Source organism: Pseudophryne corroboree, chromosome 3, assembly GCF_028390025.1.
Source record: "Pseudophryne corroboree isolate aPseCor3 chromosome 3, aPseCor3.hap2, whole genome shotgun sequence".
NCBI lineage: Eukaryota > Metazoa > Chordata > Amphibia > Anura > Myobatrachidae > Pseudophryne > Pseudophryne corroboree.
Genome location: NC_086446.1, coordinates 357,853,556 through 357,925,644, shown reverse-complemented (window position 1 = coordinate 357,925,644; position 72,089 = coordinate 357,853,556). Strand labels below are relative to the sequence as shown.

The window sequence follows — 72,089 nt, the reverse complement described above, 5'->3', positions numbered from 1 at the left end:
TTTGTTTACAGAATATGTGTGTAGAAAATGGTAACTCAAATAACATTAAAGTCCCCACATATTTCATATTTCATATTAGAAACAATCTTTGGAGCAGACACTGACAGAAACTGAAAATGACTTCTGCTCACAAATAGCAAAGATCCAGCAGTCGATCAGCGGCCTGGAGGAGCAGCTTGAACAGATAAAACACGACGTGGAATGTGAGAAGTCTGAATATGAGACACTTCTGGATATCAAAGGCCGGCTAGAAAAGGAGATTGAGACATATCAGAAGCTTCTGGAAGGAGGGTAATGTATAAGATTATGGGGGATATTTAGCAAAACTTGGAGTGAGAAAAAGTGGAGAGAGATTAATACTAACCAGTCAGCTCCTTGTCCTATTTCAAACACAGTCTTTAAATTGCAGTTTGGAGTTGATTGGTTTGTACTTTATCTCTTCCCACGAAGTAGTACATCTCTACCTATATTTGTGAAACAGAACAGAATTAGAAAACCTGCAATACAACATGGGGGTAATTCCAAGTTGATCGCAGCAGGATTTTTGTTAGCAATTGGGAAAACCATGTGCACTGCAGGGGAGGCAGATATAACATGTGCAGAGAGAGTTAGATTTGGGTGGGTTATTTTGTTTCTGTGCAGGGTAAATACTGGCTGCTTTATTTTTACACTGCAAGTTAGATTGCAGATTGAACACACCATACCCAAATCTAACTCTCTCTGCACATGTTAAATCTGCCTCCCCTGCAGTGCACATGGGCCCTCATTCCGAGTTGTTCGCTCGCTAGCTGCTTTTAGCAGCATTGCACACGCTAAGCCGCCGCCCTCTGGGAGTGTATCTTAGCATAGCAGAATTGCAAACGAAAGATTTGCATAATTGCGAATAGAAATTTCTTTGCAGTTTCTGAGTAGCTCGGGACTTACTCTGCCACTGCGATCAGTTCAGTCAGTTTCGTTCCTGGTTTGATGTCACAAACACACCCAGCGTTCGCCCAGACACTCCCCCGTTTCTCCAGCCACTCCCGTGTTTTTCCCAGAAACGGCAGCCTTTTTCCGCACACACCCATAAAACGGCCAGTTTCCGCCCAGAAACATCCACTTCCTGTCAATCACACTCCGATCACCAGAACGATGAAAAATCCTCGTTATGCCGTGAGTAAAATACCTAACTTTTGAGTAAAATAACTACCCGCATGCGCTCTGCGAACCTTGCGCATGCGCAGTAAGCGACTAATTGCAAAATAGCGAAACTCGGCAACGAGCGAACAACGCGGAATGAGGGCCATGGTTTTGCCCAACTGCTATAAAAATTCCTGCTGCGATCAACTTGGAATTACCCCCATAATCTGTAACTTTCATATCATTGCAAATGTCCTCATATAACCCAACATTTCCTTTGCAATATCACTGGAGATGGATATGACTGCCACTATAAGACAGAGAGGCTGATTTATGAGTCTGACGCAATGTCGATGTTGGAGGTAATTTTATGCATGAGTCTAAGGGGGTAATTCAGACCTGTTTGCTAGCAAGCGATTTTTGCACTGCTGCGATCAGGTACTGTAGTCGCCACCCACATGGGAGTGTATTTTAGGTGTGCAAGTGTGTGAACACGTGTAACAGAGCTGTACAAACAGATTTTGTGCAGTCTCTGCGCAGCCCAGGACTTACTCAGCTGCTGCAAACACTTCAGCCTGTCCGGGACCGGAATTGACGTCAGGAACCCTCCCTGCAAACGCTTCGACACTTCTGCATTTTTACAAACACTCCCAGAAAACGATCCGCTTTGTACCCGTGTGATGCGCCTGCACTTTGCGGTGCATACGCATGCGCAGTTTAGACCTGATTGCCCGCTGTACGAAAACACAGCCTAGTGATCAGGTCTGAATTACCCCCTAAGTCCAGCTGCACATGCATCCTGATTGAGGGGGTGATTCAGATCTGATCGCTGCTGTGCTTTTTTGCACAGCGGGCAAGAAGGTAGTCACTGCGCATGTGTATGCACCGCAATGCACACACGTGTTTGTCAACAACAGGGCCTCTCTGGTCAGCGACGGGATGGTGTGAAAAATCTGATCATACGGGCATTCGCAAGGTGACTGACAGAAGGAAGCTGCTTGTGGGTGCTAACTGACTGTTTACTGGGAGTGTCCGGAAAAATGTAGGCGCGTCCAAGCGTTTTCAGGGAGGGTGTCTGACGTCAGCTCCGGCCCCGATAAGCCTGTTGTGATCGCACTGTAAATCCTAGTCTGCGCAGAGACTGCACAAAGTGGATTTTTGTAGCTCGGCATGCACATGCAATCGCACACTTGCACAGTGAATTTACACTCCCCCTGGAGGCGGCGACTATCCAAACGCAGGACAGCAAAGTTTGCAGCCCAGCGATCAGGTCTGAATCACCCCCAGAGTTCATACAGAGTCACAACAGTGATTTCAAAATGCAGAAGTGTTTTGAAAATGTAGTGGGCATTCCTGTGCATTGCCAGGTTAGTGACAGGAAGGTGACTATTACGATGGCTAGAGATGTTCTGTCTTACAGTATGTAGGCATGTTATGGGAGAGTCGCAGGCATGGTGCTGAAGTTGTTGCATACACAGACTCTTAATCACTTGCATTGGAGGCCATACTCAGAAGAAAGCTCTGCACTTAGCATAGAGCTGGTGCACATTTCCATGGGGTTGTCTAAAGATGCACCAAGCATGATTACAGCCTCTGGTGATGGCCATAGTTGGTTTCTCGGACATGCACATTCAGTCGCACTGATGTACACCAGGGAAGAGCTTGTAGTGGTTTTTACATAGATTTGCAGATATGAGAATGGCAAAAGACGCACACACCGACGCAGCTGTATCTTTCTCAGAATCAGCCTCAGAGCCACACAGCTGGAACACATACATTTTTCTGCTCTAGTTCCCTAGGAGAGTATAGCCTGATCTCTGAGTCAGTGTCATTTACAACCTCCCCAAAAAATCAGAGGAAGTGAGATATGATGCTAAAATTGAGCATACTGAGTAGAGGAGCATTCCAAATCATCTCTGCTCCAGGGCCAACTCTACCATTAGGCAGATTTAGGCAGCTGCCTATGGTACAAGGATCTGGAGGGCAGCCTTGAATCTGCTTATCACAAAATTAAGGATAACTCTGAAAGATGAATCCTTGTTAAACTTAATGCAGACAGCAGCTGCTGAACTTCTAAAATGCTCCCTCCACACTTCACCTGAGGGTTTGGAATGTGGGTACTGGTATGTGGTTTAGGGGAGGGGGCAGCAGGCTGATGTTTTGCCTAGGATGTCAAGAAACCTTACACCGGCACTGCTCTGTTTGCATGTTGATGATTGGCATTACATGTAATATACTGTAAATCTTTAATATTAATTTAAAAAAAAAAAATGAAAAACCGACAGCAAAATTGTGTATGTTCTTATAGGTAACGAGAGTGATCTATGTTAAAAAAAACTGGCATAAGTTTAACTGATTATCATTTATTGCAATTTATGTAATTATTATTCATATTTAACAGAGATTCTCTGACTGGGAAAGATGGAAATTCTACTCAAGCTTCCCAAACTGGGCAGACCACAACACATAGCCACAGCTCCACCCATCAGTCTTCCAATGCTTCAATCAGTCAAATTTCAAGCTCTGCTACTCCAGCTTCTCATAGTTCAAGTTCAGGAGGTGCTGGCTCTGGCAGTCACAGCTCTAGTTCAACATCATCTTCTGGAAGTACACATGGCTCTTCTGGTTCTGGTGGCCAGAGCTCCATTTCTGGCTCTGGAAGTGCAACAACTAGTGGCCAAAGCTCTAGTGCAACATCATCTGGCACTCCTGGCTCTGGAAGTGTGAGTTCTGGTAGTCAGAGCTCTAGTGCATCATCAGCTGTTTCTGGATCTGGTGGTCACAGTGGTACAGCAAGTTCAGGAAGTCACACTGCATCTGTCTCTGGAGGTAAAAACTCAGATGATAAACTGATCCCCATTATAAAGTAACGCTATAATGTTCTAAAAGTCTCATAACTATTAATTATCCATAACTCTTTTTACAGTTGCATGTGGTTCTGAAAAGCAAATACATCCTCCTTACACAAAGGAAAATGTATTTACAACAGCTGCACACATCATTTTAAAGAGGTTCTTCCCTGCAGATAACATTCATTTAGTGGCTTGTAGGTGCTCTAATTTTCTTTAAAGAAACCATCAAAGTTGTTTTGGGGTAAATCACAGATTTGTTGTCTCTGCATTGGATAATATTGTATCTAGAGAGCAGCTTTATTCTAGTATTAGTAGCAAAGATGCAATGCAAGGTTCATAACAGATTCCCACTGAGATGACAAAACAACAATTTCCATTTTCCACACATAGGAGCTCTGATAAAACGTCAATACGTTTCTCTACAGGAATTTTTAAATAATTTTATTTAGGTAAATGCTTTATGTTGCGACAACCTTATATATAGTTGATATTACTTTAAATATTTGACAATGATACATTTAAGAGGTATTGTACTGAGTGGTTTGCTAATACTATGGGATCTTTTCAGACCTGGAAGCAGCCACGCATTCACATGCATCGGCCGTATCCAGGGGGTTTGCGCAAATGCAATAGACATAGTGCATGTGCGGGATCCATCAACATGCGTCCACAAGGTGGTTGACAGCGGTGGCCATTGGGAGCATCATCTCAGCATTTTGTGGGTGCTGTCTGGACAACGCAGGCATGTCCGGACCATTGTCGGGATGTCTGCATGATGTCACACGCAGCCGCGAGAAAAAAAATGGTGCCAGACCACATGCCAGCGCAGCCAGGCTTCGCAGTTAGGGGTCAACCTCTAATCAATGCATTCACAATTAAATTGCGAATGCAAAGCGGGGAGGTGCCACACACATGGTGGGTGGCCTTGCCCTGTGCTGGGTGACCCCAGCATGTGAGTAGATGAATGCAGATTTCACTGCGGGAAGCAAGATCTGCATCCATCTCTGAATAACCCCCTATGTAAGGGTCATTTTGACAGACAGTTTCCAGGAACAAATCTTCAAAATCTAGGAATGTCTCTGCCAAATCCATAACTAAGGGTGTGTGACATGTGCAGACGCACAGAGTGCAGGGCTCTGTGGGAGGCACCTTTGCTCCCCTATGGTCCCTGCATTTGCCTAGAATGGTGCCTAGAACAGCACCCTGCAACCAGAATCACTGATGCAGCGCTGGCCAGAGCATCCTTTACATGCCTGCAGGCACCGTGCAGTCTCTGCAGCCCCACAGAGCGTCCTCAGGTCCCATCCACTTTGTGACATCCAGGGGTTCCTGTCTCCTTTGTGTCCTGATTAGCCAGGGGTGTTCAGCACAGGGATCCGGGCACCCCTGGCTCTGTTCGCTACCAGTTCCTTTTCAGTTTGGTCATGTGTGGAAGCCAGAGACTTAGGGGTAAATGCAATAGCCTTTGAGCTGCAGGCCTCAGTGACCTGCAGTGAGTCTGGCTGAGGTTTTAAAGTAGCAATCATTTAAAAGGCAAAACCAACAAGGGTTAACCAGCAGCACATAACAGTGATGTGGAAGAATGTACTGCCAGAGGCCGTCTGTATGAAACGACGTTCATCCCCTCTATTACTTGAGTTATTTAGATCAATTTCAGAAAAGTTAAACACCAGTAGAGTATTCTTTGGAATCCTAAGACAAAGGAATGCATCCTGTGGCTTTCTAGCTGCTATGGGCAAGCCCCAGCTTGCACCGTCATCCTCTGAATAGTACCTTAGAGTTCTAATTTGCAGATTTAAGGCCTAATTCAGAAAGGATTGCAAATTCTGCTAATAAGCAGAATTTGCAATCCTTTGGATTGCATGTTGGGGGCCGCCCATCACTGAGCAAGGCCGCCCAGCATGCTAACCGGCGCCTCCCCCAGTTCAAGAAGCAGAACTTGCGAACGCATTGCAATTTCTGCTTGTTAGCAGAAACTGATGGCTCCTGCCGCGCCGCTTAGCTGCATCCGCAGGAGTCCCGCCTCCTTGTAAGCAAATGCGGTGGCTGCGTGTGATGTCACGCAGCTACCGTGATCACTCCCGTTTGTCCACCTTCACCCCCGTTCGCACCACACCCCGCAACGCTTCGGCTCCACCCTGGAAACGGAGTGGTGCCACCGCCCCGCCTCTGCCTGATTGACAGGCAGAGTCGATCGCATTTTCTGCGGCCCCCCACAACCTGAATTAGGCCCTTAGATTGGATGCTGAGAACAGTCTTCAAGCTAGTCTGCAATTTAAGTGCAGAGTGATCTTTGGGCCTAATTTAGACCTAGTCGCTGCAGCGGCAGCAAACGCAGGCTCAAGGCCAGTGCAGTATGCGCACGCGCAGAAGCCACGCTGCGTGTGCACACACTTTGAGATATGACGGCATCTCATTTGTGTGATCTCCTTTGCTTGATTGACACACAGAGGCAGTTGCGGGGTGGTCGGGGGCGTGTTGGCGGTGTTGGGATGGTGTTGCGGTGGCGTGGGGGGGCAATGTCTGGACAACAGAGGCATGTCTGGACCATTGCTTGGGTGGGTTGTGGCGGCTACATGATGTCACACGCAGCTGCTGCGGTCAAAAACATGGCAGCAGGTGCGAAAGCATCGTCGTCGTGCGATGCTTTCACATGTCTGCGGTGGGGGGGGGGCGGCATGCGGGCTGGACTTGCCCTATGCTGGGTGTCCCCCCGCATGTCAAAGATTTTGATCATAGATGTGCGTTTTTTTTCACATGTACGATCAGGTCTGAATTAGGCCCTTTGTACAGTAGATCTGTTATGTTATAAAAATTCATGATATGACTAAAACTAAATCCTTCTGTATCTTGTCATCTTTATTTTAGAGCCAGTCAAAACTAAGAAAACAATAATGAAGGTTGAAACATACGTTGATGGAAAAATGGTGGACACAAAAACTGAAGAGGTCGTAGAAAAGATACATGGGTGAATGAGGAAGAGATGGGAAGATACAGTGTTTCACTTTTTGGCAGCTATTGCTATGGGTTCTTAGCTTTGGGCTTTCTTCTACTAGATATAAAAGATCACTGTTCTGTCTACAACCTTTATGAATATACTACTGAAGCAAGTTAAATTGACTCTTTGTTTTCATTTGTACAGTTACAGTCCCCATATGCACACATGATGTATGACATGTTTGTAAACTTCAACCAAATATAGATTGACAACATTAAATGTATAGTTGCATAGACTAATCAAAATTATCTCCAAACAGATTGATATAATTTAGTCGGAAAGGCCAAATATAGTCATCCAATTGCATATTGGCCCTGATATCAGATTAAGGGGTCTATTCATGTACATCACGAAAACTGAATTGTTACTTATCACTATACATCACATCGGTTCAATCGCCGGCGCCTGTGCTCCCGGGAGGCTTCAGTGGCTGCTAGTAGGTCAGGTGGCAGAGCCAGCAAAGGTGTCTGGCAGAGATCAGGGAAGCATTGAGCTTCCCTGACAAGGACTTCTCCACGGTATCCTACTCCATGAATGGCACGAAGCAGTGAAAAACCCTATTTAACACAAAACAGGGCTTTTCTCTGCTACATTAATAGACCCCTTAGTTGCTCTGTGTGAATGGTAACAACCAGACACGTGACAGTCCTGATGACAATGTGTGTTTGGCCACATATCTAGGCACCAAACAATCTTGTTACTTAAATAGTTTAAGAGCATATGGGCACATTTATTATTATTGTCATCCTTTATTTATAAATGCCAACATATTTCACATTACTGTACACTGAAGGGTTCTTCATTTAAATAAATAACAAACAGTGACATGAAACAGAAGATAAGGATGACCATATCCAAATGAGCTGACAATCTAAGACAGCTGGGGAACAATTGCTGCATATAGTACATTAGTGGAATAACATTTGTATGTGTCTGTGGCTACTGTAAAGCACAAGCATAATCAGCCTCCGGTACTGGTGATTGGCATTATCAGCCTCCGGTACTGGTGATTGGCATTACCGCCTCCGGTACTGGTGATTGGCATTACCAGCCTCCGGTACTGGTGATTGGCATTACAGGTTGAGTATCCCTTATCCAAAATGCTTGGGACCAGAGGTATTTTGGATATCGGATTTTTCCGTATTTTGGAATAATTGCATACCATAATGAGATATCATGGTGATGGGACCTAAATCTAAGCACAGAATGCATTTATGTTACATATACACCTTATACACACAGCCTGAAGGTCATTTTAGCCAATATGTTTTATAACTTTGTGCATTAAACAAAGTGTGTCTACATTCACACAATTCATTTATGTTTCATATACACCTTATACACACAGCCTGAAGGGCATTTAATACAATATTATTATTAACTTTGTGTATTAAACAAAGTTTGTGTACATTGAGCCATCAAAAAACAAAGATTTTACTGTCTCACTCTCACTCAAAAAAGTCCGTATTTTGGAATATTCCGTATTTCGGAATATTTGGATATGGGATACTCAACCTGTATCAGCCTCCGGTACTGGTGATTGGCATTATCAGCCTCCGGTACTGGTGATTGGCATTATCAGCCTCCGGTACTGGTGATTGGCATTATCAGCCTCCGGTACTGGTGATTGGCATTATCAGCCTTCGGTACTGGTGATTGGCATTATCAGCCTCCGGTACTGGTGATTGGCATTATCAGCCTCCAGTAGTGGCGATTGGCATTATCAGCCTCCCAAATTGGCGATTGGCATCTTTGCGCAGCTACCAGTGGTTTCATGGCTGGAATGAGGAGAGACAGGGGAAGACAGAGACATATAAGAAGAGCTAGTAATTGTTGCAATGTTAAGACATGTGTATACATAATTGGATGCTTTCAGGCTGGTTCAGAGACTGTGGAGCATTTTTGAGAATGATTTAAAATTATGAAACATATTTTGTCATAGTTCTAATTCATAGCTCTGATTGTGAAATACAGTACCAAGTTGAAGATTTATTGCAGGCTTTAGGGGAAACAGAATGGATCATTATACACAAACAACATCTCGGTGTGTATTTACTAAAAGTCGATTTTGAGTTCCACTTTAAAATCACTTCGTAATGTGAATTATATTTGAAGTTCTAAATGTGTTCTATTCACCAAACATCGACCAAAAATCAACCCAAAATAGACAAAATTAGTCAAAAGCATTCCTATTGGTCAAAACAGGTCACATGCACTGTATTACCCAAAAACACCTTCATTCCTGAGCTATTTTGCATATCGACAATTTTAAAAATCATTGCTGTGCCTTTCAATGTCATGATTTATGCAGAGTGCCCCACATGCTTCTCTCCCATGTTTTGTCCATCATATTGAGATTTCAGACAATTCCACATGATCTAAAATCATATAGAACTGTTTCTGATGGTTCTATTGAAAATGGTGATTTTGGGTCAACTTTTGGTTCTATTGAAGTTCTATTTTCAAATCGACTGTTAGTAAAGGAGCTTTTCCTATTGATTTCTATGGGGAAGTACTGATGGTCTATTTGAAGTTGTATTTGCTTTTGAAGTCGAATTTCTGGTGATTTTGAGGGGATATTGAGTCGTTTTTGCCTTTAGTAAATACCTGATTGTCAAATGCACCACCAAATCACCTCAAAATGACAACAGAATGGACTAAACTGAAAATCGACCTTTAGTAAATATACCCCCTGAACTTCATTTATTGACTATGACCTGTTGTGATGGAACTGCAGCTGAAATGATGACTGCCTTTGTGGTTTCTTCATTCAAATATGCTCATGCTAATTATGGATGTTCTGTTGCTTGGCTTCAGAATAACCCGATCAATGCAACTGAGCAGCAATCCACTTGTGTGGCCAAATTTCTTGCTGATACTTAGTAGCCACGCAGAACAGCCAAGTCATAATGTGTTCTAAGGGGGAGGGGGGGGGGGGGGTTCTATTTCATGCTGATACTTCCTGCAGCATTTGTATTTATTTGTACAGAATTGCGCAGACACTTCCTTACAGCTTCCCTGCAGCTGTGCAATTCCTTACAGATCAGAATCAGCCTCGCAGTGTGACACAACCTGACCTCCAGATATTTCTCATGTTAAGCATACAACTCACCAGATATAATAGTGCATGAGTTGTGAAAATAGCTGGAATCATGCCAGAAACACTTGCTGAATAATAGACGGGCCAGAGGCCAGCAAGATAGCTGCTAATGCACTTCTCTCACAGTGGTCCTTAATATAAAGTACAGTTTTTCAATTAATAGTTAAAAGGGAAAAAAAGTGTGGAGTCCCCCTTCTCTGCGCCCTCTGTGATGGCAGCTGTATCAAGGAATGTCTGTGAGAGGTTGTAGGGTGTGCAGTGCACCTGGAAACCTGCAGGCACTATAGAACAGACCCAGTGATGTGCCTGTAGTGAGCTCCCACCTACATTTTGCCCTTGTGGTATGTAAGGTTTACCTGCACTCCTATAATTTGCCTCTTCAAAGATAGGTGGGGGGGGAGTTACTGAAAACTCCAAAATCCATGTTGTCTCAGCGAGCATTCGCACTAAGCAAAACAGAATTTCATGTCCACAGTTGGATTTATGTCCAACTCTAAATAAGGTCCTGGTTGCATAAAATAATTTGATCACTGACTCCGTTCACTTCTTTCTATTTTTATTTAGCTGCAATGTTCATGGATAATGGTGGTGCAAAAGGGGGTGGAGCATAATACTTAGTTCAGCATGATAGAGTGTTGCTAAAAAATTATTTCCGACATTCTCGGGGGGTGGATCGACAGGGCAAAATATGATACTATATGGGGTGGACCGGGGGCATGGCCATGACTATGACTATGCTATGGCTATGACTGGTCCAGAATAATTAGAGTGGTTTAGAAGTATCAACCATCAGGACTGCGTCCAGAAAATGCGGGAGTAGATTTCCAGAAAGAGACAGTGGTGAATCTGCTGTCAATGTTAGGCACAAAGTAACCTGATAAATACTGGATTCTACTACACTTGGTATTCTAGACACAGTACTGATAGTTGATACTTCTAAACCACTCTAATTTTCAGGACCAGTCATACAGTCTCTAGTGACACTCCTGGTAGCTATTCTACATACAATTCACTCCTAGGGATAAATTTACTAAGATGGGAGTTCTATTTAAGATGGGATGTTGCCCATAGCAACCAATCAGATTTCAGGTATTATCTTCTAGAAGGTGCTAGGTAAATGAGAAGTAGAATCTGATTGGTTGCTATGGGCAAAATCCCACCTTAAATAGAACTCCCATCTTAGTAAATTTACCCCCTGGCCTGCATTTGAAAGACATTTCTTATATGCTAAAAGAAACCCAGGAATATGCTAGTGTATTTGTCTCGTGTATGGGAATTGAATTAATAAATTAACTAATGTCATTTCAGTTCATTGTGTGACCCGACATTTATGAATGTTTTGACCCAACAGTCACCTATAGTGGTTCACACTTTCTAACTGTTTAACCTTCCAACTAATTTAGTTGGTTTTCAGTGTTGTTTGTCTTGTAGGATAGATTATCCTTTTAATCATAACTAATAAAAATGTATTTTTAATCTTCACATTTGACTAAATACAAGAGTGCGCCCACACAAGAGTGTTCTTTTTCTCCTTTGTGACATAGACATGGTAGAATGGCCAGCTTATCAGTTACATCAGATTCTCAAAGACTAATCTGACTCAATGGATTGCTTGTTTATTTATAAAATCCTGCTGCCATTTCCCCCTCCTGCTAGTGTGGTCATTCACAGGTAGAGTTGCCACCTCATGCATCATCGATTCCTGGAGATCCCCTGCCCCTCCCCCAACAACAAGCAATGTTCATGTAAATAAAATGATGCACCTGTTGCCCTGGCTGTCACATCATTGACCTCCTTCAGAAATAACTTTTTCAATGCATTTATTAATTACATTGCAGTTATTATTTAAATGTACTGTACTCACCGAGGCTAGTGACACTGGGCACTACTAGTGCCACACTAGTAGTGTGGCACTAGTAGTGCCCAGTGTCGCTCAGCGCGGCAGACAGTGCCAGCTCTCCCAATCAGCCCTCGCTCAGTCACAGACCTGAGGGGGACAGCTGGCACTGTCTGTCTGCCGCGCTGAGTGACATTGGGCACTACTAGTGCCGCACTAGCCTAGGTGAGTACATTTAAATAATTTACTTAGATAACAAATAACCCCCTTTAGAAGACCTCCCCCACACATGAGAGCAGACAACAAATCCAGAACACACAAAATTGATCCCACTACACCAACTCAAATGTTCAAATCTTCCATAATCTTCCATAACCTTCCATATTCCAACTCCATGGGAGCAGCAAAATTAAGCCATTCACGGCCGTCCCACATGCCGCATGCACCCCTTCCAGCGCGCCCCCAGCAGTTCCACTGGTTTGTTGGCTGGTGGAGGCGGAGCTCTGCTAAGACTGACAGGTCTGTGTCAGTCAGACTTAGCAGAGCTCCGCCTCCACCAGCCCACAAACCAGTGGGACTGCTGGGGGTGCCGGTGCGTGCAGTGAGCACATAGGGGACGGGACGGCCAAACTGACACAGACCTACCTCCACTCCCGCCTCCGCTCCCAGGTCCCCTTATACCTCTCCCAGACCTGCCTCCGCTCCCAGGTCCCCTTATACCTCTCCCAGACCTGCCTCCGCTCCCAGGTCCCCTTATTCTGGGAGAATCCCAGAATCCAGATGAGGGGAAAAGCCTCCTGGAGGGTTGCCACCAAATCCTGGAGAATCCCGGAAATCCATAAAAAAAATACATAAAAATTAGTACTTTAAGTGTCTGCCTGGCCAAACTGTAGCCAAGCACACAGCAGTGTGTACTGGATTGAGGAGAAGAACTACAGCTACCAGGTAAAATGGAGGGGGACCGTGGCCCCCACTTTGCCCCTCCATCAGATCTGGGCCCGAGTAATTAGTAACCCCCCCTCCTCTCAGCTCCTCTGGTCATTTATGCAGGAGCAACACTGGAATGAGTGACAACTGGTGCACTGAACTACTCCTCCCCCCATACTCCTGACAACAAAGGTTGTGTGGCCTCGCAGGAGGGGGCGTAGTTTCATTGTCAATCCCACTTTCATCACTTTGGGGGCATGCCAAGTATTCCCAGAGATGTTGGACTGTATCCAAAGACTCATCTGCCTACATTGCTGGCTCCTTCTCTGTCACAGGAGCCAAGTGTTGCATGATAATGTCACAGTGCAGCACCTGGTCCCGGTCATTGAGAATAAGTCGGCATTCAAGAGGTGACCATGAGTGGTCAGCCAGGGTGAGGACAGTTTTTACAACCTTGGGTCCTAAGTCACTTAATTTTAATATTAATTTAATATTTAATATTAATTCAATGAATTCTTCCTAATGTTGGTTATAGGAGACTAAGGGGTATATGCAATTGCCGGCGAATCGCGGCAATTTTTCGCCCGTTTTTTAATTCGACACAATTTGACCATCGAATTCCGGCAGGTGGGTGCCAGAATTCTACATATTCAATATAAAACGGATTCGACAGTCCCGCTGTCGAAAAACGGCCGATTTGACGGATTTTGATTAGATTTTTTAAAAAAAATTAAAAACGGGAAAAAACCCGAAAAAAATTGCGTGGGGTCCCCCCTCCTAAGCATAACCAGCCTCGGGCTCTTTGAGCCGGTCCTGGTTGCCAAAATACGGGGGAAAAAATGACAGGGGATCCCCCGTATTTTAACAACCAGCACCGGGCTCTACGCCTGGTCCTGGTGCAAAAAATACGGGGGACAAAAAGAGTAGGGGTCCCGTATTTTTTGTACCAGCAACGGGGTCCACTAGCTGGACAGATAATGCCACAGCCGGGGGTCACTTATATACAGCACCCTGCGGCCGTGGCATAAAATATCCAACTAGTCACCCCTGGCCGGGGTATCCTGGAGGAGTGGGGACCCCTTCAATCAAGGGGTCCCCCCCCAGCCACCCAAGGGCCAGGGGTGAAGCCCGAGGCTGTCCCCCCCATCCAAGGGCTGCGGATGGGGGGCTGATAGCCTTTTGAAAAATGAAAGAATATTGTTTTTACCAGTAGTACTACAAGTCCCAGCAAGTCTCCCCCGAAAGCTGGTACTTGGAGAACCACAAGTACCAGCATGCGGGAGAAAAACGGGCCCGCTGGTACCTGTAGTTCTACTGGGAAAAAATACCCAAATAAAAATAGGACACAGACACCGTGAAAGTAAAAGTTTATTTCATACATGCCGACACATACATACTTACCTATGTTGACCCGCCGACTGCCACGTCTCCAATGTCGCCGATGATCCGGGGTACCTGTGAATAAAATTATACTCACCTGATCCAGTGTCCTGGTGTTTTATTATAATCCACGTACTTGGCAAAAAAAAAAAAAAAAAAAACGAACACCCGGACCAGGCGGACTGAAAGGGGTCCCATGTTTACACATGGGACCCCTTTCCCCGAATGCAGAGACCCCCCGTGACTCCTGTCACAGAAAGGTCCCTTCAGCCAATCAGGAAGCGCCACTTCGTGGCACTCACCTGATTGGTTCTGCGCGTCTAAGCTCAGACGCGCATTGCACAGCCCCCTCCATTACTTTCAATGGTGGGAACTTTGCGGTCAGCGGTGAGGTCACCCGCGGTCAGCCGCTGACCGCGGGTAACCCCACCGCTGACCGCAAAGTTCCCACCATTGAAACTAATGGAGGGAGCTGTGCGATGCGCTGTCTGCCAGCTCAGACGCGCATACAGCCAATCAGGAGAGTGCCACGAAGTGGCGCTTCCTGATTGGCTGAAGGGACCTTTCTGTGACAGGAGTCACGGGGGGTCTCTGCATTCGGGGAAAGGGGTCCCATGTGTAAACATGGGACCCCTTTCAGTCCGCCTGGTCCGGGTGTTCGTTTTTTTATTTTGACAAGTACGTGGATTATAAAAATAGATCCGGACTCTGGTTTTTGGTGAGTATAATTTTTTTTGCAGGTACCCTGGATTCTTCACTGACGAGGGGGTCGTGGCCAGTGTCGGAGTGTCAACATAGGTAAGTATGTGTGTGTCGGCAGGTGTGAAATAAAGTTTTACTCTCACGGTTTGCGTGTCCTGTTTTTATTTGGGTATTTTTTTCAGTAGAACTACAGGTACCAGCGGGCCCGTTTTTCTCCCGCATGCTGGTACTTGTGGTTCTCCAAGTACCAGCTTGCGGGGGAGGCTTGCTGGGACTTGTAGTACTACTGGAAAAAACAATATTCTTTCATTTTTCAAAAGGCTATAAGCTCCCCATCCGCAGCCCTTGGAAAGGGGGGACAGCCTCGGGATTCACCCCTGGCCCTTGGGTGGCTGGAGGGGGGGACCCCTTGATTGAAGGGGTCCCCACTCCTCCAGGCTACCCCGGCCAGGAGTGACTAGTTGCGTATTTAATGCCACGGCCGCAGGGACCAGTATAAAAGTGTCCCCCGGCTGTGGCATTATCTACCCAGCTAGTGGAGCCCAATGCTGGTGTAAAAAATACGGGGGACCCCTACTATTTTTGTCCCCCGTATTTTTTGCACCAGCACCAGGCGCAGAGCCCGGTGCTGGTTTTAAAAATACGGGGGATCCCCTGTCAGTTTTGTCCCCGGATTTTTAGAACCAGGACCGGCTCGAAGAGCCCGAGGCTGGTTATGCTTTGGAGGGGGGACCCCACGCATTTTTTTTACTGATTTTTACCCCATTCCATTTAAAAAAAAATAAAATAAAAAAATATTTGTAAAAATATATAAATAATACTTGTGCCTCCTAAATAGACAAACCATGTACCTAATCCCTTCTAATATAAATAGATATGCTATTACCAATAAAAAAAACACAAAAAAAAACATGTTTTTAAAAAAATGTAATACATTCCGCCAGCAAAGTGTGGCGGATTAATAATTACGAATTTACTGTCTAAAAACACTGTTGTCGAATTTACAATCTTCAATTGAATATACTTTTGTCGAACTGCCGCATTTGTACCATTGCAGAAATGTCGAATTTGACAAATGTCGAATTTCAAAAAGTCGAATTGGAAAGTCCGTTTTTTTGACGAAAAATACTGAATTGCATTGTCGAATTTTTTTTTTGGGCGAAAATGTCCCGTTTTTCGACATTTTCGGGAATTCGACAGCAATTGCATATACCCGATAGGGTTATATTTACTAAGGTGTGAGTTTTTTTAGAAATTGAAAAGTTACAAATAGCCACCAATCAGATTCTAGCTATTATATTGTAGAAGCAGCTAGATAAATGTTAAGTGGAATCTGATTGGTTGCTATATACCCCATATTTGGACTGGAGTTAGATTTGCCTATATAACTTATAGGAGCCCACCAAGTGCTGACAGGTACTATAATGTGTTCCTTGGTTTAGGGATGTTGTGAAGATCTCCCACTGGGATAATGCCTCTGTGTCAATTTACGTGTAAAACAGTACTTCCAGGACAGGACATGACTCACAGCATAAAATGCACACTTTCCCCTTAGGTGATAAAGTTACTTTACAGTTACTATGAGAGGGAAGCTAGGCTTTGAAGTCATTTTAGCATTCCAATATTGATCTGTGTGTTGGCTGTCATAGAATAAACTATAACTGCCTACTTTGAAAAAGCATTTCAGGGAAATTGTGAAATCAACAGCTATGCACTGTCTCACTGTGTGAGAGAAGGACTGTGGTCTGCAGCACTTTTGTGGCACTACTGTGACTGCGTCAGTGAAGGACTGTGGGCTGCAGCACTTTTGTGGCACTACTGTGACTGCGTCAGAGAAGGACTGTGGGCTGCAACACTTTTGTGGCACTACTGTGACTGCATCAGTGAAGGACTGTGGGCTGCAGCACTTTTGTGGCACTACTGTGACTGTGTGAGAGAAGGACTGTGGTCTGCAGCACTTTTGTGGCGCTACTGTGACTGCGTCAGAGAAGGACTGTGGTCTGCAGCACTTTTGTGGCACTACTGTGACTGCGTCAGTGAAGGACTGTGGGCTGCAGCACTTTTGTGGCACTACTGTGACTGCGTCAGTGAAGGACTGTGGGCTGCAACACTTTTGTGGCACTACTGTGACTGCATCAGTGAAGGACTGTGGGCTGCAGCACTTTTGTGGCACTACTGTGACTGTGTGAGAGAAGGACTGTGGTCTGCAGCACTTTGTGGCACTACTGTGACTGTGTGAAAGAAGTACTGTGGTCTGCAGCACTTTTGTGGCACTACTGTGACTGTGTCAGTGAAGGACTGTGGGCTGCAGCACTTTTGTGGCACTACTGTGACTGTGTGAGAGAAGGACTGTGGGCTGCAGCACTTTTGTGTCACTACTGTGACTGTGTCAGTGAAGGACTGTGGGCTGCAGCACTTTTGTGGCACTACTGCGACTGTGTGAGAGAAGGACTGTGGTCTGCAGCACTTTTGTGGCACTACTGTGACTGTGTCAGTGAAGGACTGTGGGCTGCAGCACTTTTGTGGCACTACTGTGACTGTGTGAGAGAAGGACTGTGGACTGCAGCACTTTTGTGGCACTACTGTGACTGCGTCAGTGAAGGACTGTGGGCTGAAGCACTTTTGTGGCACTACTGTGACTGCATCAGTGAAGGACTGTGGGCTGCAGCACTTTTGTGGCACTACTGTGACTGCGTCAGTGAAGGACTGTGGGCTGCAGCACCATTGTGGCACTACTATGACTGTGTCAGTGAAGGACTGTGGGCTGCAGCACTTTTGTGGCACTACTGTGACTGTGTGAGAGAAGGACTGTGGGCTGAAGCACTTTTGTGGCACTACTGTGACTGTGTCAGTGAAGGACTGTGGGCTGCAGCACTTTTGTGGCACTACTGTGACTGTGTGAGAGAAGGACTGTGGGCTGCAGCACTTTTGTGGCACTACTGTGACTGCGTCAATGAAGGACTGTGGGCTGAAGCACTTTTGTGGCACTACTGTGACTGAATCAGTGAAGGACTGTGGACTGCAGCACTTTTGTGGCACTACTGTGACTGTGTGAGAGAAGGACTGTGGTCTGCAGCACTTTTGTGGCACTACTGTGACTGTGTCAGTGAAAGACTGTGGGCTGCAGCACTTTTGTGGCACTACTGTGACTGTGTGAGAGAAGGACTGTGGGCTGCAGCACTTTTGTGGCACTACTGTGACTGCGTCAGTGAAGGACTGTGGGCTGAAGCACTTTTGTGGCACTACTGTGACTGCATCAGTGAAGGACTGTGGGCTGCAGCACTTTTGTGGCACTACTGTGACTGCGTCAGTGAAGGACTGTGGGCTGCAACACCTTTGTGGCACTACTATGACTGTGTCAGTGAAGGACTGTGGGCTGCAGCACTTTTGTGGCACTACTGTGACTGTGTGAGAGAAGGACTGTGGTCTGAAGCACTTTTGTGGCACTACTGTGACTGTGTGAGAGAAGGACTGTGGGCTGCAGCACTTTTGTGGCACTACTGTGACTGCGTCAGTGAAGGACTGTGGGCTGCAGCACCTTTGTGGCACTACTACGACTGTGTCAGTGAAGGACTGTGGGCTGCAGCACTTTTGTGGCACTACTGTGACTGTGTGAGAGAAGGACTGTGGGCTGAAGCACTTTTGTGGCACTACTGTGACTGTGTCAGTGAAGGACTGTGGGCTGCAGCACTTTTGTGGCACTACTGTGACTGCGTCAATGAAGGACTGTGGGCTGAAGCACTTTTGTGGCACTACTGTGACTGCATCAGTGAAGGACTGTGGGCTGCAGCACTTTTGTGGCACTACTGTGACTGTGTGAGAGAAGGACTGTGGTCTGCAGCACTTTTGTGGCACTACTGTGACTGTGTGAGAGAGACTGTGGGCTGAAGCACTTTTGTGGCACTACTGTGACTGCGTCAGTGAAGGACTGTGGGCTGAAGCACTTTTGTGGCACTACTGTGACTGTGTGAGAGAAGGACAGTGGGCTGCAGCACTTTTGTGGCACTACTATGACTATGTCAGACTGTGAAGGGCTGTGAGCTGCACCACTCCTATGCATACTTGCCTACCTGACCCTCTCCATGAGTGAGAAAATGCTCTGTTCCTGGACTTTCCTGGTAATGTATGATTGCCATCACCTGTGGTGAGCTAGTTAATTGATAAGAAAGGTGTTTCACCACAGGTGATGGCAATCATACATTACCAGGAAAGTCCAGAAACAGAGCATTTTCTCCCTCATGGAGAGGGTCAGGTAGGCAAGTATGCTCCTATGACTGTCAGTGAAGTGCTGTGGGCTGCAGCACTTTTGTGGCACTACTGTGACTGCGTCAGTGAAGGACTGTGGGCTGCAACACTTTTGTGGCACTACTGTGACTGTGTGAGAGAAGGACTGTGGTCTGCAGCACTTTTGTGGCACTACTGTGACTGTGTCAGTGAAGGACTGTGGGCTGCAGCACTTTTGTGGCACTACTGTGACTGTGTGAGAGAAGGACTGTGGGCTGCAGCACTTTTATGTCACTACTGTGACTGTGTCAGTGAAGGACTGTGGGCTGCAGCACTTTTGTGGCACTACTGTGACTGCATCAGTGAAGGACTGTGGGCTGCAGCACTTTTGTGGCACTACTGTGACTGTGTGAGAGAAGGACTGTGGGCTGCAGCACTTTTATGTCACTACTGTCACTGCGTCAGTGAAGGACTGTGGGCTGCAGCACTTTTGTGGCACTACTGTGACTGCATCAGTGATGGACTGTGGGCTGCAGCACTTTTGTGGCACTAGTGTGACTGCGTCAGTGAAGGACTGTGGGCTGCAGCACCTTTGTGGCACTACTGTGACTGTGTCAGTGAAGGACTGTGGGCTGCAACACTTTTGTGGCACTACTGTGACTGTGTGAGAGAAGGACTGTGGTCTGCAGCACTTTTGTGGCACTACTGTGACTGTGTCAGTGAAGGACTGTGGGCTGCAGCACTTTTGTGGCACTACTGTGACTGTGTGAGAGAAGGACTGTGGGCTGCAGCACTTTTATGTCACTACTGTGACCGTGTCAGTGAGGGACTGTGGGCTGCAGCACTTTTGTGGCACTACTGTGACTGCATCAGTGAAGGACTGTGGGCTGCAGCACTTTTGTGGCACTACTGTGACTGTGTGAGAGAAGGACTGTGGGCTGCAGCACTTTTATGTCACTACTGTGACTGCGTCAGTGAAGGACTGTGGGCTGAAGCACTTTTGTGGCACTACTGTGACTGCATCAGTGAAGGACTGTGGGCTGCAGCACTTTTGTGGCACTAGTGTGACTGCGTCAGTGAAGGACTGTGGGCTGCAGCACTTTTGTGGCACTACTGTGACTGTGTGAGAGAAGGACTGATCTGAAGCACTTTTGTGGCACTACTGTGACTGTGTGAGAGGACTGTGGGCTGAAGCACTTTTGTGGCACTACTGTGACTGCGTCAGTGAAGGACTGAGGGCTGAAGCACTTTTGTGGCACTACTGTGACTGCGTCAGTGAAGGACTGTGGGCTGCAACACTTTTGTGGCACTACTGTGACTGCATCAGTGAAGGACTGTGGGCTGCAGCACTTTTGTGGCACTACTGTGACTGTGTGAGAGAAGGACTGTGGTCTGCAGCACTTTTGTGGCGCTACTGTGACTGCGTCAGTGAAGGACTGTGGTCTGCAGCACTATTGTGGCACTACTGTGACTGCGTCAGTGAAGGACTGTGGGCTGCAGCACTTTTGTGGCACTACTGTGACTGCGTCAGTGAAGGACTGTGGGCTGCAACACTTTTGTGGCACTACTGTGACTGCGTCAGTGAAGGACTGTGGGCTGCAGCACTTTTGTGGCACTACTGTGACTGTGTGAGAGGACTGTGGGCTGAAGCACTTTTGTGGCACTACTGTGACTGCGTCAGTGAAGGACTGAGGGCTGAAGCACTTTTGTGGCACTACTGTGACTACGTCAGTGAAGGACTGTGGGCTGCAACACTTTTGTGGCACTACTGTGACTGCATCAGTGAAGGACTGTGGGCTGCAGCACTTTTGTGGCACTACTGTGACTGTGTGAGAGAAGGACTGTGGTCTGCAGCACTTTTGTGGCGCTACTGTGACTGCGTCAGTGAAGGACTGTGGTCTGCAGCACTTTTGTGGCACTACTGTGACTGCGTCAGTGAAGGACTGTGGGCTGCAGCACTTTTGTGGCACTACTGTGACTGCGTCAGTGAAGGACTGTGGGCTGCAACACTTTTGTGGCACTACTGTGACTGCATCAGTGAAGGACTGTGGGCTGCAGCACTTTTGTGGCACTACTGTGACTGTGTGAGAGAAGGACTGTGGTCTGCAGCACTTTTGTGGCACTACTGTGACTGTGTGAAAGAAGGACTGTGGTCTGCAGCACTTTTGTGGCACTACTGTGACTGTGTCAGTGAAGGACTGTGGGCTGCAGCACTTTTGTGGCACTACTGTGACTGTGTGAGAGAAGGACTGTGGGCTGCAGCACTTTTGTGTCACTACTGTGACTGTGTCAGTGAAGGACTGTGGGCTGCAGCACTTTTGTGGCACTACTGTGACTGTGTGAGAGAAGGACTGTGGTCTGCAGCACTTTTGTGGCACTACTGTGACTGTGTCAGTGAAGGACTGTGGGCTGCAGCACTTTTGTGGCACTACTGTGACTGTGTGAGAGAAGGACTGTGGACTGCAGCACTTTTGTGGCACTACTGTGACTGCGTCAGTGAAGGACTGTGGGCTGAAGCACTTTTGTAGCACTACTGTGACTGCATCAGTGAAGGACTGTGGGCTGCAGCACTTTTGTGGCACTACTGTGACTGCGTCAGTGAAGGACTGTGGGCTGCAGCACCTTTGTGGCACTACTATGACTGTGTCAGTGAAGGACTGTGGGCTGCAGCACTTTTGTGGCACTACTGTGACTGTGTGAGAGAAGGACTGTGGGCTGAAGCACTTTTGTGGCACTACTGTGACTGTGTCAGTGAAGGACTGTGGGCTGCAGCACTTTTGTGGCACTACTGTGACTGTGTGAGAGAAGGACTGTGGGCTGCAGCACTTTTGTGGCACTACTGTGACTGCGTCAATGAAGGACTGTGGGCTGAAGCACTTTTGTGGCACTACTGTGACGGCATCAGTGAAGGACTGTGGGCTGCAGCACTTTTGTGGCACTACTGTGACTGTGTGAGAGAAGGACTGTGGTCTGCAGCACTTTTGTGGCACTACTGTGACTGTGTCAGTGAAAGACTGTGGGCTGCAGCACTTTTGTGGCACTACTGTGACTGTGTGAGAGAAGGACTGTGGGCTGCAGCACTTTTGTGGCACTACTGTGACTGCGTCAGTGAAGGACTGTGGGCTGAAGCACTTTTGTGGCACTACTGTGACTGCATCAGTGAAGGACTGTGGGCTGCAGCACTTTTGTGGCACTACTGTGACTGCGTCAGTGAAGGACTGTGGGCTGCAACACCTTTGTGGCACTACTATGACTGTGTCAGTGAAGGACTGTGGGCTGCAGCACTTTTGTGGCACTACTGTGACTGTGTGAGAGAAGGACTGTGGTCTGAAGCACTTTTGTGGCACTACTGTGACTGTGTGAGAGAAGGACTGTGGGCTGCAGCACTTTTGTGGCACTACTGTGACTGCGTCAGTGAAGGACTGTGGGCTGCAGCACCTTTGTGGCACTACTACGACTGTGTCAGTGAAGGACTGTGGGCTGCAGCACTTTTGTGGCACTACTGTGACTGTGTGAGAGAAGGACTGTGGGCTGAAGCACTTTTGTGGCACTACTGTGACTGTGTCAGTGAAGGACTGTGGGCTGCAGCACTTTTGTGGCACTACTGTGACTGCGTCAATGAAGGACTGTGGGCTGAAGCACTTTTGTGGCACTACTGTGACTGCATCAGTGAAGGACTGTGGGCTGCAGCACTTTTGTGGCACTACTGTGACTGTGTGAGAGAAGGACTGTGGTCTGCAGCACTTTTGTGGCACTACTGTGACTGTGTGAGAGAGACTGTGGGCTGAAGCACTTTTGTGGCACTACTGTGACTGCGTCAGTGAAGGACTGTGGGCTGAAGCACTTTTGTGGCACTACTGTGACTGTGTGAGAGAAGGACAGTGGGCTGCAGCACTTTTGTGGCACTACTATGACTATGTCAGACTGTGAAGGGCTGTGAGCTGCACCACTCCTATGCATACTTGCCTACTTGACCCTCTCCATGAGGGAGAAAATGCTCTGTTCCTGGACTTTCCTGGTAATGTATGATTGCCATCACCTGTGGTGAGCTAGTTAATTGATAAGAAAGGTGTTTCACCACAGGTGATGGCAATCATACATTACCAGGAAAGTCCAGAAACAGAGCATTTTCTCCCTCATGGAGAGGGTCAGGTAGGCAAGTATGCTCCTATGACTGTCAGTGAAGTGCTGTGGGCTGCAGCACTTTTGTGGCACTACTGTGACTGCGTCAGTGAAAGACTGTGGGCTGCAACACTTTTGTGGCACTACTGTGACTGTGTGAGAGAAGGACTGTGGTCTGCAGCACTTTTGTGGCACTACTGTGACTGTGTCAGTGAAGGACTGTGGGCTGCAGCACTTTTGTGGCACTACTGTGACTGTGTGAGAGAAGGACTGTGGGCTGCAGCACTTTTATGTCACTACTGTGACTGTGTCAGTGAAGGACTGTGGGCTGCAGCACTTTTGTGGCACTACTGTGACTGCATCAGTGAAGGACTGTGGGCTGCAGCACTTTTGTGGCACTACTGTGACTGTGTGAGAGAAGGACTGTGGGCTGCAGCACTTTTATGTCACTACTGTCACTGCGTCAGTGAAGGACTGTGGGCTGCAGCACTTTTGTGGCACTACTGTGACTGCATCAGTGATGGACTGTGGGCTGCAGCACTTTTGTGGCACTAGTGTGACTGCGTCAGTGAAGGACTGTGGGCTGCAGCACCTTTGTGCACTACTGTGACTGTGTCAGTGATGGACTGTGGGCTGCAACACTTTTGTGGCACTACTGTGACTGTGTGAGAGAAGGACTGTGGTCTGCAGCACTTTTGTGGCACTACTGTGACTGTGTCAGTGAAGGATTGTGGGCTGCAGCACTTTTGTGGCACTACTGTGACTGTGTGAGAGAAGGACTGTGGGCTGCAGCACTTTTATGTCACTACTGTGACTGTGTCAGTGAGGGACTGTGGGCTGCAGCACTTTTGTGGCACTACTGTGACTGCATCAGTGAAGGACTGTGGGCTGCAGCACTTTTGTGGCACTACTGTGACTGTGTGAGAGAGGGACTGTGGGCTGCAGCACTTTTATGTCACTACTGTGACTGCGTCAGTGAAGGACTGTGGGCTGAAGCACTTTTGTGGCACTACTGTGACTGCATCAGTGAAGGACTGTGGGCTGCAGCACTTTTGTGGCACTACTGTGACTGCGTCAGTGAAGGACTGTGGGCTGCAGCACCTTTGTGGCACTACTATGACTGTGTCAGTGAAGGACTGTGGGCTGCAGCACTTTTGTGGCACTACTGTGACTGTGTGAGAGAAGGACTGGTCTGAAGCTCTTTTGTGGCACTACTGTGACTGTGTGAGAGGACTGTGGGCTGAAGCACTTTTGTGGCACTACTGTGACTGCGTCAGTGAAGGACTGAGGGCTGCAACACTTTTGTGGCACTACTGTGACTGTGTGAGAGGACTGTGGGCTGAAGCACTTTTGTGGCACTACTGTGACTGCGTCAGTGAAGGACTGAGGGCTGAAGCACTTTTGTGGCACTACTGTGACTGTGTGAGAGAAGGACAGTGGGCTGCAGCACTTTTGTAGCACTACTATGACTATGTCAGACTGTGAAGGGCTGTGAGCGGCACCACTCCGTCCTATGACTGTCAGTGAAGTGCTGTGGGCTGCAGTGATGCAAGGCACTGTGTTGTGTGTTTATTGCAGGCACTGTGTTGAAAAAAATTAAAATAAAACTGTTAAAAACTTACGTTCACTAGATAAAAATTTGCCACCATTACTAGAATCACAATGTTGTTCAGGTTCAGACATTATGTTGTAAAATAATAATGTTTATTAGGTGACAGTGTGACACCATTACTAAAAGCACTTTGAGTCGCAGTGTGTAAAAAAATAAAATGTGCATTTTCTGAAATCCAAACCCACCCAAATGTATAATTTCTGAGTAGTTCCGAGTCTGTGCTTGGGTTTTCTTGTCAGTCTCAGATTTCAAAATGTCATGTGGTTTGGTTTCTATAAAAGCCTTTCTCTCTCTGTTTCAGGTTCCATGCCACAGAGGATGCCAGATGGTTAGGGTGTGAGCAGTTTCGGACTGGGGCATGAAGGGACCATCGGGGGAATGCTTTTGTAGGGGCCCATGCTTAAGGGTGTGGCCAGGCACCAATTACAGAGTACATGTTCTATGCCCTTTGATAAATATATAATAAACCATATTCTTGTGGAGTATAATGTACTATATGTATAATGCATAATTCAAGTGCACCAGGATAGAGTCTGGAACCTGATCCCTAGAGGAGGAGGAGGGCCCACAGGCCGTGGGTCCCACCGGGGGTTTCCCCTATTCCCCAGTCTGCCAGTCCAACCCTGAGTGTGGGACTGTAGGCAACAGCACTGTGACTGTGTCAGTGAAGGGCTGTGGGTTGCAGCACTACTGTGATAGACTGTGAAGGACTGTGGGCTACAGCACTACTGTGATAGACTGTGAAGGACTGTGGGCTGCAGCACTACTGTGATAGACTGTGAAGGACTGTGGGCTGCAGCACTACTGTGATAGACTGTGAAGGGCTGTGGGTTGCAGCACTACTGTGACTGTGTCAGACTGTGAAGGACTGTGGGCTGCAGCACTACTGTGATAGACTGTGAAGGACTGTGGGCTGCAGCACTACTGTGATAGACTGTGAAGGATGTGGGTTGCAGCACTACTCTGACTGACTACTGTGACTGTGTCAGACTGTGAAGGGCTGTGGGCAGCAGCACTACTATGACTGCGTCAGTGAAGGGCTGTGGGCTGCAGCACTACTGTGACTGTGTCATACTGTGAAGGGCTGTGAGCTGCAGTAATACTGAGGCATTAGTGGCGGATTTAGGGGTGAAGGCTCATGTCAACCTTTTTCTATGTCGACCGTGTTCATGTCGACCTTTTGTACGTGTCAACCTATTTATGGTGTCGACATAAGGTGTGTCGACCAATTGGTGTTGACCTAAGTGGTGTCGACCTAATTGGTGTTGACCTTGAGTCCCAGACCCATTGTAAAATGCATATTATTATGGATGTACAGTAATTTATACTAGTCTTTTGCATAAAATTTGTCTAACTCAGCAACAGCCCCTGAGTCACTTACTGGTGGAAACCATTAACTTATAAACATACTCTGCTGCTCTGTTGCATCTCTGCATGATGAGATGGCTCAGCAGAAGCAAAGCTCAACCTCTTCCCTCAGAAGATGCCCAGCCACAGTAACTTCTAGTGGAGGCTGGTTTCAGTGTAGGGATGGCCATTGACCATCGATGATTTGAAGTCATCTATGGTCTATGACCAATGGTGAATAATTTTACCATCGATGGGGGAGAACCAGATGGTTTCCCACCATCAATGGTTTAGAGCTAACAAATGTATTTATTTTTTACTCCAAGTGTCAGATCACAGAGCTTAGCTCTGCCCCTGACATCTGTGAAGCCCCAGCCCTGGGCTCTGGTTGGCCCACAGCTCATTTAACATTAATGTACAGTAGGTGTGAACATTGGTGGGTAAAACCATTGATGGTTCCCTTATAGATGGTTTTACACCATAAAGGAGGAACAACAAACTGCAAGGAAGATGGATAGAGCCAGTGTTGCTGCAGCATTGCCAGCATCACACACATGGCACTGTAAACGCCTTAAGATGGTGAGTAACAACAGTAATTAGTTTCAAGATCAGAACATGGTACTGGTGTATTTATAATGGATGCAGTGTGTGCCGTGCACATGGGCCCCCGGGGTCCATGGGGACCCACACCGCACACCCTGCAAACATTATTTTTAATACTCACCCTCCAGAGTCCCACGGTGCAGCTACAGCGCTGACGAAATCACTGGGAAAATGGTGTAGCGCTATTTTCCCGGTGTTTCTCGCATGTGCAATGGGAAAACCATTGGGAAAATGGACACCGTGCCATTTTCATGGAGATCTGCGCATGCACTCTAGACTCTGGGACAGAGCTCAACAGCGCTGCTGGCTAGAGTGTGGGCCCAGACGGAACCTGTACATGGGCCTCCTCCTCTCTAGATACTCCCTTGGAACATAGGGTACACTAAAAATGGTGCTGCCAGCTGTTTGCATTACCATCAGAGCATGTCTGTGATCTGGGCCCCTGCATACTATCACTGGTGCCGCTGGCAGTTTGCATTACCATCGAAGTATGTCTTCAGTCCAGTCCTTTGTATGTCTCCTCTCTGGTGGTGGTGACGGGTTCTGTGTGTGAGGCTTGCGGTGGAGGAAGGGACTGTCCAGGAAGCTCTATTCATCTCCATTCACACATGCCGCTGCTAAGCTGAATGAAGCCTCCTGGACAGTCACTGTCACCGCCGGAGTCTCCTGCACAGCCCCCGCCTCCAGAGACATGCAAAGGAACTGTACAGCAAACATGCATCAATTACTATTGAAAACCACAACAGAATATGCTGTGCTATATATGAAACTTCATAAATCAATAATGATAATGCAAACACCTGGTAGCTCCAGTGGTAGTGTCCCCCATGTTCTGAACTTGAACCCAGCAATTACAGTTTGTTTATATAAGAAATCAGTTCAGCAGGGGATAAAAATAAAATGACACTGATTAACACTGAGGGACCTGTATAAGGACAGCTCTTTCAGTTCTCTCTGTGTTTTTTTTAAATCCCCCACTCATTAAGGTCCTTTTTTCTTCCTCCTTAGGACCCCAGACCAATCACGGAGGAGTTTATGCAACAGGTACTAAGAATAAAGCAAAGCACTTTTATTCCAAATTGTTTTTCCAACCACAGACTGTACTTCTAAAACACACACACAGGATGACAGTGTCCCCTTCCCATGTGCACACTTTAAGCACAAGCAATATAGGTGATATCAGTATTATCTGGAACAGTCTGTAAAATACACATGTGGTATCATAAGGAGAGATCCAGTAATAATCTTACATAGTTTGTGAATATGTCACAGTGAGGTGAAGTTCTGGGCATGTGCATTCTCTCACGAGTCACTCAGGCCGAGAGTTAAGGGACAGTAGTCTGCAATCTACTTGACAAGTCTAATGAACAGTGTATACAAGTGTAAGCAACAGTGTTGGTAAAGTGGAAAGAGTTTGCAGATTGTCCCCTATTCCCTCCCAGAATGAGATACTGCGGACATGCTTGAATGCCCCTAGTCATTCCAAATGCCCTAGGCAATTGCTTATATTGCCTATAGATAAGGCCGGCTTTGATTGGTACTGCAGTCACCCATCTGTGAGCTTATTCAAATGACACTAAAAACACCTTCCCTGGTGTACATTCGTGTGGACGAATGTGCAAATACAGAGATGCCCACTTTTAGCGCCCGTGCATACTGTAATACCGATTGGTGCATCCTTCTAAACACCATCCATACTTTGACTGCTTTTGTAATAGCTGGCCACTCCTCTCTTATGGTTGGCAACAACCCTTACGGAAACTGAACTCACTCCTTACTGGACCCCTATTTCCCTGGTGTGCACTTCATGCCCCTGTCTGACACTGTAGAGCAGGCTTTTTCAACCAGTGTGCCATGGCACACTAGTGTGCCGCGACCAGTTGCAAGTTGTGCCGCAGAGCCAGAGCAGCTTCCTGCACCTTCAGAGTGAACTGTTGGCCCGGGCTCTTCTTAGAGGATCAGTCCTGCTCTGGCTGTGACGTATGCCTTGAAGACGCGGCGGTGTGATATCATAGGTCAAGGCCGCCGCGTCTCACCACCCTGCCAGCCCACCCGCCTGCATACACATCTTCCAGTTCCTGCCTGCATACACAGCTTTCCTTGCCCACCCACATCCACACCTGCCCTACCGCCCGCTGCTCAGTATTCGCAGCACTCCACTATGAACAACCCCCGCCACTGAGGGACACGGAGGACGACAGCTTACCGGTAGTGGCTAATATTTGATATTTTTTTTCTCTTGTGGGGAACAATAGGATTTATGTGGGGAGAATAAGGATTTATGGATTTATGGGGGGAACAATGTGAATAATTCATGTGGGGAGCAGTAGGATTTATGTAGGGAGCAATATGATTTATGTGGGGAGCAATGTGATTGTTTTTTCTGTGTAGGCCAATGTATGTGTGGATTTTTTTTTTTACTATGAGGGCCAATGTGTGTTTTTTGTTTTTTTATGTTGGGAACTGATGGTGTGCCTCGACAATTTTAAAATATTGTTCAGTGTGCCGCTAATAAAAAAAGGTTGAAAATCACTGCTGTAGAGGGATTAATTTGTCAGCAGCAGTAAATTATTTATCTATAAAAGAAAGTCCCTCCTTAATCCAATCACACTCTACAATCTCTAGCAGTTCATTAAATCTCATTTAGATTTACTATGAAATTTGGCAGATGCTTTAATGTTGTCTAATCATGTTCACATTGAATTTAGCAAACTCCTATACCTCAGGATATAGATAACTCACATACACTGAAAAAAGAAAAGCAACACCCTAAACTAGTAATTTTAGAGCAATAAATGAAGAAAGGCACTAAATATTAGCCTCTCAGCCATACAACAAGCTAAAACCTTATCTCATCACAATTATTGAGAGACTAAGATCTGCAGTTATAGATTTAGGCATTATATTAAACCGAGAGCCTCTAATATAAATGGAAATTTAGATATCACCATTGGTGAATTTCCCACTAGGCACATGAGGCACGTGCCAGGGGTGTCACTTGCTGGGAGAACAGCACAACATGCTCACTTGCATGAGAGCACTGATAGTCTGATGGGCAAGTGAGGCCAGGAGACACTTTTTTTTTTTTGCTGTCATTGCGACTTAGTTTTTTATTTTGTAACTGATGAGGGAGGAGGGGGCAGTGGTCAGTAAACTGTGGTTGTGCTGGTGGTGGCGGGTGGGGGGGATGCAGTTGGTGCATCTTTGACAGTCAGGAGGCTCAATCTTGAAGGGTGCAGTGACATGATGGGGGGTGACCGATAATGTTGTGCCTAAATTTGCATATCACAAGTAGGTTTGACTAGGTCTCCTTATGTGTTACTTACAATTACAATAGTGTTATGTTTATTGAACTTGCTTACAATGCAGTTTTGAACTTTGTACTTTTTATGCACCAGTTAAATAATAATAAAAATAATAATGATAGGGCAAGTGACAGTAGACTGTTGTGGACATAAAACTTAATGTGTACACAGCCATGGGAACTGCAGGATTTTTAGGGGGGGGTCACAGATGTAGCCATGCTCAACCACCCTGTGTACGCATCGCGGCATAGATGGTGCGACTCGTGTGCGCACACCTTACACTTCTATGGAGCGAATGCCAGCTGCTACTAGTCGCAGCTTGACGTACCCTGCACTTTGCTGCGATGCGTATGCTCATGCATACACATTGTGACATCGATGAGTGTGGCTACATCTACTTTTATAATATATAAATCCCCATGTGTGTGCACACACATACAGAGCCAAGGGAGACATGGAGAGGGACAGAGAGAGAGAAAGAGGCATGGAGGGAGGGAGGGGGGGCATGGGGAGGGAGAGAGAGAAAGGCATGGAGAGAGGGGGCATTGGGTAAAAGAGAGGGGGGACATGGGAAGAGAGAGGGGGGGGGGCATGGGGAGAGAGAGATATCAGCAGCAGCACAATGAGGAGAGGTGCCCCGAAGAGCAGTTACCTAGAAGTCAGGAGGAGGCCCAGTTGTCCTACCAGCTAGGCGACCAGGATGTGTAGAGTCTCTGGCGGCTCCCCGCAGCCCACAAGACTTAGGCAGCCATGAGAAGATAGGCAGAGACATGGGAGGAGGAGAGGGAGAGGCAGAGACGCAGGTAGATGAGGGAGATAGGCAAAGATGCGGGAAGAGGAGGGGATAGGCAGAGACCCGGCTGGGCCAATGCAGGACTTTGTAAGATGAGGAGCCTACTTACCTGACTTTACTTTTGTATAGCTAGGTGCCCTAACCCCCAGCTTGAGCTCTATCAGTCAGTTGCACCGATTGATCGGCAGGTTGTCTCAACCTCTGCCTTCGTCAATTCACTTTCTACACTGTCCGCTTCCACATAGCTATTGTACATGCACACCACCTTACTCCAACATTAGAACCCACTAACTGTATGTGCAGAATGAGGGGTGTTGGAATTCATGTCTCTCACATGCATCTCCAATAGAGCCCAGATTCTCAGCCTATAACAGAGGCATGTTATCACTTTATTGTCATCACTGCTCCGTGAACTACCATGAGCTCTTCCATACCATTTCTGGGGAGTTTAAAAATGACAATGAATCAATTCATTTTGTGAACTAGCAGACTGAATGCACTCAAAATGAATATACTTCCTCACTTGCTTTATTTTGTCTGGCTTTTTCAGTGCATGTCCCCTCCAAATAGAGATATTTGTGGGTTCAAATGTACCCGGATTTACCCAGATCCTTTTCCCGGTGTTGGCATGGTGACCGCTGGGATCCCGAGTGGCGGTCACATGACCGCATCCCTTCAAAACGGCATCTTATTGGCTTTCAGATGTCACATGTTTTGGAGCCAAAAAGAGAAATCCGGATAAATCCAAACTTGCATTAATTTTTGCGTTAAGTACTGAGTAAATACAAGCCCGCACACCTCTACCTCCAAGACCCTCCTTTACCTTCAGAGTAAATTAACCACTTTCTATGCTCTAGAAAGAGATGGCAGGAGAAAATGTGAGTTTTACTTAAACCAACAAAGAAAGGTTTCCTGTGGTTACTGTTTTATTTCTGTGCTGCTCACACTACGCAAGTGGTACTCTGGCACTCTGATCATGCTTCTCGACTTTGGGTCCAAAAGGAATCTGAAATTATTAATTTTGTTTCTGTTTTACCCTTGCTATGGTCCCGACAGAGTCGCAGGCACCCTCACCTTTGAAATTGCCCCTCTATAGATTTCAGTACCTTCTTGTTGGACCATATTACACAAGCATTTTCAATTTTATCCTCTCCTCCCCCTCATTATTCACTGTGGGACATTATGAGTTTCTCACCTGAGTGTGATCACTTTTTCCTTGGATTAGACATGGTATTCTCTTCCAAGATAAAATTGTCATACTGTAGCTACGATCCTTCCCCTCCTTCTCTGAAGCTATGTGCAGATTCCATCCCCATCACTATCCTTGTCATTTGTTTCAATCACATCTCTTTTATAATTCTGTTATGAATCCCTATATGCCAAAATTGTTTACAAATTTTGAGACTCTCTGTTACCTACAGTACGCTTCCTGACCAGAGGCCTCTAAACCACTTTCTATACAGTAGACTTTTGCTTTCGCAGGGAGCATCCTACACAGAGAATCATGAACTAGCAAGGTATCGAGACACAGGAGAGACCTTTGTAGCAGACAATTGGAATCAGATACTTGCTAACGCAGAGGTTCCCAAATGCGAATTTCAAGGCAACCTAATGGTCAGGATTTTATTTATATCCATGGCTCAGCACAGATGGTTAAATCAAATTGACTGAGGTACAGCCCTAATTAAGGGGTCTATGTACCAAGCTTTAGAGAGAGATAAAGTGGACGGAGATAAAGCACAAACCAACCAGCTCCTGTCATTTTTCAAACACAACCTGTAACATGGCAGTTAGGAACTGATTGGCTGGTACTTTATCTTCTTCCACTTTATCTCTCTCCAAGGGGTTTATTTACTAAGATTCATGTTTCTGCTGAATTGGTGGGAGTCTGAACTCGAATTTATCAGTCGTATTTTTCTGCAACTTTTTGAAATCATTTTCGGTACTTTACTAAACTACCGAGTTTTCGTTTATAGTATTTTCCGATGTCAATGTTATTCATATTGTCGGGAGTGATTAGCAAAACACTGCCGGACATAACACAGTAAGTTCCGTGCAGGGCTTCATTGTGTACAGTATGAAAAGAGTTAAACAGTTAAAAGTGTTTTTAAAAAAATATGTGGGGTCCCCCCTCCTAAGCATAACAGGCCTTGGGCTCTTTGAGCAGGCCCTAGTTGTATAAATAGCGGGGGGAAATTGCTTGGGGTCCCCCCATATTTAGACAACCAGCACTGGGCTCTTGGGCCAGCCCTGGTTCCAAAGATACGAGGGACAAAAGACGTAGGGGTCCCCTGTATTTTTAAAACCAGCACTGGGCTCCACTAGCCAAGAAGATAATGCCACAGCCGGGGGACACATTTATACTGGTCCCCGCGGCCATGGCATTACCCCCCTAACTAGTCACCCCTGGCTGGGGTACCCTGGAGGAGTGAGGACCCCTTAAATCAAGGGGTTCCCTCCCTCCAGGCACCCAAGGGCCAGGGGTGAAGCCAGAGGCTGCCCCCCCCATCCCTGGGCGGTGGATGGGGGGCTGATAGCCTTTTTGTGTGTAAAAAAAGAATATTGTATTTTGTTGTAGAACTACAAGTCACAGCAAGCCTCCCCCACTTGTTGGTACTTGGAGAACCACAAGTACCAGCATGCGTGGAAATAACGTGCCTACTGGTACCTATAGTTCTACAACTAAAGAAATACTCAAATAAAAACAAGAGACACACACACTTATTATCCAGTAATGATAGGTCCTCTTCGATCCAGAAGTAATCCATGGCCTTGGCAAAAAAACAAACCAAAAGCCTGATCCATGCCACTAAAGGGGTTCCATGTTTATGCATGGAACCCCTTTCCCTGATTGCCGGGACCCCCCGTGACTCCTGTCACTGGAGATCCCAGCAGCCAATCAGGGAGTGCCACGTCATGGTGCGCACCTGATTGGCTGTGCGCTACTAGCCTGTCAATCAGGCGGAGTGCAGCGGCTAGAATGGAGCTTAGCGCTGCTCCATTCTGGTCTATGATGGGAACTTTGCGGTCTGCAGTTAACCGCAAAGTAAATTGGGGTCACCCACAAGAGTGACCCCAATTAACTTTGCGGTTAACCGCAATCCGCAAAGTTCCCATCATAGGCCAGAATGGAGCTGCTCTAAGCTCCATTTTAGTAGCTATGCACCGCATGATTGACAGGCTAGTACTGCACAGCCAGTCAGGTACCAGCAGGCCCGTTATTTCCCTGAATGCTGGTACTTGTGGTTCTCCAAGTACCAGAAAGCGGGGGAGGCTTGATGGGACTTGTAGTTCTACAACAGAAAACAATATTCTTTTTTTGCACACAAAAAGGCTATCAGCCCCCATCCACCACCCAGGGATGGGTGGGGACATCCTCGGGCTTCACCCCTGGCCCTTGGGTGCCTGGAGGGGGGACCCCTTGATTTAAGGGGTCCCCACGCCTCCAGGGTACCCCGGCCAGGGGTGACTAGTTGGGGGGGTAATGCCACAGCCGTAGGGACCAGTATAAAAGTGTCCCCCGGCTGTGGCATTATCTTCTCGGCTGGTGGATCCCAGTGCTGAATTGCAATCACAGGTGCCCAAATTGTAACTCACCCGTTCTCACCCGTAGACCCTAAGTATCCGGACATTGGTCTGATCTTGTTATCCTTTATCTTTCTGAATATACTAAAAAATCCCTTTTTGGGAATTGATATGGTGTGGAGATCTTCTGGAGTCATCTAAAAGAAACCATTATGGGAATGCGGGACTGAACACTAATGTAAGGGTATTTCCTACTGGCGTGTCTGCCTGCATTTACCTCACACACCTCTGTCACTCAGGCTGTTAAAGAAACTGCTTAGGGTCTACCGGTGAGAACCTGAATGTAAGTTTCTTTCCAAAAGTTACCATTTGGGCACCTGTGATTGCAGTTCTTCGTATGGTCACCTGGATGTTTTTCTGACACAGTGCTGAGAATGCTGTATATTTTTATTTCTCATATGTGCTTTAGGAGTGTATAAAGGGTGAACTCCATCAGTGCTGCTTAAGTGTTTGGTAGCGCAGGTGAAGCACATTGTTCATTTAATCGGAGCCCGGTGCTGGTTTTAAAAATACGGGGGAACCCTACTTTTTTTGTCCACCGTATTTTTGGAACCAGGGCCAGCCCAAGAGCCCGGTGTTGTTTGTCTAAATACGGGGGATCTCAGTCAATTTCCCCCCGGTATTTAAACAACCAGGGCCGGCCCAAAGAACCCGAGGCTGGTTATGCTTAGGAGGGGGGACCCCACGCAATTTATTTTTTTATTTTTAACTATTTCAGACCCCTTTCCACAGATAAGCACGCACGGATCTCACTGATCCGTGCATGACTATCTGAACACGCCAGCAAAATGCAGGTCTATTTAAAAGCTCCTTTTTTTTACGAATTCTATGCTTTCCCGGCAGTGTTTGGCTATTGTCGGCAGTGACTGAGAATACAAATTCTTAGTAAATTACCGAGTTGTATCAAATAACAGCCGTGTTTGACTGATGGTCTATTCATTCGTATTTGTGAACTCAGCTGGGAAAAACAATATGAATAGCCCCGAGATTTGTGTTTAGTAAATTCCTGTGATCACACTTAGAAGTAAAATATAAACTCAAATTAAATCAGGACCTTAGTAAATATACCCCTAAGACTTAGTACACAGATTCCTAAATCATTTGTAGCCAGCAATGGATATACTTAAAACTTGGACCGTCAGGGTGCCTTGAGGGCAGTGTTTGGGAACCTCTGTGCTAACCCAATAATACAGTATCTACCTTGTCAGTATGTAATAGAGAAAATTCTCTGAATCTATTCAGTACCTTTGTTGGTATATGGCCCAGCTGTAATTACATAAAATATACCCTACCTACCCTGGGCTTAGTTGGTGAGGTTGCAATCTGGAGGGTCCTGTCCAAAACTGGCCTCCATGCAAACTAGTGTGCACCATCTCGTTGCCCATTATCACCATCCCTGTATCACCCACCTGCTCCTTACTGCCTAGACCACAAGTTCCCAAACTCGGTCATTAAGGCACCCCAAGGTTTTAAGGATATCCATGGCTGAGCACAGATGGTTAAATCAAATTAAATCAAATTAACAGAGGTAGACCCATCCTTGGAATCTCAAAGCACATTGAAAGATTATCTGACTCAATGCATTAAAATGTACAGCACTCAACTGGAAGTTGTAAACCTCACCTTCCCTCGTTTCCATTAATGAAGCAATTTGGTTTTCTTTTCATGTGGAGTATTTCTCTAGTGCAGTGGTTCTCAAACTCGGTCCTCAGGACCCCACACGGTTCACGTTTTCCATGTCACCCAGCAGGTGCACTGTGTATCACCAACTGTCACATTTTAAAAATCTACAGGTGACCTGCAAAACATGAACCGTGTGGGGTCCTGAGGACCGAGTTTGAGAACCTGTGCTCTAGTGTAATAGATAATAAAGTAACTTCCTTTACTTTCATCTGATCACTCTGGCTTACTGTTCACAATACCTCCCCCACCCCCATGTCTTTAGGCTTGTACAGTAGAATCATTTGTATGTATCTTGCACCTGCCATAGGTTCCCTAGTACATGCGTCTCTTGTAATGTACTTCACTCATCGTGTTCCCTCTTTGTTGCACTATAGAATGGTATATTTGTTCAGCTTCGTGTTTGGATGTGTTATTAGTCTTGTACCCCTTCCACCTATCCCTATATTTTGCTTTTGTCTTTCCTTCCCTCTCTCCTTATATTTTGCTAAAACTTTTGAATATAAAGATTGCAATTTAAAAAAAAGCACAAAATAGCTGTGTGCATTGATTTGGGAAAGTTGTGATTTCTACTCCAGTAGGTGGCTATTGCAGAGGAAGCAGACATTTTTCAATGCTTGGGGGAAGATGTTAGCGCAGAGTAGTGGAAAAAGTAGATTTAATTTTGAGTAGCATAATTAATAAAATGGGAAAAAGGGACAGCAGTGTGCATTTCCACTACACAAAAGTATTTCTGTTTCATCCTCTGCTTATAATTTTGCTCCTGCAAAGGCTTTTATTTAAGGCCCTGGAGAAATGCAGGATACTCTAGAAAACAACATTTGCTTATTAGCACTAATGGGCACTAATGATGGGAGTTTGAACTCAAATTTTTATTTGCTTATCAGCACTAACGGGCTTATTAACTCTTAAAATATTTGAGACGGGGGTTACCTAAAGACTCACTCATTTGTCCAGCTGAGAGATCTCTCTATATTGGAACATACTGAAGTGCCTTTGCAATAAGCTTATAAATAGATGTTTGTGTAAGGAGATTGCCAATGGGGATCTATGTAATCAGCCTACTGATGAGCCTACAGGTGGCATCTTAGCAGTAAGCCTGCAAGCAGCCTCTAAATCAGCCAAGTAATGTGAATCTGTTAATCTACAGCACATGCCAGTAGTCTCCTTAGAGATTTGTACAATGAGTCTCCCAAAGGGGCTCATTTATTAATTATCAGATATTTGATCATATAAATATAGTTTATCACCGCTATTCATAAGCAATAGGAAATGAAGTAACTTCCAGATGTATTATTGATGAGATCCAGAGACAGGGCCTCATATAGGATCCTTTCCCTGCGATGTGTAAAAAGTAAAGTGATTGCATTAGCAGGGGAATCACACAGGGACATCTCTGATATCTGCTGTGGTCTCCTGTAGATACATTGAGGTGATACTTATGTGTTAATGGGTTGTTTGGGTGGTATTCTGGAAATATTAATTGATAATAGGCCCCAATCACATGACCCAATGTGCCCAATAAGGAGCAGCTATTATTACTATGGGACTACATTACCCATAACGCCCTATGTTTGAAGCTAGATATTGTTAGACCGTTATGAACACTCGGCCACCATACTATGGCTCCTTTATAACAACACACCTCTCCAACACTTATTAAAACAGCATTACCTTGCCAGAGAGATATAATTACATAATGAGACTATTAGTCCCTATGCAGAAACTTCGCTGAATCTTATTTGTCCATAGACATGTCATTCTTTTGAGATGAGACTTTCCATTGGTCCTTTTGCGTGTCAGTCACATTAACAAATATCTGAGCACCAGTGAATGGATAGAACACCTTGTCACACCTGATCCAACCAATCACTAACCATTTTCCCCTTTATGGCGGGATTTAATACACTTCCTGCCCATCTGTCAATTAGCCTCTCAGGTATAAAAGAGGCCAATGAGCAGACGGTGAACAAGCCATTTCCTCAGCGAAACGCGCGTCCAAGTTGGAGGTTCTGGATCCTTATTTTATTGTTGATCATTTTTGCCTGTTTTGCATAGTATGCTACTTCAATAATTCATGCTGCCTTAAATATCACGATCACACATACTCTGTATTCTCTTTTAGGCTGTATTAAATTTAATCTATAGGCCACTCCATTTCTGGGGGACTCTCATTGAACTTGGCAACAGGACACTCCCCCTGCACTGGTTTTTCCACCGGGGGGGAAGGGGGGGGGGTGAACTGTTTGCATGTACAAAAGCAGATCCCCTGTCTTTATCTATCCTATCACTCATCCCTGACTGGACTATCTGTAATCTCACCCATTCGTTCACTGTTCACAGGAACACACAAGTGGGCAGCAGATGCAGACGTAAGGCCAAATGAGTCTCTTTCGGATCTACCCATCCAGATAGCAGCTATATCCAGAATAGGTATTACACCTTGATTAAATCTTTATTTAAAGACTTATATCAGGCATCTACAACAACAATCACTTATATGTGATATAATATACTTTGTGAATCCCCACTAGGTTGCCGGCTATTTATAATCAGCAACCCAGACTTGTCAAAAGTGTATGTTTTGGATACCATAAATACTGAAGCACAAATTATAGGGAAATCATAAATGTTCAGGTATCCAAAACCAAAATACTTTTCCAAATTTTAATATATTTATTATCACCCACAGTGATATATAGATTTTTTTTACAATATATGTATACTAATATATTTATTTTAGTACTCAAAGGGTGATAGTTGGCGCACAAAACCTTCCTCTAAATGTTCATACAGTTTGTAATAACTTTTACTTTGTCCTGAGCACTTCCCCTATGTTTTCCGGGGTGGCTGCCTAATCTCCAGACGATCCGCTGTTCAGACAGATCTTAATGAATTCTAAAAAACAAAAATGAGAAAGGCACCTCCTAGTGCAGTATAGACAGTATAATTAACCTCCACCAAAGAGCACCCTAAGATAGGAGGAATACCGTATTAAGTGGTCTTATAACCACCTTGGGGCAGGACCTCTCCCAAAACTTCCTGACTCGGCAGCAACTGAGGCCATAGAAACCTGAGTGACCGTTGCATCCAGGAATTTACTGTCAAATGCTGGGAGAATCTGGATCTTTAAACACGCTGCTTATAGGTGGTTATAAGACCACTTAATACGGTACATGTCCTATCTTAGGGTGCTCTTTGGTGGAGGTTAATTATACTGTCTATACTGCACTAGGAGGCGCCTTTCTCATTTTTTTAAATATATTTATTTATTTACTTACTTTATCTTTTTCATCTTTGCACATGCTCAATAAAATACAGCTATGAAAAAAGAGTGACTGACACTCATTATTGGAAGTCACCTACAATACTGGCTGTTACACACCATACTATTTGTAGTATTTTTTTCAATTAATAATGCATAGCAAAAAAAAAAAATTTAGTGTCCCAAAGGGTGACCCATCTTGGGACTGGAGAAATTTCTCTATGTGGTCACATATATGATGTAACACTCAGATAATGTAATAGATATTTTGTAAACTTACGCCCCTCCGTATATATGTGGTTGTAGTGTCTGCTGATACTTTGGAAATTGTACTGAATTTTTTAATACATACCAATAAAATTATTACGGTTTAGATATAAAAATATCTTTATTTTTCTTTTAAGCGTGCCCCAACAAAAAGAGTTTTTTTTTCTTCTTTGTTGCCCATCACAAATATATAACTCTAGGGTGAACGACCAACAAAATGATGTTAACCTATTAATGGATACACTATTTCCATGGTAGTCCTGATCATTTATCTTGTGATGTTGATTTAAATTTCTGGGTAAGTGCGGAACCCCACCTTTCCTAACCTTTTAAACCTGTCAAATTTAAGCACTGTCTACCTTTTACCTGATGACCTTTGAACTCTGTCGACCTTTTGCATTTCGGCCATCTTTTTACTGTAGAGCTATCAACCGGATTCTGTATACCTTATTCACTTTCTGTATTACTTATACTTTAAAACTTATATATGTCTACTCACCTTTTTATTAATATGTTTAAGTTTAATAATATTTTTTGTCATCAACATAAGCTGTTCAGACACTTTTCCACTTAAAGTCATGCATCAATCATCAGGCAAATGTGCTACAGCAGCTCCAGCTCTTAATGCAGATATAATGTACCGCACAAATCACATACTATTGCTTGTGACCTGCCTGATTTCCATGCCATCCTTTAACAAATCCCTATATGTCTTCAGGCACAGTTTAACCTTAAGACTGAATAAGATGAACTGCAAACTAGAAAGCAATAGGTAGGTATCTGATAATCTGGCAACGATTTTGTTGCTTCAAGCACAAATGTTAAACTATAATACATGATGAATTTGTTTAGGCAGGTTTAGATAGGCTTCAGCAGCTTAATTACAATATAATTTCACTCCACCCATCCTTTCATTTTGATTTAATAAATGTAGCCTTGAGCTAAAATATTTGTGCAGATAGGAACATATTGAAACTGAATAAATTATTGAACTGGGCACCAGATTGCAGATCTTAGATGATACACCCACCAAAGTTTTATATAAAAGGGCAAGATATCTAACGGAGGTGGTATCTGCTTGATACTATAGTCACAGGTCACTCTGCAAGTTCCTCCTCTGTTCCATCAACATGTCAACTAGTTTTAGAAAATCTATGTCCACCTATCAAAGTGGTGGAAGTACAACGGGAGGAGGTTATGGCTTTAATGATGGGTTTGGAGGTGGTGAATTTAGTGATGGCTTTGCAGCAAGAGGTGGTGGAGGGTATGGAGGAGGTTTTGGTGGGGGAGCTGGTGGGGGTTATGGAGGAGGATTTGGTGGGGGAGCTGGTGGAGGGCATGTAGGAGGATTTGGTGGGGGATTTGGTGGAGGGCATGTAGGAGGATTTGGTGGGGGAGCTGGTGGAGGTTTTGGTGGGGGAGCTGGTGGAGGTTTTGGTGGAGGTGCTGGAGGGGGATTTGGTGGAGGTGCTGGTGGAGGATTTGGTGTAGGAGGTGCTCATGAAGGCATACTTGCAACCAATGAAAAACAAACCATGCAAAACCTCAATGACCGCTTGGCTTCTTACCTGGACAAGGTCAAGGATTTAGAAGAGGCTAATACTGACCTTGAGCGTAAAATTCGAGAGTGGTATGATAAAAGAACTTCAGGGTCCTCTACTAGTAAAGGAGTTGACTATAGCAAATATTACACAATAATTGAGGATCTCAGAAATAAGGTAAGAAATGTATTTTAAAGCCCATTTTTCTATGATTATTAGACACATATGCAACAAGATGCAGGAAAGGGCTAATTCATTATGTAATTCAATTAAATAAATATTTTCCTTTTAATTAATTTGGGTACTGCATATGTTCAGTTACTATCTAAGACAGAAATAAGAAAGTTCATAGGGCCTAATTCAGACCTCATCACAGCAGCAAATTTCTTAGCTAATGGACAAAACCATGTGCACTGCAGGGGGAAGGGGGGGATATAACATTTGCAGAGAGAGCTAGATTTGGGTGGGTTATATTGTTCCTGTGCAGGGTAAATACTGGTTGCTTTATTTTTACACTGTAATTTAGATTTCAGTTTGAACACACCTCACCCAAATCTAATTCTCTCTGCACGTTACATCAGCCCCAACCTGCAGGCACATGGTTTTGCCCATTAGCTGACAAATTTGCTGCTGCGATCAGGTTGAATTAGGCCCATAGTTATTATAGTTATTTATGATTTCTAAATGATCCTATGAAAGTTTTAGATGATCTGCAAAATATATAAATTAAAAGACAGCAAAATTTGACAATGAGATTCATTATGATGGAAATGCTCTATTCTCCATTTTTGTCTTAAGATCCATAGCAAACATTAGGGTAGATGTATGAAGCAGTGAAAAGAGTGGAAAAGTGAGCAAGTGGAGAAGTTGCCCATGGCAACCAATCAGCTTTGAAATAACATTTATCAAGTGCATTCTATAAAATTAAACATAGCAGCTGATCCATTGCCATGGGCAACTTCTCAAATGGCTAACTTCTCCACACTTTCCCTGCTTCATACATCTCCCCCATGGGTCCTTAAGGTCATAGACCCTCATCCTTTACCACTGCAAGCCACTATACTGTAGTTTGCTTCCCAGGAGTACTGCATAAAGCATTCCTTTTTATTTAAACTGTATCAGACTGTATAATGTAAACTAAGGAAGGGCCTTGCTGCCTAACACTGTTTAACAGCCTTAAAAGACAGTATGATGTACTGTAACCCAATGAAAGACAGTTAACGAGAAATTTGTCTTCATTGTCTAATCTGCATTAGTTTGAATAAAATAAGTTTATGATCGCTTTCTATGACTTAAAGCAGTAACAGCATCATTGTGACTCATGATTTTGAAATAAGGGGGGTAATTCAGAGTTGATCGCAGCAGCAAATTTGTTAGCAGTTGGGTAAAACCATGTGCACTGCAGGGGGCCAGATATAACATGTTCAGAGAGAGTTAGATTTGGGTGGGTTATTTTATTTCTGTGCAGGATAAATACTGGCTGCTTTATTTTTACACTGCAATTCAGATTTCAGATTGAACACACCCCACCCAAATCTATCTCTCTCTGCACATGTTATATCAGCCCCCCCCCCCCTGCAGTGCACATGGTTTTGCCCAACTGCTAACAAATTTCTGCTGCGATCAACTCTGAATTACCACCAAGGTTCTATGTGCTTCAATTATATATTTTTATCAAAAAGAAAATGCAATTGATTAAAAATGTAACACTGCATGTAAAACAGAACAATATAATAAGATATTTATGTTTCCGCTACTGATTAAAACAAGCACAAATAGTTTTGGTTTTCTTAAATGGAAAAAAAACTGGTTTGTTTTTTTCATTATTATTTTAGATCCTTGCTGCCACTATTGACAATGCCAGGGCCATTTTACAGATTGACAATGCCAGGTTGGCAGCTGATGATTTCAGACTGAAGTAAGTTATACATACTGGCATATGTTGGTATTGGTGTTTGTGGTGCACTTTATTCTAAGGTGGAGAGAGGTGAAATGATAATGACGTTTCTACAGGTATGAGAATGAATTGGCTCTCCGCCAGAGCGTGGAAGCTGATATTAATGGTCTGCGTAGAGTCCTGGATGAGCTGACCCTGGCTAGGTCTGACCTGGAATTGCAGATTGAGAGCCTGACAGAAGAACTGATGCATCTCAAGAAGAATCACCAGGAGGTAAGAGCCAGCTACCACCTCTGTCATAATGTACTTGTGAATGTCATTATGGCAATATAGATACTGTACTCGAAAGAGTTTTGCATGTGAGTTATAATTGGCACAGTGATCATCGTCCGAACTCGGACATTTATTTAAAGCGGCAATTATGTACAAGACAAAACCATGCCTTGTATATAATTGGCGCTTTAAAAAAAAGTCCGGGAAACCTTCATGTCCAACCAACTTGGACTTTATTACATCCGGCCCATTGTGTTTTTGTGCCTGTTGGGGCTGAAATATTCTGAGGTATTTGCCTGGAATGAGGGTTAAGGTTTTATTCAGTTTCATGATAATTCCTTGAAGCATGGCTAACATATTGCTAAGGCTAAATCTAACCTTCACAGTATGTGTACTTACTTGCAATAGACAGTACAGATATACTATTCATTTAGCCCTCAGAAAATGAAAAAAAGTTAATACACATAGTTTCGGTATGTTGAAAAAAAAAAAAAAAAATGAAATAAAAAACTCCTTATTTGAGGCTTTTACAGTACTTTTTGGTTTCTGAATCACCCCTGTGTCACTGTTTATTTCCCAATTCTTTAAATGTTCAGAAATCCTTATACATTGAATGGTCTGCAGTCCTAGGAACTTTAATTAAATTAATTCTAACAACTCAGTTACGTGCTGCATCGAACAACTCAGGTGACTAGATACCTTGGAGTTAATGCAACGCTCTTTTATGTGTGAACAGATACCCCAGAACATAAAAGAAGTAAATATTGTAAGCTTTCAGAGTATAGGATTATCTTTTAGATAAATCTTAAAATTGAGTTCAAGCAGCTGAAATCCAAGTTTCAAAGAGTATGATAGCTAATATTTCCCCTCTAGCAATTGAGCAGCTAGAGGAGACCTGTCTATTCTTCAAAGATCTATTAGGAATTCTTTAAAACTGTGATCCTTACTGCTATGTAATTTACATTCTCTACTCTGTGGTTGACAATTTATGATGTTGTGCTACTTACTTGTATTTGGAGTATTCCACAGAACTGTAAATGAAGGATTATTCAACCTTTTTTTCTGTTAATATGTTTTTCGTATTTAGTTTTGCTTTCCCTAGTATTTACATATATACTACAGATCCTGGAGAGCTTCACAAGTGCTTTAGGAGAGTTGAGAAAGTGGAGATATCAAATACATTGTCTATAAGGCCCAGTAGTGACTAAGTGGATGACTAGACAGGTCTTAGCTGGCTAATAAAATAGCTGGTGCATGAGATCTCTCCTACACCCTGTGGTTTTCTTAGAGCACTTGCAAAGATCTCCAGTATAAGAAAATACAAGAAACAGCTGCCATGAACAAACAATGGATGTAAGAAAAGGGAACATACCCCAAGCACCCTCATTTCCACACAACAGCCCCAATTTTATCAGTGGGCAGAGCCTAATTATAAGTGTATAGACAACACAACATATGGGTGTGTGGTTGGCTCATAGTCATGGTCTGGATAGATCAGGTCATTACCTAAAGCAGATATGGACATGTATCATGATTTTTTCAATCTAAAACTTAATTGGTATACCAGGTAGGAAACCCACTGATTTATCAGCCTGGGGTAGAACCATCAAGGCTTGGAGAGGTTGCCCAAAGCAAGTTAGCTTTTTGATCATGATTGTTCAAGTGCACATTATTTAGTACATAATCAGCACTAGTTTACTAAAAATAAGTGTTAATCTCAAAAGTATAGTTAAAAACTTTGGAGTCTAACTCTTACCAGAGGGTTGGAGGTGAAAATTTAAACCGGCACTTACTGTACTGTACATTAAGTGTAATGCACATCAACCCACCAGCAAGCTGCTGATTTTACACAAAGCCCTAGACCTTATTATGTTAATATAGATGATTGATAGTTTTGAATCACAGGAATCTTCACCTTTCAGATACTACAAATAATAATAATCTCATTGTTTTTCTGCCTGGTAAAACATGTTATGAAGCAATCAAAATAAAATTAGTCTGATTTAATAATATTCAGGAAGGATGGAGGAAACAAATGCAGTATTACTAGCATCAGATATTACATTGCTGATGGTAAATACACCATCTGGCAAAGAATACTATATCATAGGAAAAGGTTTGGTCTTGAATCATTTAGGATGGAACTGACACAATAAGTTTGATATAAAATGATGTCCATCTGTTTAACAAATTTTAAAGAGGTTAGATATACTGTTGAATTTAAACAAAGGTGAAATGCATACATAGTGTTGGAAATACATGTATCTATAAAGATGCTTAATCTTGGTAATTTTTCCATGTAGGAAATGACAACTGTCCAAGGAGGAGAAGCTGGCCAATTAACCGTTGAAATGAATGCAGCTCCTGGCAAAGATCTGACCAAACTCCTGAATGACATGAGAGAGCAGTATGAGACCATTGCTGAGAAGAACAGAAAAGAGGCTGAGGAGAGGTATAATGAACAGGTAAATAGAGATAACGTGCCTGATTCTGAGTCACATGAAGAAGTGTACCCAGCAGCAGTTACCAGTCTGCAATTTCATTCAAATAAGGCTACAAACTACTTCCGTTGTGTACATCGGTACTTCTGAATGTGACACTCGCTTTCAGCGTCTGCAGACCCAATTACACTGATTGGTGCATTCTTACACCCCACCAATGGTTGCACCATAATAACTTGCACTAACCCAATGGTAGGCGCAGTGTCTCCGACTATGGCCACATATGCCTGCAACTGTGTGCCTGTGTATGCAGCCACTTTCACTGACACTCCCAATACACGCCCTCTGAATGGACCATTTGTCAGTGTATTTCTCACCACCTCCGAGTCTATAGAAACATTGGCCTTACATGCACATTCTGTGCAGCTCTGTATTAGGCCCAACCTTGGGCATTCATTCACATCATGGGAAAATGATCACATATTGTACTTTACATAAGGAACATAATATCTGGCCACCAGTGATTGCAGCTTTCTGTTAAGGAATAGCAAAGTTTATTTCACATACGGGCACTTGGGGGCAAGAATCACAAGCTGTATTTTACAGATAGGGTGACTTAGAGGGTAATTCAGACTGGATTGCTGTAGCAGCAGCGATCGCAGACTGAATCTTTTTGTGAAGTGCGCATGCACAGTGGCCGCACTGCGTGTGCACACCCCTGGCGCCCAGTGAAATGCTATCAGCATCTCTGGACTGCAATCGCCCCTGTCTCATTGACAGACAGAGGCGGTCACCGGGCAGGAGGGGGCGTGCCCACGGCATTAAAACGCCGTTGGTGGGGCGTGGTCCGGACAACGAAGGCTTGTCCAGACCGTTGGGGGGCGGGCCGCAGCAGCTGCGTGATGTAACACACAGCCGCTGCAACCAAGGATGCGGCGAGAAGCTCCATGTCAGCGCAGAGGAGCTGAGCTGGTAGGGAGCTACTTGTCAGGTACAAAAGCATTGCCGCTGCACGATGCTTTTGTACCTGTGCGACAGGGCAGAGCCAGACATGCGGGGCAGAATAGCCCTGTGCTGGGAGTCATCCCATATGTCTGTGAAAGTGATCGTAGATGTGCTAAATTTAGCACATCTACGATCAACTCTGAATTACTCCCTAATATTTGCCTCATGATCAAAGGATTCTCATATCAATCTCCCGAACAGAGGATTTTCCTCATATGTTACATCATAGCTAGAATATGTGCAGTAAGTTAGTCCGTGACAGCTTGGCGATTACTTCTTACTGACTCGTTAAGTTAATGATAAAGTACTTAACTTAATGTTAGGGGTTACCATGATCAGCTGTTTCTCTACAAAGGCAACATGTTGTCATCTTAATGGCCCAAGAAGAGATATGTGTGCTGAGCATTCTAGCGTGAGTGAGGAAGGGGGGGCGCTAACTTCACCCAGCGGTGAAGTGAGCGATGTAACTAGATTGTGCATGCATGCAGGCAAATCTAGAACTGGCGATAGCGATACGCGTGGGTCATACACACGGAGAGATCCTTGCTTAATTTCTAAGCAATTCAGTCAGATTGCTTAGAAATTACGCACAGATCTCTCCGTGTGCAGAGCCGGCCCTAGGCATAGGCAAACTAGGCAAATGCCTAGTGCATTTGGCATGCCTAGGGGCACAAGCAGCTTCTGCTGATTAAAATGATATGCGGCATGCCTATATTCTGTGTGTAACTGTGACCGTATCTGCATAGAAAATGCTACATTACTGTGTATTCCTGGAAATCACTGTAACGTAGCCTTTTGTATGCAGATACAACCACAGTCACAAACAGAATATAGGCATGCCATATATCATTTTAATCACCTGAAGATGCTTGTGCATCTATGTCATATAGCAACGCAAATAACATCATTTTCGGCAAAAAGGAACCCGACTTTTCGGCAAAAAAGGCGTTGCTAGAGAGTAAAAGCCAAAAACTTGCCAAGGGCATCATATTGGTTAGGGCCAGCTCTGTCCGTGTGTACCATCCTTTAATTTAGAAGCTTAAAGTGAAATTAGTAATTTTTGTTGCATTTTCTCTGCTGCTGTATGTGAAGTTGGATTTTCATGTGTCACTTTGTGTTTCAGAGCAAGGATCTGAAGAAGGAGATTTCAGCTGGGGTAGCTGAGGTGCACTCCACTAGTACAGCGATCACTGACCTGAAAAGAACACTACAAGGCTTGGAGATAGAGCTGCAGTCCCAGTTGGCAATGGTATGAATATGGAGCTGGAAAAGGGAACCCATAAATTAATCCAAATGCAAAGGTTCAACATAGAGTTGAAAATATTTAAAACAAATTTATAGTATATATTAGGTATAATGTACAATATATATTCAAATAGTTAATAGTACATTTGTGATTTCACAGGACAATTAATAATTGTTCATGTTCTTTTTGTAGTCATTATACAATATTGGCCGATATAAACTAGAGGCCAATAGAACTGACTCTTAGAGGGCTATTCAAATGTTTTATCATGCCCCATCACAACACATTGTCCATCACTTTAGACAGGGCGATATGGAAATGTTTGTTTCAGCGCCGGACGCCATTTGTATTTTGCGCTTGTCGCATACAAAAGCAACAGATTTAGCCACGCAAAGAGGCAAAACACGTCTAAAGTATTAGGACTGACACAAAAAATATGCAGAAAGCCAGGCTTTTCACATATTTCTGCTTGTCTCGTCAGGAGCTGAAATATCGCGCACCCGCGGTTTGCGCACCTGATCTGAGCAACAGTTGAATTGCTCTGTCAGGTGCAAGACGTCCAAAAATAAGAATTTACTCACCGGTAATTCTATTTCTCGTAGTCCGTAGTGGATGCTGGGAACTCCGTAAGGACCATGGGGAATAGCAGGCTCCGAAGGAGGCTGGGCACTCTAGAAAGATTTATGACTACCTGGTGTGCACTGGCTCCTCCCACCATGACCCTCCTCCAAGCCTCAGTTAGGACACTGTGCCCGAACGAGCTGACATAATAAGGAAGGATTTTGAATCCCGGGTAAGACTCATACCAGCCACACCAATCACACCGTACAACTCGTGATACTATATCCAGTTTGACAGTATGAAAACAACTGAGCCTCTCAACAGATGGCTCAACAATAACCCTTTAGTTAGCAATAACTATTTACAAGTATTGCAGACAATCCGCACTTGGGATGGGCGCCCAGCATCCATTACGGACTACGAGAAATAGAATTACCGGTGAGTAAATTCTTATTTTCTCTGACGTCCTAGTGGATGCTGGGAACTCCGTAAGGACCATGGGGATTATACCAAAGCTCCCAAACGGGCGGGAGAGTGCGGATGACTCTGCAGCACCGAATGAGAGAACTCCAGGTCCTCCTCAGCCAGGGTATCAAATTTGTAGAATTTTGCAAACGTGTTTGCCCCTGACCAAGTAGCTGCTCGGCAAAGTTGTAAAGCCGAGAACCCTCGGGCAGCCGCCCAAGATGAGCCCACCTTCCTTGTGGAATGGGCATTTACAGATTTTGGCTGTGGCAGGCCTGCCACAGAATGTGCAAGCTGAATTGTACTACAAATCCAGCGAGCAATAGTCTGCTTAGAAGCAGGAGCACCCAGCTTGTTGGGTGCATACAGGATAAACAGCGAGTCAGATTTTCTGACTCCAGCCGTCCTGGAAACATACATTTTCAGGGCCCTGACAACGTCTAGCAACTTGGAGTCCTCCAAATCCCTAGTAGCCGCAGGCACCACAATAGGCTGGTTCAGGTGAAACGCTGACACCACCTTAGGGAGAAACTGGGGACGAGTCCTCAATTCTGCCCTATCCATATGGAAAATCAGATAAGGGCTTTTACATGATAAAGCAGCCAATTCTGACACTCGCCTGGCTGAAGCCAAGGCCAATAACATGACCACTTTCCACGTGAGATATTTTAGATCCACGGTTTTTAGTGGCTCAAACCAATGTGATTTTAAGAAACTCAACACCACGTTGAGATCCCAAGGTGCCACAGGAGGCACAAACGGGGGCTGAATATGCAGCACTCCTTTCACAAATGTCTGAACTTCAGGTACTGAAGCTAGTTCTTTTTGAAAGAAAATCGACAGAGCCGAGATCTGTACTTTAATGGAGCCTAGTTTTAGGCCCATATCCACTCCTGCTTGCAGGAAATGCAGAAATCGACCTAGTTGAAATTCCTCTGTTGGGGCCTTTTTGGCCTCGCACCATGCAACATATTTCCGCCATATGCGGTGATAATGATTTGCCGTAACATCTTTCCTGGCTTTAATAAGCGTAGGAATGACTTCTTCCGGAATACCCTTTTCCTTCAGGATCCGGCGTTCAACCGCCATGCCGTCAAACGCAGCCGCGGTAAGTCTTGGAACAGACAGGGCCCCTGCTGTAGCAGGTCCTGTCTGAGCGGCAGAGGCCACGGGTCCTCTGAGATCATCTCTTGAAGTTCCGGGTACCACGCTCGTCTTGGCCAATCCGGAACCACGAGAATTGTGTTTACTCCTCGCTTTCTTATTATTCTCAATACCTTTGGTATGAGAGGCAGAGGAGGGAACACATAAACCGACTGGTACACCCACGGTGTCACTAGAGCGTCCACAGCTATCGCCTGAGGGTCCCTTGACCTGGCGCAATATCTTTTTAACTTTTTGTTGAGGCGGGACGCCATCATGTCCACCTGTGGTTTTTCCCAACGGTTTATCAGCATCTGGAAGACTTCTGGATGAAGTCCCCACTCTCCCGGGTGGAGGTCGTGTCTGCTGAGGAAGTCTGCTTCCCAGTTGTCCACTCCCGGAATGAACACTGCTGACAGTGCTAGTACATGATTCTCCGCCCATCGGAGAATTCTTGTGGCTTCTGCCATTGCCATCCTGCTTCTTGTGCCTCCCTGTCGATTTACATGGGCGACTGCCGTGATGTTGTCTGACTGGATCAGCACCGGCTGGTGTAGGAGCAGGGATTTTGCTTGACTTAGGGCATTGTAAATGGCCCTTAGTTCCAGAATATTTATGTGAAGGAAAGTCTCCTGACTCGACCATAGTCCTTGGAAGTTTCTTCCCCGTGTGACTGCCCCCCAGCCTCGAAGGCTGGCATCCGTGGTCACCAGGACCCAGTCCTGTATTCCGAACCTGCGGACACCCTGGTTCTTGGAGACAGGGTTATTAAGCGATGTATCTGAAGATGCGATCCGGACCATTTGTCCAATAGGTCCCACTGAAAGATTCTGGCATGGAACCTGCCGAAGGGAATTGCTTCGTAAGAAGCTACCATCTTTCCCAGGACCCGCGTGCAGTGATGCACCGATACCTGTTTTGGTTTCAGGAGGTCTCTGACTAGAGATGACAACTCCCTGGCTTTCTCCTCCAGGAGAAACACTTTTTTCTGGACTGTATCCAGAATCATACCCAGGAACAGTAGCCGTGTCGTCGGAACCAGCTGTGACTTTGGGATATTCAGAATCCAGCCGTGCTGGTGCAGCACTTCCTGAGATAGTGCTACTCCCACCAACAACTGTTCCTTGGATCTCGCCTTTATTAGGAGATCGTCCAAGTACGGGATAATTAAAACTCCCTTTTTTCGAAGGAGTATCATCATTTCCGCCATAACCTTGGTAAATACCCTCGGTGCCGTGGACAGTCCAAACGGCAGCGTCTGGAATTGGTAATGGCAATCCTGTACCACAAATCTGAGGTACTCCTGGGGAGGATGGTAAATGGGGACATGCAAGTAAGCATCCTTGATGTCCAGGGATACCATGTAATCCCCCTCGTCCAGGCTTGCAATAACCGCCCTGAGCGATTCCATCTTGAACTTGAATTTTTTTATGTATGTGTTCAAGGATTTCAAATTTAAAATGGGTCTCACCGAACCGTCCGGTTTCGGCACCACAAATAGTGTGGAATAGTAACCCCGGCCTTGTTGAAGTAGGGGTACCTTGATTATCACCTGCTGGGAATACAGCTTGTGAATTGCCGCTAGCACCGCCTCCCTGTCTGAGGGAGCAATCGGCAAGGCAGATTTTAGGAACCGGTGGGGTGGAGACGCCTCGAATTCCAGTTTGTACCCCTGAGACACTATTTGAAGGATCCAGGGATCCACCTGTGAGCGAGCCCACTGATCGCTGAAATTCTTGAGGCGGCCCCCCACCGTACCTGGCTCCGCCTGTGGAGCCCCACCGTCATGCGGCGGACTTGGAAGAAGAAGCGGGGGAGGACTTTTGCTCCTGGGAACCTGCTGTTTGTTGCAGCCTTTTTCCCCTACCTCTGCCTCTGGACAGAAAAGACCCGCCTTTTCCACGCTTGTTTTTCTGGGTCCGAAAGGACTGAACCTGATAAAACGGCGCCTTCTTAGGCTGTGAGGGGACATGGGGTAAAAATGCTGACTTCCCAGACATTGCTGTGGAAACTAGGTCCGAGAGACCATCCCCAAATAATTCCTCACCCTTATAAGGCAAAACTTCCATGTGCCTTTTAGAATCTGCATCTCCTGTCCACTGGCGAGTCCATAAGCCTCTCCTAGCAGAAATGGACAATGCACTTACTTTAGATGCCAGCCGGCAGATTTCCCTCTGTGCATCTCTCATATATAAGACTGAGTATTTGATATGGTCTATGGTTAACAGGATCGTGTCTCTGTCTAGTGTGTCAATATTTTCTGACAGTTTATCTGACCACGCGGCGGCAGCACTGCACATCCATGCTGACGCAATAGCTGGTCTAAGTATAATGCCTGAGTGTGTATATACAGACTTCAGGATCGCCTCCTGCTTTCTATCAGCAGGTTCCTTGAGGGCGGCCGTATCCGGAGACGGTAGTGCCACCTTTTTAGACAAACGTGTGAGCGCTTTATCCACCCTAGGAGGTATTTCCCAACGTGACCTATCCTCTGGCGGGAAAGGGAACGCCATTAGTACCTTCTTAGGAATTACCAATTTTTTTTATCAGGGAAGGCCCACGCTTCTTCACACACTTCATTTAATTCATCTGATGGGGGAAAAACTACAGGTAGTTTTTTCTCCCCAAACATAATACCCTTTTTAGTGGTACCTGTAGTTATATCAGAAATGTGTAACACCTCTTTCATTGCCTCAATCATGCAGTGAATGGCCTTAGTGGGCATCAGGTTAGACTCATCGTCGTCGACACTGGTGTCAGTATCAGTGTCGACATCTGGGTCTGCGGTCTGAGGTAGCGGGCGTTTCAGAGCCCCTGATGACCTTTGAGACGCCTGGACAGGCACGAGCTGAGAAGTCGGCTGTCCCACATTTGGCATGTCGTCAAATTTCTTATGTAAGGAGTCTATACGTGCACTCATTTCTTTCCATAAGCTCATCCACTCAGGTGTCTGCCCCGCAGGGGGTGACATCCCTTCTAAAGGCATCTGCTCCATCTCCACATCATTATCCTCATCAAACATGTCGACACAGCCGTATCGACACACCGCACACACACAGGGAATGCTCCAACAGAGGACAGGACCCACAAAAGCCCTTTGGGGGGACAGAGTGAGAGTATGCCAGCACACACCAGAGCGCTATATAATGCAGGGACTAACTGAGTTATGTCCCCTATAGCTGCTTTTTCTATATAATGTATACTGCGCCTAAATTTAGTGCCCCCCCTCTCTTTTTTACCCTTTTCTGTAGTGTAGACTGCAGGGGAGAGCCAGGGAGCTTCCTTCCAGCGGAGCTGTGAGGGAAAAATGGCGCCAGTGTGCTGAAGGAGATAGCTCCGCCCCTTTTCCGCGGACTATTCTCTCGCTTTTTCCTATATTCTGGCAGGGGTATTTTCCACATATATAGCCTCTGGGGCTATATATTGTGGTATATTTGCCAGCCAAGGTGTTATTATTGCTTCTCAGGGCGCCCCCCCCCCCCCCCCCCAGCGCCCTGCACCCTCAGTGACCGGAGTGTGAAGTGTGTGTGAGGAGCAATGGCGCACAGCTGCAGTGCTGTGCGCTACCTTGGTGAAGACTGATGTCTTCTGCCGCCGATTTTCCGGACCTCTTCTTGCTTCTGGCTCTGTAAGGGGGACGGCGGCGCGGCTCCGGGACCGAACACCAAGGCTGGGCCTGCGGTCGATCCCTCTGGAGCTAATGGTGTCCAGTAGCCTAAGAAGCCCAAGCTGGCTGCAAGCGGGCAGGTTCGCTTCTTCTCCCCTTAGTCCCTCGCTGCAGTGAGCCTGTTGCCAGCAGGTCTCACTGAAAATAAAAAACCTAATTTCTATACTTTCTTTCTAAAGGCTCAGGAGAGCCCCTAGTGTGCATCCAACCTCGGCCGGGCACAAAATCTAACTGAGGCTTGGAGGAGGGTCATGGTGGGAGGAGCCAGTGCACACCAGGTAGTCATAAATCTTTCTAGAGTGCCCAGCCTCCTTCGCTATTCCCCATGGTCCTTACGGAGTTCCCAGCATCCACTAGGACGTCAGAGAAATACAATTGACTACCCCCTTAAATTTATTATGAGATAGTATGAAAAAGAATGTCAATGCAACAATTCATTGATGAAGCACATCATAGCACTAAAGATTTTAAATATTTACAGTTTAGAAATCCGAACAGTGAGCATAAAGTAGCTGCTTAGAGCATGTAGAAAGATAGCAACAATGTGACTTATGTACGGTTGTACGCATTTACACCCCAACCATACAGTATGTAAGAAAAGTGGTATACAAGAAAGAGTAAATTTCTGTGACTATATTATGTGCTGTACCAGGGTCTTCAGCACCCTCGACAAGTCCCTTTCTCCGAACGCACACAGGGCCTAATTCAGATTTGATCGCAGCAGCAAATTTGTTAGCAAACGATCAAAACCATGTGCACTGCAGGGGTGGGGGAGCGTGGGGGCAGATATAACATTTGCAGGGAGAGTTAGATTTGGGTGGGTTAAATTGTTTCTGTGCAGGGTAAATCCTGGCTGCTTTATTTTTACACTGCAATTTAGATTTCAGTTTGAACACACCTCACCCAAATCTAACTCTCTCTGCACATGTTACATATGCCTCCCCCCAGCAGTGCAGCATTGTTTTACCCAATTGCTAACTTTTTTGGTTTGCTAACAACTCCGAATAACCCCTACAATGGGCCTAATTCAGACCTGTTCGCTCTCTAGGTTTTTTTTTTGCAGTCCTGCGTTCGCCTCCCATAGGGGAGTGTATTTTCGCTTTGCAGGTGTGCGAATGCATGTGTAACAGAGCTGTACAAACAGATCTTGTGCAGTCTCTGAGTAGCCCAGGCAGAGCTGGATTAAGGCTATGGGGGGCCCGGGGCACTTCAAACAGCATGGTCCCTAACAAGGAAGCAGGTGAATTATAATATATATATATATATATATATATAGCAGATTGAATCGGTACTCACCCTTACTGCAGGTATATCTGTTCCGGTGCCATCAGGTGGAATTTGTGGTGAAAACATCAAACAAGTAGCGGCACTTGGAAATGTAGTAAAAAAATCAACAGTGTGTTTGATACATCACCTTGACAAAGGGTCCGCTGGGTCCCGAAACGTTGTATTGATTGAAGTGATGTATTAAACACACTGTTGATTTTTTGACTACGTTTCCGAGTGCTGCTGCTTGTCTGATGTTTTGACTACCGCATGTATATATAATATGTATATATAACACCCATGGACGGCGGCACTTCGGTAATAAATCCACAAACTGCAGAACACTGCAACATTTCGATGTATTAAGTACATCGTCGTCAGGCACACGTGCCTGACAACATCGAAACGTTGCAGTATTCTGCAGCTTGTGGATTTTTTACCAAGTGCCGCCGTCCATGGGTGTTGTAATATGGGCTCATCAGTGTGAGTACCTCCAGAGGGCACCGGGACTTTCCTTCTAGTTAACGGATGTGCTGCCCGCATCCAACATGTATATTATACACAAACATACACATAATGCATATACATTATATGTTTACATCTACACACACACACACACACACACACACACACACACACACACACACGTACATAGTGTGTGTGTGTGTGTGTGTGTGTGTGTGTGTGTGTGTGTGTGTGTGTGTGTGTGCATATATGTATAAACATCACAAAACAGAACCATACATTCCAATTTAAGATAAAAAAAAACTGGAAAAAAATCCAATACAGCCAGCTTACTTTTTTCTCTGCTGCTGGCAGGCTGAAAGTGACAGGAGAGTGAGAGCTCCTTCTTTCACTCACGCACCCTCCGCTGGTGGCTCCACACAGTCCACACTTCTTCCCTGCACTGCAACCTGCGCGCCCAACCAATGACTGAGCCGCAGGCTGCACCTTTAGTGTACACTCCAGAGCTGTCCAGTACTTCTATGCGGCGCTGGCGCCGCAGCTGTTAGGTTGCCATGGCAACCTATGGAGAGCCGTCGGAAGTGCAGCGCCACAGATTGGAGATCCAATCTGTGTGCGGGCACAGGGGGGCCCTTTTGGAAAGGGTGGCCTGGGGTACTTACCCCCAGAGCCCCCCCCCCTTAATCCAGCTCTGAACCCAGGACTTACTCAGCTGCTGCAAACACTTCAGCATGTCCGTGACCGGAATTGACATCAGGAACCTTCCCTGCAAACACATAGACATGCCTGTGTTTTTCCAACAACTCCCAAAAAAACGATCAGTTGGCACCCACAAACGGCTTCTCCCTGTCAATCTCCTTGCGATCGCCCGTGCTAATGGATTCTTTACACAAACTTATCACTGAGCGGCAATCCGCTTTGTACCCGTGCGACACCGCATGCGCATTGTGGTGCATACGCATGCGCAGTTTAGACCTGATTGCCCGCTGTATGAAAACGCAGCCTAGCGATCACAACTGAATTAGGCCCAATGTCATGATGTCAAATGTGCTGCAAAAAGAAGGAAATGAGCAGGAAGTTGAGCATCTCTCCAGGCATCCGGGAGCCCCTCAAACCACCCTATAAGATGGACATACATAGGTGTCACATGAGCAGAAACTGTGCTGCTCACCCTGTCTTGTGCCATGGGCTACAGCACCAGTTTGCTATAGCCTTGACCTCAAACACAGTAACATTAGCACCAGGCATACAGTATGTCAGGACAAATAAGTGTACAGTTATGCCTTACAATAGTTTTGGATGCAGAATGGTACTTTTAGTAGGATATGCTAAAGTTGCATTATGCTATTTTTACACAATATAAAAATGGAATGAAATGTCATATACACATGATAGAATAGTGTTACACATGCAGAAGTTGCATATCAATATAGATTGTAGTTAAGTAAAAACAAATACAAAATATACATAATAAAAGTAAATACAAACATCTGTGGTTTTCCCTTCTAACAATCATATACTGTATGAATCTTCTTTCCTGTAGTAGTCCAAAGTGAAATGTCAGTTAAGTAATGGAGATGGAAAGCCGCAACTACATATAATACATATAGACGTATCACCAATGATTTAAGTACTGGGGGGCTGTAGTAGTCATCACCATATATATACTTTTGCACTATGTACCGACACTTGCAAGAAATAAGCCAGCAAATAGGTGAATCTGCAGATGCATTCATGTCTATGTTGCAGTTATGTGAACATCCTGTCATGTGCTTACTGTTTGCTTATCTATCTTGCCAAGTCCTCATTCTGCTTTTTTTCAGGCGTTTTTGTCAAAGATAGACAAAAGTGTACATACAGACATACAGTAAGACCAGTTCTAAATGATACTGACTGTGCTGGAACTACAGTATATTTAACACATTTGGAAGTAATAGCTATGTTGCCATCTGATCTTTTTATTCTGACTTTTTATTTTACCTACTAAAATCATACTTGCCTACTCTCCCGGAATGGCCGGGAGGCTCCCGAAAATCGAGTTACCCTCCCGGCCCCCCGGAAAAGAAGGCAAATCTCCCGATTTTGCAGGTTCCCCCCCTGCCCGTCCGCCCACTTAGTGAGTAAAGTGGGCGGTACGGGCAGTCGATGACGCGATTAATGCTGAATTGCATCATTATAGCCATGCCCCTGCTGTATAATGCTGGTAATCGCGGCATTACAGAGCAAGGGGGCATGGCTTAAATGAAGTACCACACTAACCCCGCCCTGTTCCGCCTCCACGCCGCCCCCATTCTGCATCTGCACCGCCCCTATGTACGTCATAGGCCTGCCCCGCCCCCCTGCTGAGCCGACCTGGTTGCTCTCTCTCGGAGAGAGCAGCCAAGATGTCGGCATGTATGACTAAAATCCCAAACCAATTGAACTGGTTTATATCTTCTCACCCAGTCAAGTACATTAGCAAAAAGCAGTACAATGTTTTTCTCAGTAAGGTTAAATGGGCAACTACCTTGGTCTTTCTTTCAATATTACTATGTCCTGTACAAAACTCAGAAGTTTTTCAAGGTCATAGATGAGGTGACATAAAAGAAAAAAACGGTTTTTATTTTCCACAGAAAAAATCCCTTGAATCAACATTGGCAGAAACAGAAGGCCGATATTGTGCTCAGATTGCGCAGATACAAAACATTATCAGTGGCGTGGAGGAACAACTGAGCCAGATGAGGTTTGATATGGAACGTCAGAGTGATGAGTACAGGCAGCTGCTGGATATCAAAACCCGTCTGGAGCAAGAAATTGAAAAATATCGTCAGTTGCTGGATGGAGAATTCGGGTAGGAACTCCAAGCATCCTAAAATTACGGGCTATTATCACACTCACTGTAGAACCAGTATCAGACAGGGATTTGAAGGGCCCACTGGAGAAATGCAGTGGCTTATGTTTTGGTGTGTGGCCAGCCACCATGTTGGATTGCCTAACATTTAGAGAGTGCATGGGCTGGGCCCCTTGATAAATATATATATATATAGTAAATATTGCTTGTGCCTAAAATGAAAATGTAGAAAATACACCGTAGTCCTGTGAACTATAAGGTAACATATGTATAATGTATAGTTCAAGTGCACAGTCTGAAACCTGATCCCTAGAGGAGGAGTTGGGCAGTGGGGCCACCAGGGGTTTCTCATGTATCCCGGTGGGCCAATTCAACACTGTGTAGGACTAACACGTTATGTCTGCATTGAAGGTCATCATCACAGGGAGTCTCTTCTTCATCTTCAAAAGCAGTTTCAGTGGATTCTTCTAAAGGTAAATAATACCACAAGAACTACTGAAAATAGGCCAAGCATTTATGTAATAACTTTGTCAACTACAAATATAAATATCACATATTTTACCAAATCAAACATCATGTAAAAATACAATCATTTATATAGGTTAGGTGCATGTAAAACATGCATTTTACACAGGGGTTAGTAGCAAAGACACTCTCAATATATATATATGGGGGGGGGGGGTTCAATTAGCCACAGTAATTTAGCATGGCTACTTCATCCCCTGGGAGTTATACAATTAGCCTCAAAGCCGGGCCAGAAGCAGGTGAAATCCCTGACAAATTACCTGTTTTCGTGATTGTGGCCGCAAATACCCATGGTTGAGGGAACTTGTCCCAGATCCTATGTGTTTTTGTTTGAAAATAGGGTTGTATTTGGGGGGGGGGGGGGGGGGGGGAAACAGGCTGCAATGAAACTGCCCAAAATAAATATTGGTAAAAAAAAACTCAATACAGACAGTGTTTTATTTTTTATTTTTATTGTAGCACAATTGAATTCTCTCAATAGGCTTCTACCCAAGGGCACAGCTACCATAGGTGCAGGGAGTACAGCTATTTTGGGGCACAGAGCAGAGAGGGGTCCACCTTCCCTGTCAAAGTTACATGTGTTATGTACATTTTGTGTGATACATTAGGAGCCCTTACAAACTTTTTCCTTGGGGTTGGTCTACCATATATTTAGTTAGGCCCCAGGACCTGCTCATTGTAATGTAGTATAAAATTAAGTGTAGAGTACTATAATGTTATATAATAAGAACAGGGGGCACTGTAATGTTACATAATATTAACTGGGGAAACTTTAATGTCATAATATAAATTGGGGGTACTGTGTTGCATGATGTGTATTGGCAGCCCTGCAATGTGACATAATGTCAACTAGGGCACTATTATGGTTTTATAAAAATAAACTAGAGCACTACTATGGAGAATAACATCCACTAAAGCTCTTCCGTAGATCAGAAAATGAACTAGGGCACCAAAATGGGTCATAACATTAACAACTGCTGCGTAGAGGTGTCTCTCTAGAAGCACTGGGACAGCGGAACCTTCAAAATGGTGCTAAAGTTCTGGCTATGCCCCTGCTCCTACCACTAGGCACTTATTTTCATAGACTGTCTAACAATGAGCAAAATGATGCTCTTAACACAGTCTTCCTGGCCCAGCAAGTCAAAGATCTACTTTGCCTGCATGTATCAAATAGCAGCATACATTTCAACATCTTCTCACAAAATAAAGTACAAATGTGTAACCAAGTACAGATTTGGCATGTGGCACAACAGGTCTATAGCTAAAGGTTTTATCTTTTTCCGTGATCTTTTATGTTAAATGTTGTTTATTTCATCTCCAAAGTAAATTTATGGAATTAGAGAATACTTATGCTTAGTGAGATAGAAAAACCAGGACATCAATATGACCTGAACTGAGACAATACTATGGCAACTGGCAACAATATCTACATCTCAGTGCTGCATCTCTTCATAATTATAATCAGTTATTAGGCATACAGATGTGTCCACATACATCTTTGCTATATCCCAACATGTATGGCACAGTTTTGCTTGCTATAGACTAAGAGATTTAGCCATGTCTTGTGATTTTTCTTAATTTGCTTCTTGCCCCTGGCAGAGAAAGCTGAGCGGGACCCGGCTCCAGTGATCAGCTGTGTGTGTCCGGTGGACACACAAGCTGACCAAAGTGTTAAAAAAATAAATAAATAAAAAGTTAAAAAAAAATCATACTCACCTGTCCTTGGAGCCGGTGTCCGCTGATCTGGTGAGCGCTGCCGGGCGCCGGGTCCCCCATATGCTGCGAGGTGACCCCGGTGCTGTAAAGTGACGCTACAAAGCGGCATCACTCTTTACAGCACCGGGAGTCACCGCAGCACACAGAATCTGGTACCTGGCAGCCCAGCAGGAGCAGCACGGACTGACTCCCTGGACTAGTAAGAATATTGACCTGCTGGGAGGGGGGTCCACGGCACATGGGGGTAGTCTCAACTGTGGGGTGGGGTTGGCGACGGTCAACCCCCTGGTTTTACGAAAAAATACCCCGATGATGCTGCGGAGTGTCATTGCAGGGACAGAGCTTGCTCACAAGCTCTGTCTCTGCATGTGATAGCGGTTACATTCCTGCGATGTAATCAATTATCGCAGTGCGAGTTTATTGATTTTAAGGATGTGGATGGTGATAAAATTAGCATTATCTGTTTCCATATTTTTGTTTTAAATTGAGTAATTTTTATTATTTAATACATAAAAAATAATCTGAAATACAATACCAGACTAACAAACACACAAGACCATACAATAAAATATACTAAGCAGTACAAGTCACAGGCATAAAGCCAATATGCAAACCAATGGGCATGATGTACTAAGGGAAAAAGCGGTAAAACCCCCGTTTTCAAGGGGTTTACTGCATTTTCAAATGTACTAAGACCCAGCTGCCAGGTTTACGCAGCCGAGGATATCGCCATCTTTTGATGGCATACCCTATAGAAGCCTATGGGCTTCTTTTCCGCCAGACACCGCCACCCCGCACCACTCACAATGACCCCCGCCCCTTGGATACCTGTGGTGCAGCCTCCCTCCTCCTTCTCCCCCGCAGCACAGCCTTGTCTCCTTCCAGCTTCATGGGGAGGAGGAGGAGCACAGGGACTCCCAGCACACATCACCTCCCGCTGCTGGAAGGTGACGGAGGCCGGCACAAACCCTTTACTCGGGAGTATCACTGATCGCAGGGCATCCTCTGGTTTTGCAATGCGATACTAAACGCATATGTTAGTACATATGCAATTAGCATTGTTACAATTACCGGTGATGACCCGCGATCAGTGATAGTACATCGTACCCAGTATCTAGTCTACACTGTACTTGACAAAAGAAAAATACTGCTAAAACAATTATTCCCCTAATAAACTGATACACTCCTTATTCTTCATCGAGTCAATCAGAGTCAGAATAGTTAAAACCATCTATGAAGATATTGAGGATGGGAAAATTGTCGTTGGTACGAAAGTTAGTGACGTTGTACAGAAGCAGTGAAGTAAAGCTCAGCAGAAGTTTCGGAAATATTGAGAAACCTTCCTCAAAGAGCAGCTTTTGTCCCTTTCACAAATGCTTTTTGTTTACTCTGCATATTCTGGTAGCAAGAAGTGTGGTCTGCGTAACTTTACATACTGCTACATGTTATATTGTTGTTAAACCAAGTATGTCTATCTAGAACTTGTGAGCAGCCAACAAACACAATTTTTCAATTCAACATGATTTAATCTAGAAATCGGCCCATATTCCAAGCTTAGAGAAAACTTTGGACCCTGGAACTGATTCAGAGTTGTAAGCAAAGCCAAAAACATGTGCAGAAAGAGTTAGATTTGGGTGGAGTGTGATCAAACTGAAATATAAATTGCAGTTTAAACATACTTATGTCCAGTATTTGTGTGCTGCATGCAAAAAAAGAACATATTTACCCTGCACAGAAAAAATATAACCCACCTAAATCTAAATCACTCTGCACATGTTATATCAGCCCCACTAGTGGTGCAACTTATTATGTGCTTTTTGGCTTTACTTGCAACTCTGAATCAAGCCAACTTGTTCATCCAGTTCCACTTTCACTAAGAAAAATACAAACAACCCTGAAATATTATGAAAAAATCTTTAGTTTAAGTAATAAACATTTGTTCCAGCTAGGGTGCTCTGCAATAGCGATGGGAGAATAGTGTCTGTACTTATACTTGTGTGTAAGCCTTCTTCAGAAGCTCAGGTAGACGTGGCAAGAGTCTTCGCTGTTAATAGCTGATAATAGTTATAACCAGCCATGTAAATGGCAAGAAGGGGAATGAAGGAAAAAGAGTTGAAAAAGTGTAGTAGTTGAGAGAGAAATAAGGAGAGACGAGGAGAAGAAAGAAAACGAGACAGAATCAAGCAATATCAGTGCTTGCCCCCCTTCATAACACATATGCATACCTACAAAAATTTGAATGAAATTATAATGTCAGTGATAAAGGAGAGTGGCCACAGAGTGGCCACACCACAGTGGGGTCAAAAAAATAACAAATAATTAGACTGCGCAGCAATATCCAAAACAGCTGCCCTCTTGGGGACATGAGAGTCTTTACCAATCACCTAATAAATGTTTATAAAAAGTGGAAAAGGATCCAAAAATGGTAAGTATCAGGGTCACGGTTAGGGCCAGGGGGGGGGGGGGGGGTTAGGCATTAGCAGCGATGGGAGTTAGCCATAGCCGCCAACCCCTGAGTCTTAACCCTAGCCACCACCCATGGAGTCTTAGCCTTAGCCGCCACCCCCAGAGTCTTAGCCCTAGCTGCCCCCCAGGCAGGTTAGGGTAGCGGACAGGAGATGTGTAAAATAATTACCCTGTCGGCATTCTCAATGTCAGGATTCTGGTGTCTGTGATGTAACCACCGATTTCGGACGATAAACGGGACTGTTTTTTATGATTTTGCTTCTCCTGCCTGAGGCAGGTGAAAAAAAATCCCAGATAAACCATGTCTTATCAGGGCTAATTGAATCACCCCTAGCAAGACAATTACTCACGATCGCAGGTAATTGAATACTGGCCTGTGTATTCATCAACTCCATACCAACTGCACATGCTCCTTATTGTCCTGTAGTCTCAAAGATAAAGAGAGAGAAGACCAAAGTGCAACACAGTATGGTAAAAAAAAGATCACCATTTATTTTGACAGCACACACATCTAGGTTGGGGAATAAATCTAGCTGCTTCTTAAAATTAGCATAGATACAGAAGAATAAGAAAGATAAAATAGTGTGATTGTTGAAATCTAATTTCATCTGTATTTTGCTTTCAGATCCAAACAGAACCAGAAACATTAAGACCATTGTTGAAGAAATTGTGGATGGAAAGGTTGTCTCATCAAGGGTTGAACAGGTTGAAGAAAAGGTCAAATACTGAGAGAGGACGCTGTGGCCAGAAGACAGTGGTGTTGGCTTATGGGGCACTTCTATTCTAATCCTTTAATAGAAAGAGATGTGAAGTTTATTCATTTGATTCAATAAAACCTTTTCTGCATTTTACCTTCTAGTAATGCATTTTCTCCCAAGGGTTATCAGTAAATATTGTTATAAAATAAACCTTCAAATGCCCAAGCAATTTTCAATTAGAGATATCAGCTTAACTTCCTAAAAACAGAAAGATAAACCATAGAACAATGCGTGATGAGTGATGAACCCCAAAATCAATATAAAAATTCACATAAATAGAAGCAAAAGTAACAGAACGATTTTTGTCTAATGAATTTATATGTAGAATATTTGCCAACACCTATGTGACTTCATATATATATATATATATATATATATATATATATACAGTATATAAAACGTGTGTGTGTGTGTGTGTGTGTGTGTGTGTGTGTGTGTGTGTGTGTGTGTGTTGGAGCAATTTACACCAAACTTGGTGCACATGTCACTTACAATCTGGGAACAAATACAGTGTGGGGGTAAGACACCCCTAGCACCCCCAAGGTTGGGGGAGGGAAGGGGGTGACATGTAAAAATGCATAGTTTTTGGGAATAACTCTGGAATGCCTGGAGCAATTTACACCAAACTTGGTACACATAGGTCTTACAATCTGGAAAGAAATACTGTGGAAGTAAGACACCCTTAGCACCCCTAGGGGTGGTGGTGGGAAGGGGGTGACATGAAAAAATCCATAGTTTTTGGCATAACTCTGGAATGCCTGTAGCAATTTACACAGAGGCAAACATGGGTAGGGTCAAAAGCACCCAAGTGTAAGGGCAGAGGCATCCATGGGTAAGGGCAGAGGCACACATGGGTAGCGGCAGAGGCATCCACGGGTAGGGGCAGAGGCACATATGGGTAGGGGCAGGAGAACCCATGGGTAGGGGCAGAGGCACCCATGGGTAGGGGAAGAGGCACACACGGGTAGGGACAGAGGCACCCACATTAAAGTATAGAGGCACACACAAGTAGGGGCAGAGGCACCCACGGGTAGGGGCACAGCCACCCACGGATAGGGGCAGAGGCACCCACAGGTAAGAATAGAGGCACACACAGGTAGGAGCAGAGGCACACATGGGAATGTGCATGGGCATAGGCATAGGGGTAGGAGCAGAAGCACCTATGGGTAAGGGCAGATGCACACACGGGTAAAGGCAGAGGCACACACGGTTGGGGCAGAGGCATACTTTAGTGTCGAAGCTAAGCAAGGAGACCTAGGGCCCTTTGACTTAGAGTCAGCCTGCAAATCTAACATATTTAACATACAGTGGGTGGAGCTTGGCATGTCCTCCCAGCATTTACAGCACTGAGCAAGGTACTGTAGCATCAGAAGTGGGACGGAGCAGAGAAGGAGGCGGATTATTCTTCTCAGCACCAGCATTTTTACAGCATTAATCCGGTGAAACCCAGAGGTGCGGCCTGACACAGGTTGGTATTATTCTTTAAATTCCATAGCGAAGCACGGGTATTCAGCTAATATATATATATATATATATATATATATATATATAAATCCCCATGTATGTGCGCACATATACAGTGCCAAGGGAGACGTGGAGAGGGAGAGAGAGAGAGGCATAGAGAGGGGAGTGGGACATGGGATGAGAGAGAGGGGGGCATGGGGAGAGAGAGGGGGGGGCATGAGGAGAGAGAGGGGGGGGCATGGGGAGAGAGAGATATATCAGCAGTAGCACAATTGTCAGGTCTCTAGGTTTGTCTGTCCCCGGCGGGGGCGCTAGTGGGTCAGTGTTGCTCTGGTGGATAAAACGTGGAGGCAATATAATAGTCTTGCGCATGGGCGCTGATGTTTTATTGTTACTGAGCAAATTGGATAACACAGTATAACAGAAAACCGGTGATGGAATGACAATGGTGATAACTGGATTAAATAGCTGAGGTCTCTTGCAAATGAAATGTGAAATAACAAAACTGAAGGCAGATGATATAACTAAAGTCCAATAGTACTTGATAGCACACAGTCTCGGTATAACGTAAAATTGAATAACTTGAAAGATGAAACTCCGGTAAGTGTAAGAAACACTCAGTCTCTATAAAGCACACAAGTCAAGATAGTTTTACAAGGCTCAAGCAGGAAACAGTCTCTAAGCCATCATTAAGAATACTGTTGGAATGCACAGATGGAACACAGATAGCCAGTGTATAAATGAGATGGTAATACGAACACCTGAGGAGAGTCTCTGCTGCTGGTGATTGTGGCTGAATGGAATTGGAGTCCGGAGTTAACAGGAGAGCTGTGAGAATGAAGACTGGAGCAAATGGAAGTAACCATGGGGATCGCTGGAAACAGGAACCAGAAGAACTAAGGCACACGGTGTGTGACTTGTTGTCCGAGGCAATGTGAGAGAGCCACAAGCTGGAAGTTCTACCTCCTGCCCAGCAGTGATTGGACACAAACTGCAGGCAGAGATATTAGCTGGATTGAACATCTCAATCAGCTGCGTGCAGGTGCCATGGTAACGTCCACACAGGCTGGACATCGGCACGCCGCAAAACCCGCACAGGACCAGACTCAGGAGTACTCAGCAATGTGAAATAGAACGCTCGCGGTTACTACACCCATGCAGCCGCAACTGGGGCCAAGACCTCCGGAGGCCCGCACACCAGCGCGCTGGTAGTGAGGCGTAGCAGAGCGCTGATTCCTGACAGTACACCCTCCTTTATGGGTGAGCACCGAACACCCACGAGGCTTGGCAGGGAAGAGTCTGTGGAAGACGTGGAGCATGTACATCCGTGGCGTCGACCCAACTCCTCTCTTCAGGACCATATCCAGACCAGTCAATGAGATATTGCAGATGACCATAACGATGTCGGGAGTCTAATATCTTTTCCACCTCGTATTCCACGCCCCGATGAGTTCGTACCTTGGGAGCTGCTGGAAGCGTTCTCTGGAAACGATTGAGAATTAGTGGTCTGAGGAGAGAAATATGGAATGAGTTGGGTATTTTCAAAAAGGCAGGCAGTTTCAACTTATAAGCCACCGGATTAATAACACTTTCTACTGGAAACGGTCCAATAAACCGTGGCGCAAACTTCATTGAGGGGACTCTGAGCCGGAGATTACGGTAGATAACCAAACCTTATCGCCCGGTTTCAAACTAGGAACTGCTCGCCTCTTCCGATCAGCGAACATTTTATACCGTTGAGAAACTTTCTTAAGAGATGAATGGATCTCTTTCCAAATTTGAGCGAACCGCTGGAGAGCAGAAGCAGCCGCAGGCACATCTACGGCAGGAAGTTCTTGAAAATCTGGTACTCTAGGATGCTGACCATAAACTGCGAAAAAAGGAGTTGTATCAGTTGAAGTATGATAACGGAAATTATGAGCAAACTCTGCCCATGGCAACAATTCTACCCAGTCATCCTGTGAAGAAGAGATATACAGTCTCAAATAGGTCTCCAGTTCTTGATTTACCCTCTCTGTCTGCCCATTTGTTTGAGGGTGATAGGCCAAAGAGAACTTCAGTTTTACCTGTAGCGCTGAACACAGAGCCCTCCAAAACTTGGCCACAAATTGTACTCCTCGGTCGGATATGATTTCTGTTGGAAGTCCATGTAACCTGAATATTTCACGAAGAAACAACCGAGCCAACTTTGGAGCAGAGGGTAATCCCATGAGTGGAATGAAGTGTGCCATTTTTGAAAACCTATCGACTACTACCCAGATGGTGTCATACCCTTTGGATGGAGGGAGATCAGAAATAAAGTCCATCGACAAATGGGACCAGGGGCGCCTAGGAATGGAATTGGGTATCAATTGGCCTGCAGGAGCCTGACGAGAATTTTTATGCTGAGCACATTTGGGACATGAAGCTATGAACTCTTGAATATCTACCTTCATACGAGGCCACCAATATGTTTGAGACAGAAACTTAAAAGTCTTTAGGACCCCAGGGTGACCGGTAAACTTGGACGTATGAGCCCAAGACAAAAGGTTTGGACGAAGCTCCGGAGAGACAAACATCTTGCCTGGAGGCGGGACTTGCGACATCCCTGTAGCTGCAAAAACCACCGGATTTAATACTGGTCGAGCAGCCTGTTCTGCAGATTCCTCGCTTGAGCTCATGGAGCGAGACAAAGCATCCGCTTTGACATTTTGTGAGCCTGGTCTAAACATCAACTTAAAATCAAAGCGAGAAAAGAATAGAGCCCACCTTGCTTGCCGAGGATTCAGACACTGTGCGGCTTTCAAGTAGAGAAGGTTCTTGTGATCCGTGTAGATGGTAATGGGAAATCTCATACCCTCCAGCAGATACCTCCATTCTTCAAGGGCCAATTTGATTGCTAATAACTCCTGGTCGCCAATGGTATAGTTCATTTCTGCAGATGAAAACCTACGAGAAAAAAACCCACAGGGGTGAGTCTTACCATCACTGCCAACTTGGGACAGGACCGCGCCCACGCCAACCGTTGAAGCGTCCACTTCCAAGATGAAGGCTTTACTGACATCCGGCCGCTGTAACACAGGAGCTGAAATAAAAGCTTGTTTTATTTTGTGAAAAGCGGACAGTGCGTCGTCAGACCATTGGGAAGGATTTCCCCCTTTCCGAGTAAGGCAGGTAATTGGAGCTATTAGTGTGGAAAAGCCTTTAATAAACTTTCTGTAGTAATTAGCGAAGCCAATGAAGCGTTGAACTGACTTGAGTGTTGTTGGAAGAGACCAGTTTTCTATAGCTTCCAGTTTAGCTGGATCCATTTGAAGGTCTGTTCCGGAAATGATGTATCCTAAGAAAGATATTGAAGAAGCTTCAAATGTGCATTTGGACAACTTGCCATACAGATGATTCCGTCGAAGACGTTGCAGAACCTCCTTCACCTGTTGGCGATGAGAGACTAAATCACGGGAGAATATCAAGATGTCATCAAGGTAAACTACCACACATTTATACAGGAGATCTCTAAACACTTCGTTGACAAAGTTTTGAAACACGGCCGGGGCATTACTTAAACCGAAAGGCATCACTAGATAATTATAGTGGCCGTCACGAGTATTGAAGGCGGTTTTCCACTCATCACCACTTCGAATCCTGATAAGGTTGTAAGCCCCGCGAAGATCCAGTTTCGTGAAGATGGAAGCCCCTCTAACTCTGTCAAACAGCTCAGTGATAAGAGGTAACGGGTAGCTATTTTTGATCGTGATGTCATTTAAACCCCGATAATCAATACAGGGGCGAAGTCCTCCATCTTTCTTCTTGACGAAGAAGAATCCAGCACCAGCTGGGGAAGTGGATGGACGGATGAACCCTTTCTGTACATTTTCCTTTATGTATTCACTCATTGCTTGAGTTTCTGGGACTGAAAGACGGTATGTACGCCCTCTAGGCAGCTTGCTCCCTGGAACCAGGTCGATGGGACAATCCCACTCTCGATGGGAAGGCAAGACATCTGCTGCTTTCTCACTGAAGACGTCAGTGAATTCCTGATAGGCCTCCGGGAGGCCAGACTGATACTTTACACCAGAAGACTTTATCGGAAACACTTGAGCCAGACAGGACTGACGACAGGAGGAACTCCATGATGTTAACTGCAATGTGGACCAGTCAAATTGCGGATTGTGCAGTTGGAGCCAAGGCATACCCAGTACTATCTCATAACCCGCTTTGGGTATAACCAGGAACTCAATGAGCTCAGAATGCAGGAAGCCTACTCCTAGAACTACTGGCTTGGTTTGCTGAAAGATGGAACCTTCAGAAATACGGCTTCCATCCACGGCCATGAGATAAACTGGACGACACAGCTTAGTCACTGGGAGATGAAGTCTATCTACTGCAGCTTGCGTGATAAAATTCCCAGCCGCACCACAATCCACTAAGGCAGACAAAGATTGGAGTACCTCAGACCTTTCCAAGGTGACAGGTAATATAAGATCCTGAGATGAAGGAGATTTATTCAAAAGCCCTAACTTGACTTCTCCTCTACAAGTTAGGACGGCGTTTCCCGGCCGAGCAGGGCAGGAACCAATCAGATGACCAGCAGCAGCACAATAGAGACACAGTCTTTCCTTTAATCTTCTGGACCTCTCCTCAGGTGTTAAACGAGATTTGTTTACTTGCATGGGTTCATCAGTAATAATAGGTAGAGACTGTACAGGAGGCATAGCTCAGTGCTTGCGAAGATCACCTCGAGAGCGTTCACAGGTCCGCTCGCGTAAACGTAGATCCAATTTGACACATAGGGAAATTAGAGCTTCCAGTTGCTCTGGTAAATCTTGGGTAGTCAGTTCATTCTTGATGCGGTCAGACAGACCATGCCAGAAGGCGGCAACCAATGCCTGGTTGTTCCACTTCACCTCCGATGCCAATGTATGGAACTGGATAACGTACTGACCCACAGTACGTGTTCCCTGGCGGATCTGAAGGAGGTCAGAAGAAGCAGAGGTCGTACGCCCAGGTTCGTCAAAGATGCGTCGGAATGCGGCAACAAATTCAGTATAGTTGTTCAATATTGCATCTGCTCGCTCCAACAGCGGAGAGACCCAGTTCAAAGCAGAGCCAGCTAGAAGAGAAACAATATAAGCAACCGTTGTCCTAGGTGTTGGAAAGTTATGTGGCTGCAATTCAAACTGAACTTCGCATTGATTTAGAAACCCACGACACATCTTAGAATTACCATCAAATTTACTCGGAGTATGAAGATGGATGTGAGACATTGGAACGGGAGCAACTGGAGAGCTGGAAACTGAGGAACCTGGAGCAGGAACTGTAACTGAAGAGGACACTGGGGGAACTGGACTTGGAAGTGATTGTTGCAAAGTATCAAATCGTAAAGACATTCCTTGCAGGAATTGCATAATCTGCTGCTGCGCAGCCTCTTGACCATCCAGTCGTGACACTAGGTCTTGGAGTGTCCCTGACCCCACACCCTGACCAACGTCCGGGTCCATGGGCCTCGGACAAACTGTCAGGTCTCTAGGTTTGTCTGTCCCCGGTGGGGGCGCTAGTGGGTCAGTGTTGGTCTGGTGGATAAAACGTGGAGGCAATATAATAGTCTTGCGCATGGGCGCTGATGTTTTATTGTTACTGAGCAAATTGGATAACACAGTATAACAGAAAACCGGTGATGGAATGACAATGGTGATAACTGGATTAAATAGCTGAGGTCTCTTGCAAATGAAATGTGAAATAACAAAACTGAAGGCAGATGATATAACTAAAGTCCAATAGTACTTGATAGCACACAGTCTCGGTATAACGTAAAATTGAATAACTTGAAAGATGAAACTCAGGTAAGTGTAAGAAACACTCAGTCTCTATAAAGCACACAAGTCCAGATAGTTTTACAAGGCTCAAGCAGGAAACAGTCTCTAAGCCATCATTAAGAATACTGTTGGAATGCACAGATGGAACACAGATAGCCAGTGTATAAATGAGATGGTAATACGAACACCTGAGGAGAGTCTCTGCTGCTGGTGATTGTGGCTGAATGGATTTGGAGTCCGGAGTTAACAGGAGAGCTGTGAGAATGAAGACTGGAGCAAATGGAAGTAACCACGGGGATCGCTGGAAACAGGAACCAGAAGAACTAAGGCACACGGTGTGTGACTTGTTATCCGAGGCAATGTGAGAGAGTCACAAGCTGGAAGTTCTACCTCCTGCCCAGCAGTGATTGGACACAAACTGCAGGCGGAGATACTAGCTGGATTGAACATCTGAATCAGCTGCGTGCAGGTGCCATGGTAACGTCCACACAGGCTGGACATCGGCACGCCGCAAAACCCGCACAGGACCAGACTCAGGAGTACTCAGCAATGTGAAATAGAACGCTCGCGGTTACTACACCCACGCAGCGGCAACTGGGGCCAAGACCTCCGGAGGCCCGCACACCAGCGCGCTGGTAAGTGAGGCGTAGCAGAGCGCCGATTCCTGACAGTACCCCCTCCTTTATGGGTGAGCACCAAACACCCACAAGGCTTGGCAGGGAAGAGTCTGTGGAAGGCTTGGATCAGACGTGGAGTATGTACATCCGTGGCGTCGACCCAACTCCTCTCTTCAGGACCATATCCAGACCAGTCAATGAGATATTGCAGATGACCATAACGATGTCGGGAG

The 72,089-nt window shown here is 45.2% G+C and overlaps 2 protein-coding genes across 4 annotated transcripts in view; both read left to right on the top strand.

Annotated features, from left to right (window-relative positions):
* The window catches only part of LOC135055578 (keratin, type I cytoskeletal 47 kDa-like), a 23,249-nt gene extending 16,173 nt beyond the window's left edge, over positions 1-7,076 (top strand). Inside the window, exons 6-8 of the mRNA XM_063959810.1 lie at positions 80-291; positions 3,521-3,948; positions 6,840-7,076. Of these exons, the coding sequence (XP_063815880.1) occupies positions 80-291; positions 3,521-3,948; positions 6,840-6,943 (744 nt within the window). The 3' untranslated portion in view covers positions 6,944-7,076. The remainder of the gene's footprint in view (positions 1-79; positions 292-3,520; positions 3,949-6,839) is intronic.
* An 18,101-nt stretch (positions 7,077-25,177) lies between these two features.
* On the top strand, positions 25,178-64,076 carry LOC135055576 (keratin, type I cytoskeletal 47 kDa-like). Of its 3 annotated transcripts, XM_063959808.1 has the most exons (9): positions 25,178-25,303; positions 27,832-27,867; positions 43,095-43,177; positions 43,273-43,429; positions 45,733-45,894; positions 47,999-48,124; positions 58,301-58,518; positions 58,930-58,991; positions 63,851-64,076. In XM_063959808.1, exons 1-9 carry the CDS (start codon positions 25,232-25,234, stop codon positions 63,952-63,954), a joined length of 1,020 nt encoding a protein of 339 aa, XP_063815878.1. In that variant the 5' UTR covers positions 25,178-25,231; the 3' UTR covers positions 63,955-64,076. The 3 variants fall into 3 exon arrangements, with proteins under 3 accessions (XP_063815878.1, XP_063815877.1, XP_063815876.1); XM_063959806.1 differs by lacking the exons at positions 25,178-25,303; positions 27,832-27,867 and adding an exon at positions 40,834-41,436; XM_063959807.1 differs by lacking the exons at positions 25,178-25,303; positions 27,832-27,867; positions 58,930-58,991 and adding an exon at positions 40,831-41,436.
* Positions 64,077-72,089: the final 8,013 nt, after the last annotated feature.

Bases quoted from the DNA above. Each gene is read 5' to 3' on its own strand.
- LOC135055576 (XM_063959806.1), top strand. From the start codon at position 40,849: ATGTCAACTAGTTTTAGAAAATCTATGTCCACCTATCAAAGTGGTGGA. The intron at 43,430-45,732 runs GTAAGAGCCAGC...TTTTCCATGTAG, and splicing joins TCAAGAAGAATCACCAGGAG to GAAATGACAACTGTCCAAGG. The intron at 58,519-58,929 runs GTAGGAACTCCA...TCTGCATTGAAG, and splicing joins TTGCTGGATGGAGAATTCGG to GTCATCATCACAGGGAGTCT.